Source organism: Lethenteron reissneri, chromosome 44 (genome assembly GCF_015708825.2).
Source record: "Lethenteron reissneri isolate LAM-NWPU_2019-01 chromosome 44, ASM1570882v1, whole genome shotgun sequence".
In the NCBI taxonomy this organism is placed as follows: domain Eukaryota; kingdom Metazoa; phylum Chordata; class Hyperoartia; order Petromyzontiformes; family Petromyzontidae; genus Lethenteron; species Lethenteron reissneri.
Window position 1 is genome coordinate 8,036,295 of NC_083822.1, and position 72,089 is coordinate 8,108,383.

Genomic DNA, 72,089 nt, shown 5'->3' on the forward strand with positions numbered 1-72,089 from the left:
AACGTAAGGGACCGTGGTGATTTGCAGCCAACGTGAGTTGAGCGTGGACAATTAGACCCAAGCCGAAACATAACACATAATAAGTATAACCCGTAAAAACAAAGTTTTTCACTATAAATCCTTTATATGCGTGGCGGCTAGAGTCCTCTCGTCCTCTAGCTTGAGATGGCTGCCACCTATGGGTCAGATGATTGTCTGCCAGCATTAAGCAATTGGTAATTAAATATTTAAAAAAAATTCCCTAAACAGTGTAAAATTTTGAAATTTTTTTTCACGTAAATTAATTGTCACGCACAACGAGTCTGTGTGGAAAATGTCAGCTCGATTGGATCACGGGAAGTGGGTTAAAAAACGACCGAAAGAATTGCACGATCGTAGGCAAGCAAGCAAGCACGCAAGCAAGCAAGCGAACTTAATATAAAGGATTTAAAAAAGATGGTTTAAATGTGTTTTATTTTTAATGATAGAATATAGTATTGTCAGCAGTATGACATACCTATACCAAGTTTTCAGTCGATACCACATTGGGAAGACGGTTGAAATAGTTAAAAGATTTGAGGATACAACAGCCAGAGTGAGTTAAATAAAAGCGTGTAAAATGTTAAAACATATATTTGTATTTTTTTATGATAGAATATAGTATTGCCATCAGCATGACATAAGTATACCAAGTTTGCAGTCGATAGTACATTGGGAAATGGGTTAAAATTGAGTTACAATATGTTTTTAAGGATACAACAACAGACGGAGTGAGTTAATAAAAAGCGTGTAAAAAAAGGAGCGACGCTCACAACAGCGAGCGGAGCGCCGGGCGATAAAATCGACGCAGCGAGTTGGCGGCACAGGTGGGTGGTGGGGGGGGGCATCTGCCGGTCATCTCGTTCAGTCAAGCCACGTTGGCATCTGTGTCCCGTGATGCCTCTTGCCCCACAGGCAGCCTCACGCACTTCGCGTGCAAACTCAACAGGGATGGAGACTGCGCTTAAGTTCGTTTTGTCCCACGAACCGCACCTCACATCGGCACGGTGGGCCACGTGCGGCTGCGAAAGAAGTTCAACATTCAGTGACACACGTGACGGCTTCAAGGTGCACCTTGCCTGGCACAAGCGCTGTGGTGACGCCACCGCCACTGAGTTGGAAACGGCGGTCAAACTAAACGATTACTCTTTGGTTCTCTCGGTAAAGTCACGTATAAAGATAAAATAATAAATTAAATATTAGCATACGACGTTTCCATTGCAACACAAGCAATCGTCATCAGGTATAAATGAAATAGAAACACAAATCTAGTATACTTAGAAATGTAATGTTATACAACAGAGAGTCGGATAACATAACAGTCAACACCCTACCTGGTTGATTACGTTCTTCCTGAGAATGCTAAATTTGAGAGAGAGATAAAACACAGACATATAGACAGACATATAAGTAGAGACATATCACAGAGATACATAGAGAGACGTACATAGGCACACAGATTAAGTATAAACTAAACGATGTTTTTTTCTGTTTTTTTACCAGGTAAGGGACCACTGGAGCTACAACAGCTTCAGAAGCGACCTGGTCACATATGGTAGTTCAACTTAGTGGCTTATCACGTGGACATGTATAGCGGCCAAAACGCTCTAAACGCGTGGTGTTCATTCTCAATGTGGAGGGACACGACCGGAGGACCCGGAGACAATTCTACTTGACCACGGGGAGACAAACACCGCAAACTCCAAATATACAGCAGCAGGCGTCAGGGTCGGGATCGAACCCACGAGACGTCCTGTATACCAGGCGAGGCAGTTAACATCCCCTAGCCACCCTGATGATGATGATGATAGAGAGACACGCAAACTACAAATATACAGCAGGCGTCAGGGTCGGGATTGAACCCAAGACCTCCTGTATACCAGGCGAGGCAGTTAACATCTCGCCACGCGATGATGTCATAGTCATTTGTTACTCGAATCCCGATTGAAGAATCGATTTTGTTTTATTTGATGGTCGTGCGTTCGTGCGTGCATTGTAAAGACCCCGCAGAGCAAACTAGGATGGTAAACAGTTGACGAACAGACAACATGGGTGACGTACATGTGCTATGGACAGAAGCATTACACAACAACATTTATAATAATTCGAAAAAGGAAAGTAATATTTATTGGACACGTACAGGTAGTCCACGAGTTACGATGGTCCGACTATATTTCGATCTTACGATGGCGATAGCGATACGACAAAATTGCCATCAATAACCCTAACATCGTTCAAGTATGCAGACGACGGACATAATTTTAGTGAGTAGAGTACAATAACAGTGCAATATGATACGATACGTTCAATGCATGTATGATACGTAGCTTTAGCGATTTCATTTTAAGGTTACCACAATACGATACGTTCAATGCATGTTAAAAGTTTTTACAGCAGATAGGATTGTTTCCTGAAAAACTTTCTATTAAATTGCAGTTCATATAGGTAGGCTAATAATTTACCTTTTTTAAATCCTTTATATTAAGTTCACTTGCTTGCTTGCGCGCTTACGACCGTGCAAATCTTTCGGTCGTTTTTTAACCCACTTCCCGTGATCCAATCGAGCTGACATTTTGCACACAGACTTGTTGTGCGTGACAATTTTACACTTTTTAGGAAAAAATAAATTATATTTAATTACCAATTGCTTAATGGTGGCAGGCAATCATCTGACCCATAGGTGGCAGCCATCTCAAGCCAGAGGACGAGAGGACTCTAGCCGCCACGCATATAAATGATTTATAGTGAAAAACTTTGTTTTTACGGGTTCATTTTTTTTACTTTTTACCGTGCAATACAGTATTGTAATTAATAAATGCATACAGTATATAGTTTATACAGTACGGTACTGTAAATTGCTTTTGTTTTGCTAAATTATCACCATTCTTTAAGACTCATGGGTAGGCTAGGCCATCTTCGACTTACGATATTTTCGACTTACGATATTTTCGACTTACGATGGGGTCGTCGTAACGCATCTCCATCCTAAGTAGAGGACTACCTGTAAACGGAGAAGCAAGAGACTCAATATAAATGTGGCTTTGACTGGGGGCAATTATAGGTGCAGTAAAACAAGCCGGGGAAGACAGCGAATTAAGGACGTCATTAATTTGAACGATTGGATGCAACTGGGAGTATCCGATGCACATTTCTTGAGTAAATATCATGGACATCATGCACATAGCCAGATGGAAGGACATGGCAGTACAGAGCGTTGTAGCGCCCCGAGTGGCTGCAGGGGTTCACGTCATGTAAGGATGTTGTAGACACAAGTTACGTGAATAAAGGCAATTTCCCGAAACGTCGCCTATGATGTAACTTTCCTTTTGAGGTCCACATTGCTGTTGACGAATGTGTTGAGTTTGTTATTGTGTTTAGACTGCGTGCAGCTGTGTGGAAAGAAGCGTGGAGCGCTGCTCACAAAGTGATTTCCTGCTCATAATGACCATTGAGCCTGCCGGCAACCCCCGCAGATCCAGGCGTGGAAGTTCCACTCACGAGACGATGAGGCTCACAAAGCTCCGTGCAGATGGGTTCACTGATCCACTTGCTGGGCTGCATCTGCCTGGGCCACGTCGCAGCAACGCGGGTTTGGAGCGTTTCGCGAATCTCGATCTGCGTGATCCACTAACCCTTGCCTGCAAGAGCGCTGGATCAAAGACATGCGTCAGCACCACCAACATATACAAAGACCCCCCCCCCCCCCCCCCGTACAGCCTTAGCAGACTTTTGAGGCAAGTGCTGTTAGCGAGCCCCAATGAAGGTCAGTACGGCACACTGGCTTATGGATGTAAAGATGAGATGGATGGGCGTAATCTCATCGCTCGTTTAATTCCAACAGTGCAGCCTTTCAAACACAAGACTAGATCGACTCATTGAAGTCGTAAGACAGTGTGTGTTTAATATTGCCGATTCAATACAACAAACAAGAACACAGCCATTAACAAACAAAGTGCGCATAATACACCAGGGTTATGCAACTCGAGGCCCATGTTAGTTTATTTCTGTGACCCCAACAAGCTATGGTCCAATGAGATGTAGAAACAAACTCTCAATTATCCGGAATTATCCGGGGTAATGGTGGGTGGAGAAGTGGCCCGGGCACAACAAAAACTCGGAGAATGCAAAACATAAACAAAGATAAAGGTACAGCCCTGCAATTTCGATTTAAAGCTTTCGTGACTGCAGGGATTCATATCCTTGGTTCTTTCGGTAAAGTCACGTAGAAGGGAAAATATGCTGCCAAGCTTAGCGGTGTTCATTGGGATGCTGTCTTTCCGACAGCTCTGTTCTTCACTTGAAGATGGGTGCTTGTGTTGTGGCCGAAACGTCGTGAGAATTTTATTTTATTATGTTTTATTTGTATTATTTCCCTTTTACGTGACTTTACCGAAAGAACCACGAAAATGAAGCCCTGCAAATTGCTTGCTCACGCCACTGCTGGCAAGAGTTCTCTGCATTAGAGTTTACTTTTAAACCTACATTGGCCAGACGTTTTGGAAGAGGTGGGCGTTACCCACACTTTAACCCACCATCACACCTGCCGATGGACTGCGCTGCACCCATTTGCACTGCTGGATGCACAGAGGCAACGGGGAGGGGATGAGAACTGCCGTGCCAGGAGACTTCAGTGTGTTAACCGTGACACCGTGGGCCCAGTGCAAGTGTGTACAACTTACCCAATGGGCGTGCAATTCCCGAGACATTTTTTTCGCAAGCAGGTTTAATCAGCGGACCGGATGAATCCACCCGATGATAATCTCGAGTTAACTGTATACTCCGACTTCGCATATGCGCCCTGACCGGTAAAGTGCCCACACCCAAGGGCAGTATTTACGACCGGGTGTAACCGTCTTGATCGATTCTATAGACATACAGTAAACATCTGACCTTTTCACATGACCAACCCATACCCAAGTCGACAGCCAGCTGGATAGGCGACGTTCTACCCTCGACACAAACCAGTGATGTTACGTGAGCCAGCCGGATAGGCAACGTTCTACCCTCGACACCAAAAAGTGGTGTTGTGATGTCACGTGGCCTGGTGAACATTCCCAGGCACTGGTGAACAATGGCAATTCACTGTGCATGGGCTGTTCTGATCCCGACGAGTGGGTTCATCATCATCAGTGAACATCAGTTGGAGTTTGATGATTGAATAATAAAACTGGGATATTTGGACCGTGACACCGGCACGCGTGGGCAATCCCTTTTGAACGTCAGAATTATGGCTGTCGCCTGATGAGGCTGGTTGTAATTACCGGCGAAACGTCGTACTCGATTTGTTAAATGTTGTGGGTTTACTCTCCAACGCACCGGTGTGCTGAAGTACGGTAGTAACTAGTTGGCGTGTTTTGTTTACATTACAAACCTTACTAATTGTCTGTGTTGGGTGGTGGCAGGTTTAACGACACATTAATGCGATCTGACCCAAAACAAACAAAAACACCCTCTTAATGGATATTAGTCGCGAAAGCCTACATGTTAAACTGACGCCACATGGCCTTTCACGTCCACTGTGAAACAAGACGGTGCGGTGGAATCTTACGTTTGACACAAGCCGCAGTATTAACCAGGGCGGGTGTCCAGCTGGGCTCCAACCGCGAAGCTCTGCAACAAGCAGAAAATGCACCCCTGCTTGGCCATGCTCATTTAAAATGCGAGATGGTCCCAGAGAAGTGGAAACAAGTCTCGAACCAGCTGGGAGGAAAAAAGCAACGAAGCCTCGTATTGAGTAGAACCAAGAGGAAGTTGATGTGGCCCCCAGTGTATGATGTTTATTAATAATGTCCTTTATCTACCCAGAAAGGCCTCGCTGAGTCCCAAGACTCTGTCAGGTGGGACCTGACAAGGTTTCGCAGTAGAGGGCCATGTTGCTGTGTGAGACCCCAATTGAATAATTTGCAGGTACAGGTATAACTGGGTTTATGAAAGGGATGCGAAATTTCGTGAATCGGAATGGCTTTTCCCATTAATACTAGAAATTAGGGATGCGTTTCGGACACTCATTCCAACTCTACTCCTAACCTAAAAATATACACCTATATCACTTTTCACAATACAAAAAATAATAAACAAATATTAAAACTATTAAATAATAATTAATGTAAACCAAAAACGATTAACCTTATCGGGGAACTCACCGAAAGAACTGCACGTGTCAGTGACTGGCAAGGCCATGTGGAGGCGTTGCTGCTGCCCTGTCGGGACACTGTGACGCTGTCGCGGATGGATGTCGCGGATGGATGCCGCGGATGGATGCCGCGGATGGATGCCGCGGATGGATGCCGCGGATGGATGTCGCGGATGGATGTCGCGGATGGATGTCGCGGCCCCCCCGGGTGCTTCTTGTTTGGTCTCATGGCACGTGCCGTAGTGACATTTTGTATACGCGGAAACTCGATTTTCGTTCGTCGAAAAGTGTCCACAATTTGTCAATTGTGTTCACGTGAATTTTCGTAAACCGAAACGTTCAGTTTAGTTTAAGAGTTCGTAAATCGAGGCAGACCTGTACGGTAGTATTTCAGCATTGGGATGTCTGGCCGCCTTTGTCTCCCGGGTTGCGATGTTCACACCTCGCACCAGGTACTCAGGAGGGTCCTGCGACACATGGATGTTTGGCCAATTGCATGAATGAGAGTTTAGCTTCGTGTGGAGAGAAACCACAGGACCAAGATACCCCCCACCCCTCACTCCAAACATACACACACACCGACTCAAAGCTCTGCACAGATGGATTTAAGAATCCACTGCTATACTGACATTTCCATGGTCACCTAGCAGCCCATTGCAACATCTGGTATTACCAAGGAGCCTCCTATTCAAGTACTGACCAGGCTAAATCCTGCCTAGCTTCCGCGATCTTACGAGGTCAGGTGCATGGCTTGGTCGCATTTCATCATCAGCCACAGTCAATCCACGGCTGGATGAGGGCCTCCCCAAACCTAACCCCCTCCTCTCATGGTAACGCGATGTAACAACCCACCCAGCAACTGCACGTGAACCGATTTAATGTCTCCACGATGGACGTGCTCTCGGACACGTGCCATTCACCGGTTGCCACTCCGTTACTATTCTTGACCCTGGTTGTAATTGTCCAGGCCCGAAGCAAGCCGAGTCCAACTGACCCAGGCCAATTCGCATCACCGTGAACAACTCTCCCCCCTACGTGGGCACCAATTCACCCCAATCACCAGAAATCGAGGCGTCACTATGGCCAAAGCCAATGAAACCACCATCACGCCTCGCTACCAACGCTCTCTACCCTCTGCCAGATCCTGCAGTCGACACGCAGCGGACCTCCAAGATCCGCACTAACAGGCATCCCAGCGGCTGCTGTTACAACTCAACACTAAGACTCGTAGACTCGCACAAACCCATGGGCCCACAGACCCGCACAGACCCGCACAGACCCGCACAGACCCATGGGCCCACAGACTCACATAGTGACCCATTGACTAGCAAGTGACTCAGACTCACACAGTCACCCGTAGCCTCACACAGAAACCATTGAGACTCGCACAGAGACCCATAGCCTCGCAATGAGATTCAGAGGCTCGCACAGACACCCATAGATCTGCCCTCACAGTCTCCCACCCTCTCGGTCTTTGGTCTTCTCTTGCCCTTGGTTGCCTGGCTCATATAGATCACTCCGCTGCCCGTGTCGTTACCTGGCACCGCCCCCCCCCCCATCCCTCGACACGCAGCTCCACCCTGGGCCGCCGGTTTTGGCCGAATTACATCTCAGCTCGGCTCGGCAGTCACGTTCTCGTGAACCCACAACGATTCGATGAATTATCACGATTTAGAAATGGGTTCTTTGTCTCGTATGAATTGCTATTTCGAGTTTCGTGTTTTGTTCGTGTGCCAGTTGGTTGCTCCTTTCTAGTCTCGGGTAATCCGTGCAAACTACATGCAAATGTCGTGCATATTTACATGGAAATTGCATGCAAAGCAATAATGCATACGCGAATGTTATATTTAGGCTAACGAAGGCAGCACACATGCTGCAGTCGGCAGGTGTTTTTTTTTTATAGATTCTTGAATCGAATAATAACCCTGGATCGTGACTCGTTATTAAATCGCAGGTGGGGGACGGGGTGGGAGGGGGCGCCCTGAATCCATCTAGGTGAGGCACGTCGCTCACTCCATTTCTCCTCCTCTGTAAACAAACGTCTCGTTCTACCCAAGAGCAACGATACACAACAAATAATATTAAACAATTAGAATATGACATGTAATCCCCATGGACATATATCCCCAGGAACTAATAATTACAAGGAAATTAGTATTGCTTTCACCACTACATATTTGTACCCCCCCCCCCCCAAGTTAAGTGAGGGTTAAGGTCTTGGGGTTATTATTAGGGGTAAGGTGGTTACAGATTTAGGAGAAAGTTCTACATTTGTTAGGACAAAGTTAAGATCCGAGATATGCAAGATATTTTCACAGTTATGGAGGACTTCTCGCTGGAGACTACACAACCAGCATCACCAGGTGTTTCAGAAGAGCTCAGATCTCGCGAAAACAAAAACTATCAACCCCTGAGCTCTTGGTATTACCCGATGATGCCGGTCGGAATCTCCTACAAAACGTTCCAGATGTTTCTTGCTCGCTTTTCAATCCTCCGCCAGTTTTGCTGACGAACCGAGCCACTGTGGAACCTTTTGTACGGATATGTTAAACTTCTTTTGCACCGTACGTAGCCAACCGCGCTAATCAGAGGTGCGGGGGAAGGACGATCAGCAATAAGCAGTTTTAAAGAATGTAGTTTTCAATCCATTGCCCACGAGGTGACCCACTCGATTTAATTGGCTCTCTCATTGGGCGGTGAAGAGTGTTAGTTAAGAAAAAAAATCTACGTTATACCTCCACGACAATCTAACTCAAAATCAACGAATTATCAATCATTAATGTCGGTGGTAAAAGCCGACGTATGAAATTTATATTAAGACGTTAAACCGTACAAAAAAAAAGCAAGGTGAAGCAACTTCCCGTAAGTTGCGTAAGTTAGTCTTAAAACGTAGCGCGTTTCTGAAAACACATGGATACAGACCTACTCACAAACTCATGTTGAAGACTCCTTTGTGACACGCAAAAATAATACGGGGGTATAAATAATAATCAGGTGAAGCAATATTCCCGAACATTAGTTCCTCGGTCACACAGATAAATCTCATCGGATGAAAGCGTCTCCTGTATTCTCCGGCACTGGCTCCTGAATCCGGCCGGGTGGCTCAGCGGTCGAGCGAGCGGCTCTCGCCATGGGAAGGCCGCGAGTTCACATCCTGGTTGTGGGCGTTGACTCAGCCCAGCATCCCTCCCTCCGGGGTCGATAAAATCAGTACCACTTTGCGGCGAAATCAACGGCGGTCGTTCAACTGAAAGACTCGCCTTAGGATCGTGCGATGTCCACCACTGGCTCTGCAGGGCTGTACAACACAAGAGAGATGAGCACGATGCCTCAGTGCTGATGCCGGGCTCCTGAATATTCCCAAATATGTAGCTGCAACACCCATACCCACCCACTGCCACCCATTGCCCCGCACCCCTCCGCCACCCACCCCCCTTCATCTCTCGTCAGTGCCACAGTCCGGGCGGCTCCTGAGCGACGTGCGAGCGGAAGAGGGTGAAGTCGTCGAGGTGCGAGAGCGGCAGCGAGCGGATCACCTCGCCCAGGAGGTCGTGCATGAGCGGGAAGACGGCGACGCTGAGAGCTGGGCGCGACGGGCACACGCTGAAACAAAGACAAAGATCACCCATATCGCCTTAACAGACTGGAGGAGCAAGCGCCGTTAGCGAGTAGTGCTTATGAAGGCCGGCACGGCACATGGGAGAGTTGGGTGGCCAACACTGTGCCCGGCCACCTTTGTCTCCCTCGTAGCGATGTTTACACATTGCACCAGGTACTCATTTGAGGCCGAGTCGACCTAAGGGAGGCCCAGGACCAGTTCAGATAATTGTCAGTGGTGTTGGCTGCGAGGGGGAATCGAACTCGGCTCGGCGGGTTTGGAGTGCAGCGCGCTAAGCGCTACACTACCGCTCCCCACATACACACACATTTACACATACCGAGCATCTAACCGGACCTAACCCAGCTGCAAAACAACACACACACGTTAACACATCACACACGGCCTGCCCTTGTTGAAATAACACCGCGGGTGTCTCTCAAGTCCAGCGCAAAGCACACGGCGCGTACGTTTCACGGCGGAGATGCACAGGCCGTATTAACCAGGGCGGCCGCTCGTTTCGAGCGGCGAACTTCGCGCAATAAGCGACGAGCGCACCACCACCAGCACTGCCACGTGGCCTCGCCAGTCAAGGCTCTTCCACCGAGAGCGTGGAACGGGGGGGGGCGGGTGAGCCGGGGGGGGGGGGCTTTCAGATGGAGGACAGAGGGAGCCCCGGGCGGGGGGGGGGGCGCGAGGTTGAGCGAAGAACCGTCTGTCGCGACGTGCGTTTAATCAACATTTGATTGTTTAATCCCAGTCCCAGAGGCCCTCATCTTCCTTCCTAGACTCTAGCAGCCCGCCCCCCCCCCCTTGCCAGCCGACATCAGAGCGATCTCCCGCATCCCCCCCCACACACCCACCCCCTGCCGCCCCCACCACCACCGCTGCTTCTTCAGCTATCAGCAGGTCCAGCTGCTGCTGCTGCTGCTGAAGAGACGCAGGAATTGCCTCTTCCGCAGAGAAGTGTGTTTGTCATTCAAGGAAGGAGGGGGAACAGACGAACAGGGTTGGTGGTGGCAGTCTTGGTTGTGGTGGAGGTTGCCGTGGGGGTGGAGGTTGCTGTGGGGGTGGTGGTAGTTGTTGCTGTGGGGGTGGTTGTTGTGGTGGTGCAGGTTGCTGTGGGGGTGGTTGTTGTGGTGGTGGTGCTGGAGGTTGCAGTGGGGGTGGTGGTTGTTGTTGTAAGGCTGGTGGTGGGGGTTGCTGTGGTGGTGGGGGTTGCTGTGGGGGTGGTTGTTGTGGTGGTGCAGGTTGCTGTGGGGGTGGTTGTTGTGGTGGTGGTGCTGGAGGTTGCAGTGGGGGTGGTGGTTGTTGTTGTAAGGCTGGTGGTGGGGGTTGCTGTGGTGGTGGGGGTTGCTGTGGGGGTGGTTGTTGTGGTGGTGGTGCTGGAGGTTGCAGTGGGGGTGGTGGTTGTTGTTGTAAGGCTGGTGGTGGGGGTGGTTGTGGTGGTGGGGGTTGCTGTGGGGGTGGTGGTTGTTGTGGTGCTGAACGTTGCTGTGGGTGTGGTTGTTGTTGTGGTGCTGGAGGTTGCCGTGGGGTTGTTGCTGTGGTGGTGGTGGTGCTGAAGGTTGCTGTGTGGGGGGGGGGGGGGGGGTGATTGCTGTGCTGGAAGTTGCTAATGACAAGGTCATATTTTACTTTGCAGTGTTTAACCATGTGCGGTAAATCTATGGCACTGTCTGTACAGCCTTGAGGCCAAGGTTAAGCACAGGATCTTGTTTTAAATAAAGTATTTTATTCTATTTGTGTAAAATAAAGGGGAGGGGGAACGGTGGCGCAGTGGCTAGCGCATTGCACCAGCATGGTGAAGTATGGTCAGTTAACTCCCAGGACACAGAGGCCTTTCATCCAGCAGTGGATTGACAAAGGGCTGTTTTAGCTGTGGGCTTGCACATCCACAGCTTCGGAGGCAAGGGCTGCTGGAACACGGAGAGATTTGTAAAACTCCCAAACGAGGTTCATCTTCACAGTCAATACGACGTCTGTAACTTGTGCATGTTCTGTTCCACGTGTTTCTTGGTGCAATTGAAATAAACCAAGGGGCAAACTAAATACAGTACGTGGGTTCACTGTGTTCTCCAGCGTACAGTATCAAGTGAGTATAATTATCATCTGCTACGAGTGTATTTGGGAGTTCGATTATCTCAAACCGGTCCCGGGGGCTCCCCTAGGTCGACTCAGCCTCAAAAATGAGCACCTAGTTTGGTTTGTCAACATTAGCACTGGGTGGCGTGGTGCTGCCCTTCATAGGTGCTCGCTAAAAGAACTTGCCCCAAACACTCTGTTGAAGGCTATGGGGGGGGGGGGGGGTGTAATCTTTGTCGTATAACTTCATTGACACCAGGCACAAATTCGTGGTGCGTCTTACTTTCCAGAGCGTCTTATAATCCGCAGAATATACGCCGCGATCATTTGTAGGTTCGCCGATCGAACCTGGAAAATTGCCGACACACAGATGGGCCTGCCCACCCTCCGGTGTCTCCGCTGGATAACCGCAGCGCGATGTCTCACGCGCTCTGCAAGACAGATGGCGGTGTCGTGTTTACGGTTCACAACAACCCGCAGTATCAAGCGTATGTATGTATCTATCATCAACATCGATCTTAAAGCGACGTAAGGAATTAAACAAAAGACGGACAAAGCGGCGACAAAAACGGGCACCGGCGATCGGTCACGAGGCAGACATCTGTCCTCGTTTAAGAAGAATAAAATCACCAGCGGAAAGACAATCCAGGAGCACAATAGCACGCAAGGAATCATGGGAAAGCTTGGGGCGGCATGGGGGGGGGGGCATGGGGTGGGTGAGGGGTGGGTGCAGGTAGGCCTCGGCAAGGTAAGGTAAATTACCTTTATTACCGGGTAAAAGGGTAAAGGTAAAGGTTTCGACATGCCAAGGGGTAAGGTAAAGAGTAGGGTAAAGGTAGCTCAGAAGAATTACCCGGTAGAGTAAGGGTAGGGCGAATAATTACTGGTAAATACAGTACCTTGTTTACCGCTAAAAGTTCCGTGGCGCAGTGACGCAATCCGTGGCCTCCATTTTAAAGTGATGGCGGAGCACATGGAGACGGTCCACGTTCTTGAGGTCGAGGTACTAGAGGACGAGGATGCCAGCAACGGCTTTTTTGGGGTTGCTGCGAACAGCAATCGAAAGAGGCAGCGGTATGCGTTCCCGTGGGAGCACACACACGATTGGATGGAGGGTGATCCGCATGCACAGCAAGGGAAGCGGCAGTGCGTGCGCTGCCGCAAGTGGTTTTCCACCCACACGAACGCGTCGGGGTGGAAAGCCCACCTCAAGAAACACAACGTGCTCGCCCCAGGCAGCGAGGTCGGGACGTTGGCGTCGGCGAGCCGCCTAATACAGCAAACGCTGAGCCGGCCAGCAATCCCAGATCGCCTCCTGGAAAGTTTGAGAACGCGGTGGTGGATTTTGTTATCCAAGGTGCAATCTCTTTGCGAGCCGCCGGCAGCGACAAGTTCAAGACCTTGGTCAACACATTGACGCCGGGATACGAGGGCCCATCGACCCGCACCATCATTCGCAGGATTGTCGAGCATCACGCCATCATGCTGACCATCGTCGGGGCGTTCTTCTCCAACCTGAACGTCGCCATCTCGCTCACCATCGACGGGTGGTCGAACCGCAACCTGAAGGGATTTCGGATGGTCACGGTGCACTGGATCGACAGCAAATCTGGTGCGTCAAAATCCATGCTGCTGACACAATCCTCGATGTGCAGTCCGGAAGGGGTGTCGGCAAGCGCATTGGGGCCACTCTGTTTGAGCACCTCCAAAGCCTCGGGCACAATATCTCGACCAAGCTGCTCGCTGTCACCAGCGACAATGGCTCCGATGCGAACAGTGCTGTCAAGACGTTGTTCGCCCTGGTCAACGTGGACGCCGGATATGAGCAGTTGCGGGCTTGCCACCATATTCGATGTGCGGATCATTCCGTCCAGATCGGCGTCGTCCAAGTTCTAAAACTGATCAAGTCAACAAATGCCAAACTGTGCAAGGCGCTCGTCAATATCAGGTGCAGCAAGGTCGTCCGGCAGTCGTACCGCCACGAGGCCGAGATCGCCAAGCTCGCCAGCAAGGAGCCGACGCACCAGGACTCGCCGACCAGGTGGCATTCGACGTTTGACATGGGCGACGACGCCATCAAGAAGCGTGTCCCATTGGACATTATCATGGCGCGCTTCCAGGATGTGATCGGTGTCGGTGCTTTATCTGAACTGCAGTGGGCAAACATCGAGGGCGTGACAGCATTCCTGCGAATGCCGCGCCAGGTCATGGCCTCGTTGTCGGCGGACCACAATTCGACATTGGATCTCGTGCCGGTGACGATGGAGCACCTCGTCCGTCATTGTGATCACGGTGAAGCCGCCCTTAGAGCGATTGTTATTATATACTGTACCATATACAGCAGTGTGATATACATTAGGGTGGGTAGAATAATACATAGTGTAATATTACAATGTATGGTTAATAGCAATACAGTATATACTTTAACGTTGGGTTTGTCTATGGCAGTATATAGTACGGTGTAGACTCGTGTGATGTAAGAGAATAAAGTTTAGATGGAAGCATATTATATTTTTTACGACATAGAATTGTAATGTATTACTTACTGTTAGTAACTCAGCTTATTGTAGAGTATATTTAGTATACTGATGATACTATGTAGTTTATACTTTAGTTGTTTACGTGGTGGGTTTAGTTACTGCAGCTACATACTATTAACACTCCTTCCCTTTATTAATGCTACCCCTATCCCCTCCCTGTGATGCTGCTAATCCTGCATAATGCACGGGCATAAGTAGTACTAATCACATACCTGCATTTCCCATATCCCCTCCCTTTGATGCTGCTAAACCTGCATAATGCACGGGCATAAGTAGTACTAATCACAAACCTGCATTTCCCATATCCCCTCCCTTTGATGCTGCTAATCCTGCATAATACACGGGCATAAGTAGTACTAACCACATACCTGCATTTCCCATAAATATGCTAAATTCCTTTTGATATGCAAATTATTTTGTCAAGGCGCCCTTTCCCCCCCTTCCAACCCAGATTAAATATACGCTCCAAGCATGGTGCTGTTTCATTCAGACGCTGTCTCCCCGACAGACCTGGTCTTCACCTGAGGACGACTGCTTGCGTTGTGGCCGAAACGTCGTGAGAATTATTTTATTATGTTTTATTTTTATTATTTTATTATTTCCATTCTACGTGACTTTACCGAAAGAACCAAGAAGATGAATCCCTGCAGTCACGAAAGCTTTAAATCGAAAAATGAATAAAGCGCTCTAACTAGCATTTATCGTAAAAAAAAATGTCCATGTTTTTTACCCCAGTAATTACCCTGTAATCGCGAAATTTGTATGGGATAAGGGTAAAAGGTAAGGTAAAGGTAGGCTCGTTCTTTTTTACCTTTTACCTTACCTGCTAAAGGATAAAAGGTAGGGTAGCGCGATTGTATTTGTGGTAAGGTAAAAGGTAGGGTAAAGTTTCTCTTGTTTTTTTTACCGTTTAACTTTTACCTTACCTTGCCGAGGCCTAGGTGCAGGGGTGGGTGGACGGGAGATGCAGGTGACGAGGAGCAAGGGGTGGTGGTGGCAGTTGGTGGGGGAGGATCGTGGTACGTGGCGGTATCAGGGGTCTTTGCAGGAAAAAGGGGGTACCGGGAGGTGGGGGGGGAGATGGGGAAGTGGGGATAGGGAGCGGGGTGGGGGCTTGAGTGTAGGAGTCAGGGAGGGGGGGGGTTGCAGAGATGGGGGAAGGGAGTGCTGTAGGAGGGCGGGGGAGCGGAGTTGGGGGCGGGCAGTATCTGCATCCTGTCCCAGACTGAACTTGGGGCGCTGGCTTATCTCTCGCCAGCCACATGACGCTGTTGTTGACACAGCATTGTGGTGTCGGTGGTGGATGGGAGAGTAATGGTGGTAGTGGAGACAATGCTGGTAGTGGTAAACAGGGTGGTGGTGGTAGCAGAGATGGGGGTGGCTGGTGGTGATGGGTGTCGTGGTCGCAGAGTTGGTGGTGGTGGTGAAGATTGTGGTAGTGGTGGTAGCAAGTGTCGTCTTGGTGGAGATGGGGGTGGTAGTGATGAAGATGGGGGTGGTTGATGGTGATGGGGGTCGTGGTGATGCAGATTGTGGTGGTAGTGGTGATGGTGGGGCGGGTGGTGGTGATGGTGGGGCGGGTGGTGGTGGTAATGGCAGTTTTTCTAGTGGAGGATGTTATGACCAAGGCCACGTTTTTTTACCGTTGTATTGTCAGTAAATCTACAGCAATGTTTGTGTGGCCTTGAGAGAAACAATTAATTCGTGAATTCTCGGCTCGCAAGACTCGTGCAGGCACGTGTAGCATTTACGGATGTTGCGGCTTTCCCAAATTTTCATTCCCCAACTCCAAAGCATTCCCATCGTCCATTGGGATCACGCACACAGCAGCGATCACCGCCCCCCCACCGGCAGACGAAGCCCGCTTGCCGGCCAGGTGCCGAGTCACCTTGTGCCACACAGGGACAGCTGCAACTGGGGGTGCGACCTTTGAAATGTGTTGATATGTGAGATGTAATGCACTCCGAGATGATGCCCCCTCCTGCATATAGGAGGGCGGTACATCGAAAACAAAATCGTTATCATCTCTGCCATCGTTATTACGACAATCAACATTACCCTCATCATCATTATCTGTCGTCATCATCACTAACTCACCCACTTACCCACCCACTTAATCACCCTCCCACCCACTGAATGACTCACTCACAAACCCACCAACCCACTCACCAACCCAGCCACTCACCCACCCATTCATTCATTATTATTGCAGTCAATCATCGTCGCTATAGTTATCTTGTCATCATCACATTATCGTCATCATCACCGCTACCACCACTACCACCGGCGGCCCCTGCCTCCTCCTCACTCCCATGCTCACCTCCTCATGATGGCCTTCTGCAGCTCCTTGCAGGTGACGCGCGTGTCGCCCGTGAAGAGGTGGCACACGACGAGGTGGGGCGAGGCGGCGACGAAGTGGAGGGCGACGTCGGGCTCGGGCAGTCCGCCCCCGCGCGACACCACGCACAGCCGTTGCAGCTCGGGGCAGCGCAGGAGAGCCCGGAAAAACGTGGCGCCCGCACTCACGTATGGCTGCTCCAGCCTGTGCCGGAGACAAGGGTGGGTGGGTGTGGGTGGGTGTGTGTGGGGCTAGGTGGGTGTGTGGGGGTGGGGGTGGAGGGGCGCTACGAACCCAGCGATCCAGGTTCGATTTCTACTCATGGCCACCACGAGTGACGATTATCTGAACCAGTCCTGGGCCTGCCCGAGGTCCACACGGCCTGAAATGAGTACCTGGTGCAGTGTGTAAACATCGCCACTGGGGAGACAAAGGCGGCCGGGCGTGGTCCTTACCACCCATCCCCTCGTGCACTGTTCCTGGCCTTCACGGGAGTTCTCGCGAACAGCACTTGCTCCAACAGTCTGTCAAGGCTGTACGAGGGATCTTTGTCTCTATTGGATGCGTCGGAAGGCGTATGGGTGGATGGCGGTCCTCGGCATCACCGTTTGCGTTGCAGTCGCACGATCGTCAAGGTAATTTGTTATAAACGGCCGTCTCCCGAAAGGCTCACGCCTGCAGACGGACGCCATAAGACGCCACGCCCGGTGGCCCATTGCCGCCCTACGGCTGCCTTTTCCGCTTGGGCACCCGTGCCGAGCCGAGCCAGGGCCATTTTTTTCAGTGCCGTGACGTGCCGATCCCCGGCGACAGAAACCTTCAGGTCGAGGGTTTGAATGGATCGCAGCGGCGGTGGCCTTTATCGCGTCACTGGCCCGAAAAGACTCGCACCGACGCCAACAGACTCGCACAGAGACCCACGGACCCACGTAGTCCAACAGACTCGCAAAGGCCAAAAGACTCGCTTATAGGCCAATAGACTCAGAGGTGCATACACCCACAAAGGCTTATAGACTCATACAAAGGCCTATAGACTCGTACAGAGTCCCGCAGACTCTCACAGAGGCCCACAGAGTCTCGCAGAGGCCCTGCGATAAGGATTTGAGACTGTGCATGTGTGGGGGTTTAAGTTGCAGGCAGAGCTGCCCAGAGGTTTCTTGCGGCCTGGGGGAAAATGGCGCGCGGGCTCGCTCATCTCCTCATCCCCCAGGTCCATTGTGGGGTCCAGAGCAAATATCCCCTGTTGTGCACCCTGGCGGCGCTGTTTGCAGGGGCAATATCATCGTCGTCATCGTCGTGATCGTCGTGATCGTCATCGTAGCCGATCGTACGCCTGGGGGGGGAACTCACCGAAAGCTGTGCAGCCTCTGGCACAGCGCCAGCGCCTGGCACAGCGCCGGCAGGTACGTGGCGTGCGCAGGTTTGCCGATGTTCGCCAGGGACAGCTCCTGCAGGTGCCGGCAGCCCCGAGCGAGTGCCACCAGCCCGGTGCCCGTCACCACCTCGGGTGCCTGCCGGGGCAAGGTCGGTGGGGGCACAGGCAAGCCGAAGGTGGTTCCCGTTGTCGTTCGAGCGATCCGTTGGGATCTTAGTTGGAAAATGGGTGAGCTAACCCAACTGGCACTCGCTTGCTTGCTCCCCCATTTACTAATTCGCTTCTTCACTCACCTGATGACTGACCTACTTGCCCACCCACCCATTCATTCGCACACCCACCGACCAATCCCATCATTTTCTCACTCGCTCACACGTCAGCCAGGAACCGGCTGCCCCGCCAGCCGGGCGCAACCCCTCGCCCCCCCCCGGGTACCTGCGCCACCGTGAGCCGGCGGAGGTTCGGTAGCTGCCCGATGAGCGCCATCTCTGCGTCCCCGAACGCCGTGCCGTGCCCGCAGTGCCGCACTTGCTGGTTGGCCATTTCGAACCGCGGCAAAGCCGACACGAAGTTCGACGACACCAGCTCCAACTCGCGCAGCTGCGGCAGCCGAGACACCAATCCGGCAAACGGGCCAGCGTCGGCGGGGTCACCGGCTACGCCGAGCAACGCAACCGCCGGTGCCTCCGCCGCCGTCAGCGGCGCAGTCCTCATGACCCGCATCTTCTTGTCAAATCCGCGCGCCGGCATCTCCGGCGCCGCCCTCGGCGGTTCCGCCCGTTGTTCCGCTGATCCCGCGGCGTCTCCGCCGGATCGCAGACTCGGGCCGCGCCGGCGCACGTACACCGCCGGCGCCCGCCCACCAGCGGGCGCGTGCCCCGCCGGGGAGCTCGACGACACGGCGCACAGCGGCAACGCGAGCGAGCGCAGGCGGCGCAGGCGGGACAGCGCCCGGCACAGCTGCCCGGGCGCCGGCGGCGACAGCGGCAGGTGGACGTGGGCGCCGGCCAGGTTGAGGCTGCGCAGGCCGCGGCGGCACACGCGCGTCAACGCGTCCAGGAAGGCCACGGAGGCCTGCTCCGGGCGCTGGACCCCGAAACGGCCGAACGCGAAACCGCTCAGGTTGAGCGTCACCAACGAGCGGGCCGGGCTGGCGGCGTCGCCGTCGTGGTCACCGTCGTCGTCGTTGCCGTGGCCCTCGTCTTCACGATCGGCGGCACGAGCTCCGTCATCCCCGTCACCGCGGGCGGGGCCTGGCGCCGGCAGGGCGAGCATGTGCGCCAGGTCGAGGCTGCGCAGCGAGCAGCGCGGGAGGATGAGGTGGCGGGGCCGGCGCAGGCGGACGGAGCGCAGCGCCGAGCCCTCGGCGAGCCAGGAGCGAGGGAGCTGCAACGACGCGAGGTCGTCACTCTCGGCCACCGCCGACAGGAAGCCCGACATCCACGGAGTGAGCTCCGGGAAGCCGCAGGGCACTGACAGCACGAACGTCTGTCCAAGAGCGAGAGGTTGCATATCATCCATCGTCAGCATCGTCATCATCGTCATTAGCCAAGATCCATCTACTTCTGAATTCCACCTCCGAGAATTAACGTATAGGTCATGTGACCGATCGGGCTATCGCCGTCTCGTGAAGACGTGTGGCGATACGGCACTCCGCTCTGCCTGTAATTCATAACCCACCGAGAGAGAGAACGAACGGAGCAGTGAAGGAGTCACCTCCCAATCACAAATGACGTGGTGGAGGGGGGGCGGAAGGGGGTAGCAGTGGAAGAGTGACCGAGTGAACAACGGCTGGCTACGGAGGGATGGCAGCTGCAGAACAGGGGCTGCCACCTCCCAATTTACTGGCGGGGGCAGGAATGGGGCCAGAGGACTGAGAGGCGGTGGGGTGGTGGTGGGTGGTGGGGGGTGGGGGGTGGTGGTGGGTGGTGGGGGGTGGTGGGGTGTGGGGTGGTGGTGGGTGGTGGGGTGGTGGTGGGTAGTGGGGGGTGGGGTGGTGGTGGGTGGTGGGGTGGTGGTGGGTGGTGGGGGGTGGGTGGTGGTGGGTGGTGGTGGGTGGTAGTGGGTGGTGGTGGTGGGTGGTGGGGGGTGGGTGGTGGTGGTGGTGGTGGTGGTGGGTGGTGGTGGTGGGTGGTGGGGGTGGGTGGTGGTGGGTGGTAGTGGGTGGTGGGTGGTGGGTGGTGGTGGTGGGTGGTGGGGGGTGGGTGGTGGTGGGTGGTGGGGTGGTGGTGGGTGGTGGGTGATGGTGGGTGGTAGTGGGTGGTGGGTGGTGGTGGGTGGTGGTGTGGTGGTGGGTGGTGGTGTGGTGGTGGGGGGTGGGTGGTGGTGGGGTGGTGGGTGGTGGGGTGGTGGTGGGTGGTGGTGTGGTGGTGGGTGGTGGGGGGTGGGTGGTGGTGTGGTGGTGGGTGGTGGTGTGGTGGTGGGTGGTGGGGGGTGGGTGGTGGTGGGGTGGTGGGTGGTGGGGTGGTGGGGTGGTGGGGTGGTGGTGGGGTGGTGGGTGGTGGTGGGGGGGTGGTGGGGGGTAGGTGGTGGTGGGGTGGTGGGTGGTGGTGGGTGGTGGTGGTGGGGGGTGGTGGTGGGGGGGGAGCGTGGGTTCGCTCGCCATGCCGCTACCTCGATGCCGCTGGGCGGGCGCGACGGCAGCGACGAGAGGTAGATGCGCGCCACGTCCTGGTTGCTGAAGCCGGGCGCCAGCCGCACGGCGAACACGCGCAGGTGCCGGTAGCACGGTATGTTGCTCTGGCCCACCATGAGCTGCGCGGGGGGCAGCGCCCCCCCGACCTCGTCGCAGTCGGGGATCTCGAGGCGCAGCAGCAGGGTGCGCACGGCGACGCAGCACGGCACCACGCCGTACGACGGCGTCAGCAGGGTCTGGCGCAGCTCGGTGATGCGCGCCAACGCCTGCCAGCGGCGGCGGTGGTGAGATCGCGAGGGGGAAGATGTGCGAGAGAGGTGTGAGAGCGTGCGTGAAGTATCGTGTGGCGCGCTGATCTAACAGTGAAGTGCAAAGCTCAAAAGTGATTTCCTGCTGGAATCGGCGGCAAGGAGGTGTTAGCTTCTTGTTTACAGCCCCTACCCGCTGGTGGAATTTTCACTTGACTATGACGGGGGTGAGTCTATCCCCCCGACAAAGTAGTACCTATTTTATCGACCATGGAGGAAGAGACACTGGGCTCAGTCAACTCGCGACCTTTTCCGATTGTGAGCCGCTCGCTCTACCGCCGGAAGCACCTGGCCGGTTCTGGGCCAGCCGATTATTCAGAACGACGACAAAAACAACGATGGAAAATAAAACCGGAATTTGCACAGCGCTAACGACTATAAAAACTATGAACATTTTTTATTTTACCAGGTAAGGCCCACTGAGCTATATAGCTCTTTTTCAGAAGCGACCTGGCCATCACAAATAACGAAGTGGCTTATCACGTGGAACGTTATAGCAGCGAAATACTCTAAAAGCATGTTACTAAATGTGGAGGGAAAAACCGGAGGACCCGGAAAAAAATCCACGCGACCATGAAGAGAGAAAGAGACGTGCAAACTCCAAATATACAACCGGCGTCAGGGTCGGGATCGAACCCACGACCTCCTGCAGATAACGTCTCGCCACAGCGACGCCCCAAACAAACCTAAACGCTAAACAACACAACGGAGGATCGGCGCAACCTCGGCACCACACCAGTGCGGAAAAAAACGTGGCGGTGCTGGACGGGGCCCGTCCACCTATGGCCACCAGAGTGGGGCGGGTGGGGGGTGGCGGAGGCAACCACGACAACAACGGCGACGACCGCTACCCACCGCGCGGGCCTCCGCTCCGAGCCGCGCAGCGTCGAAGCCCGGGCGCACGTCGATGGCGAGCGAGGCGAGTGCCGGGGCACCGCCGAGGATGCGGTCCAGACGCGTCGCGGTGAGAGCGCAGCCCGTCACGTCCAGCCGCACCAGTGAGCGGCAGCGGCACACCGCGTCCAGCACATTCGCCGACAGCCAGTAGCAGCCGCCCAGGTCGAGGTTCTGCACGCCCGGGCGCGCGCACTCCAAGATCTCGCGGACGTCTTGATCGGTCACCTGGTCCCGGGTGGGTGGGTGGGAGGGTGTCGACGGGAAGAGCAGAGAGAAGGGACGTGGTGGTGATGTGTTTCTTATACTCATAGCACTATCAATGTTTTGTTTTTCTATACGTAGGCTTTCCCGTTCAAAACCGTCATTCGGAATTGGTTTCTTTTGGGTTATACATTTTCAAGCCTAACGCTCCACCATCCAGCGACAGATCCAATCAAATCACGTTGTTATGTCATGGGAAAATATGTCACATTGGTTTGGTTTATAAACAAAACCGGAGGAGGAATGTTGGAGCAGCAAGGAAATATGTTGACAATATTTTATGTGATGCTTAACTGGAGATTACAACCAGCAAGATCAGTGGAGCTTTGTTAACACTCGATGTATAAATAGGGGACTGCAGAGCTTGGCAGTTATTGGCACCGGCTCGCCGCCTGGCTGGATGACAGCAAGTGGCAAATTGTCACTTACTTTGTGTGGTATACAGAAGTTTTGTGGGTTCCATCCTGACCCTGACGCTTGTATATTTAGAGTTTGCATGTTCTCCCCCCTTGGCTGCGTGAATTTTTCAGTTTTTTTCCCTCCACACTTAGAATCAACACGCGTTCAGAGTGTTTGACTGGCTATACATTTCCACGTGATTAGCCACTTTGTTGAGCGATGATTTGTTGCCAGGCTGCTTCTGAAAAAAAGCTACACACCTCGTAAGCAATTGCGAGAAGCAATTTCATAAACGATAACACAATATAGCTGTCAAAAAAAAAAACACATTCTCTTTTTTTTATATTGTCGATGCTGGTTCGATCTCCTGGCGTGGCGGTCTGGACAAAAAAATGTCCACGCTTCCCAAATCCCCCGTGCGCCTCCGTCTCCCGCCTCTCCCAAGATGCACGGCCAACGAGGGCAGAGCCGGCCACGTCGCCTCCAGACGGGGGCTCTCAGGAGCCGGCAGCAGGGCGAGCAAGGGATTGCAGAGCTGCGCCTTTGGCTTAGCCGAGGACATTTCACGAAGCGATGGACGCAACCGCTGAAAGGTGGGCGAGGACTTGTGAGTCGGGACTTATCGGCGTGTGGCACTACCACCAGAGTACATGCTACTGAACAATAATCCTACATTATTGCACCCTATATTCCTCGAATTCCATGAAGATATATTTTTTATATAGGTATATAATGGAAGTAAAAAGTTTTCATGGACATGGAAAATGAAGACGAGGTACAGCTGTTTCGTATTGAAACTAATCACTCAAGTGGGCCACAACAAGTCAAGACTAGCGGGGCACGGCCGTGAAATGTCACCAGGCCGGTGGTGGTGGCAGTGGCAATGGCGGTGGTGGTGATGATGATGGTGGTGATGATGATGATGGTGGTGATGGTGGTGATGATGGTGATGATGATGGTGGTAGTGATGGTGGTGATGATGATGGTGGTGATGGTGATGATGATGGTGATGGTAGTGATGATGGTGGTGGCGGTGGTGGTGACGGGTGATGGTGGCGGCGGTGATGATGGTGGTGGTGGTGATGAAGGTGGTGGCAGTGGCGATGATGGTGGTGGCGATGATGATGGTGGCGGTGAGTGTGATGGTGGCAGTGGTGGTGGTGCCAGTGATGGTGGTGCCCGTGGTGGTGCACAACGGCCCCCGCGAGCAGCCTGCACCCCCAAACCTGGTAGACTCCGCTCAGCTTGATGTCGGCGAGGAGGCTGCGGTCCACGCTGAGAGCCCGGAGCTTCTGGTTGACCTTCCTCACGCTGCCCAGCAGGTCGGGGCAGGGCACGAAGCTGAGCACGTGGAGCAGCACCTCGTCGCTGAGCCCCATGAGCGATGGACCCTCGCTGCTGCTGCTGCTGCTACAGCTGCGACCTGGGATGTCCACTTCCATTACAAACCACAACCGTGACCTCCGATCGGCACGGTTGCCTACGTACGGCGCCAAAGAAGTTCAACGTTACGCGCTGGGGTGCCTGTCGTCTCTCCCAGGGCTTCTCCTCTCTCCACGTCTCTGCCTGGATACCTCCGCGTCGATCACACCTCTTCTCTCCCCGTGTCTCCCGACATCCCTGCCGCTCTCCCCTATCGACCGTCTCTCCACGTGTCTCTCCTCCCTGCGTCTCTCCCTCCTCTCTCCCCGTATCTCTATGTCTCCCCGTCTCTCTTTCCGTCTCTCCGTATCTCCCTCCTCTCTCCACGTCTCTCTCTCTCTCCCGGTATCTCTGTCCCCCCGTCTCTCCCCGTGTCTCCACTCTCCGATCAGCTGTTCCAGCCACGCGGGTTTTTTTGTGCCGTCAACTACTTCCGAGACGCAGGTGACGTCACGACCCGCGAGGGGTCGTCACCGCGAGCCGAGCAATCGCGAGCGCTTCGCTCGCTACCACCAAGGGTGTGGGAAAAAAAACTATTTAGTTTTTTGGCAAATTTTATTGGGTTATTGGTTTTATTTATTTAAAAAGATTTAGTTTTTTTGGCAAATTTTATTGGGTTATTGGTTTTATAAAAAAAACTATTTAGTTGTTTTGGCAAATTTTATTGGGTTATTGGTTTTATTTATTTAAAAATATTTTTTGTTTCGGCTAATTTTATTGGGTTATTGGTTTTATTTGGCAAATTTTATTGGGTTATTGGTTTTATTTATTTAAAAAGATTTTGTTTTTTCGGCAAATTTTATTGGGTTATTGGTTTTATTAAAAAAAATATTTAGTTTTTTTGGCAAATTTTATTGGGTTATTGGTTTTAATAAAAAAAAACTATTTAGTTTTTTCGGTAAATTTTATTGGGTTATTGGTTTTATTTATTAAAAAAGATGTCGAAAAAAAAACCACGGTTTTAATCCGGCAAGTCAAGTTGTCGTCAATCGGCGGCAGAGTCATCGGATTCGCTGTCCTCTTCGATCATCTCGATCGCGCCGTGGAAGAAGTCGTGAATGTTGCTCTCGATGAAGACGGCCTTCTCCAACGACGCCACGCTCGGGCTGCACCTCCTCAGCTCGGAGTGAACGAAGGCCGTGGTGGAGAAGACGTTCCTCTCGGATGCGGCGCTGTACGTGGCGATGCTGGACAGCTCCACGGCGAATTTGCGCCACTCACGGCCATCGGACAGCCAATAATAATACTCCATCGGCGTCTTGAAGACCTTTAACCATCATCTTGTAGCGGAACGTGTTGTTTGTCTTCTCTTTGGTGGGGGCTATGATTATAGGGATTAACAGGCAATAAAACCGGATTTTTGGCCATCTGAGATGATCGTTTTTAAATCCTTTATATTAAGTTCGCTTGCTTGCTTGCTTGCGTGTTTGCGTGCTTGCTTGCTTACGACCGTGCAAATATTTCGGTCGTTTTTTTAACCCACTTCCCGTGATCCAATCGAGCTGACATTTTGCACACAGACTCGTTGTGCGAGACAATTAATGTTCGTGAAAATTTTTTTCCAAACATTTTACACTGTTTAGGGAAAACAAATTAAATATTTAATTACCAATTGCTTAATGGGGGCAGACAATCATCTGACCCATAGGTGGCAGCCATCTCAAGCCAGAGGACGAGAGGACTCTCGCCGCCACGCATATAAAGGATTTATAGTGAAAAACTTTGTTTTTACGGGTTATACTTATTTTTATTAAAACCGTGAAAAACCCGATGGAAAAAAACCCGCTGCTGCCAGCCTTGGCCACCACCAACAGCAATCAGGAGCAGCAGCCGCCGCCAATCGCCGCTAATTGGTGGTGACGTCACCGCCAATCGCCGCTAATTGGCGGTGACGTCTCCGCGGCGCTTGTGCCAGGCCAGGTGCACTCTGAGGCCACGTGAAGTGTCGAATGCTCGCTGCTGACAGGAGGTCACTTGGACAGACCCAGGTGCCACGGGTTGACTGACTGAGACGACTGGCAGATGCACCAGCTGTGCTCCCTATTTGTGCCAACTTGCTGGATTTTATCCGCCCGGCGCTCGGCTCGTTGTTGTGAGCGTCGCTCCTCTGCCCTCCATTGTTGTTGGAGGGCGATTTCCTCCAACTGGCCAGAAGCAGCGTCCTTCACGAGCCTCCTCCATAGAGGCCGATCTTGACAGCGCTGGTATCAGTTTTCGGCATGTCCACTCAGCTCCACATCCTCCTGTGCCGTAGCAGTCAATTTCTTTTCCAACTCGTGTCGCGCCCGTTTAGCCCCCTCTATCCGGCCAAACAAAAGCAGCTTGGGCATGCGGTGGCTGGGAATGCGGGCTACATGACCCAGACAACGCAGCCTTGCCCGCCGGAGGAGCTCACTGGTGGGAATGTGTCTAGATCTTTCAAGGATTTGTGAGCTCCTCACACAATCCAGCCTGACCGCCGATGAGCGAGTGACTTCGGTGAATTGGTGAGTGCTATAGATCATCAATCCTGTGTTTTTACCCAAAAAAGTTGGAGCTGTGTCTTTTAACCGGGGTTGTGTAATGTGTATGTGCGTGCATGCCAGATCCGTGTAACTTTACTGACACCGGGCACAAGTTTGGAGCGCGTTTTACTTCCTGGGACTTTTTTCTACAATCTGGAGAATCCCGTATTTGAGATTCCCTTCGTGTTGCTCCGAGGCTCATGGAGAAACACGACTGTGTGTGCTGGACACTGTATCGGACGAGTGAGTACAGACAAGACCGACCTAACGAGAATTACTCGCAAAGTCAAATGTCACATTTAATTTTGGTGACAAGAGTTGCACGTCAAACGTGAAATCAAATGTCCCACGACAACATAATGGCGACTCGCACGTTTGGAAAAATCTGGTGATGTTTTCGGAATTTCCGCTGCGTGGTCTGAAGTTTGACGTGTTACATATTATTATTACTATGTATTAGTCATCATATACTTCTGGTTTTAATCAAAATAATCTATGCCTCGAGTTTCATGGCTGGCTGCTGGCTGGGCTCTTCTCCACTGCAACAATAACTCTGTTGTCAGTGGCTACCGGCCGTTGCCACCGGAACTAGCTGGGTAAGGGGCCGTCCATAAATGACGTCACGCGATTTTGGACGATGTTTTACCCCCCCGCCTCGTCACACGGCATCACAAAAAGTCAGACCCCCCCCCTCAAATATGACGTCACAAAGCTCTGCCCCCCCCCAAAACCATATTTCCATTTTGAAAATAAAACCTGCCTCAAATCGCTTAACTATTGTCATTGTAGTGCGTATTTAATGTGGCGCTGCACTCTGATGTTGTCGGAGTGTTGTTATAACAATTAGTGTTGTTATAACAATTATATATAATTATTTAAAGTTGCGCATTTTGATGTGACGCCACATTTCTCAACCCCCCCCCCCTCGTCACACATCGTCACAAATGTCTAACCCCCCCCCCCCCCCTAGGTGCGTGACGTAATTTATGGACGGCCCCTAACTGGCTACACGGAATTATCCGTTTAAGAAATAAACATTGCATTGAATTAAATTGGCGGAAAAACAAGTTCGGACGACATGTACTGGATAGGAACACGGAAGAAACGGGGGTAACGAACACAGACAACTTGCCACGGTTAATTTACAATTGTCCTTACGTTTCAATTTGTGCTCCTATTCATGTAATTCTTTCCCCAGAATATTATTATTTAAATCCTAGATCATGGAAAAACAAACCTCACAATACTGATTATCTTAGCATTTTATTATTAAATAAGATAACGGATTATGAGAAGAGCGTGGCAATGACAGCTGTCTGTCACTTTCCATTGCATTTCCGCAACGAGTTCTCTACTCGTAGTCAGACAATGTCGTTTTTTGTTCAATGCAGCCCCAGTAAACCATCCCTGCCCATGGAGCGTGCTGGCTCCTGTGGTACCAGCCGTGCCATGCAGGCCCTATAAACCCTTCCCATTGAACGCGCCTCGCCTTTTTGGCAGGGTCGCCGTTGTAAAATGAATCATTGGCTCAATGGACCTAACACGAACTAAACTAACTCATACTGAAGCATTATACAACAACGTATATAAGTAGGGCAACACGTCTCGAGAAAGCAATACAGAACTTGACACTGACGCCGTTCTGAGTGACGACAATCAACCTCCAAGCGCCGTAATATTAAGGGGAACCCACAGAGTGATGGTTCTTAACCTGGGGGTGCACGCACTCCCTTGGGGGGTGCGAGATGCCCTTCCTTGGGATGCGAGACGTGGGAAGATTTAAAAAAAAGTAAATCATTCAAACACAAATTAAGCACGGACAAGTAGGTACAACTACTTTGTTTCATGAAACTTATGTTTGTATTAACATTATAACATGTTAACGATTGGGAACCAAAGGGGTGCAAGGCTCAACTAAAGGTTAAGAACCAGTGCCATAGAGCATAGGCGCACAGTACAGTATAACATTTGGATATTTTTATACTCTTTGGTTCTTTCGGTAAAGTCACGTAGGTATAAAATAAATCACGACGTTTCGGGCGCAACACAAGCGTCCATCATCAGGTGGGAAAATATGACGGACGCTTGTGTTGCGCCCGAAACGTCGTGATTTATTTTATACCTACGTGACTTTACCGAAAGAACCAAAGAGTATGGATTCCTGCAGTCACGAAAGCTTCAAATTAAGATTTTGATATTTTGTTGTTGAAACTGTACCTGCGTTGGCCAGCACGTGGCTCGGATAGAGGCCTCTACCACCTGTGTAGGCGTGGCTATCACTCAGCCACAGACGATCCAGGCTCCACCCTGCTGAGATTGGTGGTGGTGGTGACGATGTTGATGATGTATTGTCAATGTTTTCAATGATGGCTCGTATCACAACTGCAGCCACGCAGTGGTTGCCTTTCCATTAATTGTATGCAATGAATGCACCATATCAGAAGAGGCGATTAAACCATCTTTGAGAAGGATATAAAAGTGGTGGTTGGGTGGGGGGCTTGCCTTACCGTTCATTGCTCTGCATCTTACGTTCCGCACGTATGTTGAACTTCTTTCGCACCGTACATAGCCAACCGTGCAAATCGGAAGTGCACCAACACATGGGCCCCTTGTGAAAGGAATGAAATGTACCCCCTCGCCCCCCCCATCTTTGTAGTGTGGGACCTGCCCCTCAACAGCCCCGGGTCAGTTGCACCACCCGTCCCAATCGATAGCCTTGCGACCGTCCAAACATACGAGTCACCATAAAAGCAAGTCTTTGGGTCTAAGCAAATCGATGGGCGTTCGTGGCTATATACACACGTCAGTATTGGCGCAAGTCTGTGGGCATCTGTAAGCATGTGCAAAAGTCCAACTTTACTCTTGTCGATTCCAAACACGTTGTACGGCATGCACACGAAACACAATGGATTTAAACGTTGTGTAATTAATCTCAATGTAGATGCCACTGGTTCTTCACGTTCTGCAGATGAAGATGCCACCACCATCTATTGTGCAGCGGTTGAACTTACGACTCTTGATCCGAACAGGCAGTTGAACATGAACAGGTTTTTTTCTCGCATCTCTGAAAGTTAGGAAGTCGAGTTCCTGTACAAGTTTCTGGATCCCCATACGAACCGTTGGCAATGTGCACAAGTATTTTGTGCTTTAAGGAAACCTATGGGTCTCAATGCACGCCTGCGGGTGCCCATTTATATCCATGGGTGTATGGCAGTGGGCCTCAAATGGGCCACGGTGCAAGGGATGAAATGGCTCCCACCTTGTCCAATAATTTCCCTTGCTCTTCACAGCCTGGCAGTGTGGGCACCTCTGGTGCAGTTAGTGTCTGTACACTTCAATATTTATGCCGACCCACTATGGCTGCTATGAATTCCCACATGACAAGCTCAGAGCTATCATTTGTGGCCGGGTCACTTGTGAAAAAGCCAATAGATGTCGCTAAAATATTTTCTCAGGCAACACCCACGTGCTTACCCTTTATATACTTCGCACTCCTATCGTGTTTTTGTATTGTTGTTGTAACTTTTCAATCCGCCCCCAACTGGACATCTGAAAAAAAGCTTTATTAGCTCAGATTCCACCAATATAAAGATCGATTCCTCATATAGCCTTAGGGCAAGTGCTTGTTAATGGGCACGTATGAAGGCCGGCACAGCACAGTGGGTGGCCAACACGATACCTCGCCACTTATTTTAAAAAAATGGGGATGTTTAGGCACATCAGGTACTCATGAAGGTAGTCAACCACGAAGAGGCCCAAGACCAGTTCAGATAAGCCACCACTTCGTTGGTGGCCACGAGTGGAAATTGAACTTGGGTCGATGGTTTTGTAGTGCAGCATGACAACCACAAGACTTCAACTCCCCACACCATTTCACAACACGCAACGTAAATCTTTGCAAACGTTTATTATTTCCAACTTACAATTTGCATAGTCTCATGCACTGGAGCATTGGTCAGACAAAGAATCTCATGGTTTCCGCAGTCAAATTTTACAATACACGTTTAAAGGCGAGTAACAAAAAATAACTTTCGGCTACAAAAATGTACATCAGGTTTTTTTAGGATTCAAAACAAAAACCAAGAAAATAAAACAAATTTGGAGCTGCTCACATTGACAGTCGGGCGGGGGGGTACCTACAGAGGGCTGCTCAGTGGATGGGAGGGGGGGGGGCAATTTGCCCCCCTGGTTCTTGAAAGGGGCCTCCCCCTTAAAGTGGCACTGCCACCCCCAAACCTCACCCCACCCCCATGAACCTCTGGGCAGCCCTGGCTATGCGTGACGTTGCCCAAACAGCAGGTTCATAAACATTCAACAGGGAGATGAATTTGCATTTACTACAACTTAAATACTAATTCAAATAATAACAAATAAGAATAACAGATAATAAAACAAAGACACAGCTTTACAAAAATCGTATTGATGATCGGTCATCGTCAGCTGGCATCGCCATTCCTCTCACGCTCGCTAGGGGTTGCCACCTCCCGGGTTCCAACCAGGATGGGTACACCACGGGAGGAAGAATAATAAGCGCATCAACGCTGCACGTGGATGTGTCGTCACAGAGTGCTGCGTTGTTGGTTGCGATGCAACCGACAAACCTGGACGTTTAATGTTCCGGGGACTGCTACCAACCCCACTCCACCCCCAACCCATAAAATGGATCAATGGTCCTGGTAAAGATTTGTTTTTAAACCAGGATAGGTGGCAACCCTATCTCCAACAGGCCTCCCTAACACCCCCCCCCCCGCCCACATTTAAAAAAAGCAGCGAGTTGATTTGGACTACCACGATCTGCTGGCATTGTCAGGAGTGGGTAGAGGGGATACGATGGGGGTGGGGCAGTGGAAAGGGCAGTTTCCAGTAACATTTTTTGGCAGAGACGAAAAACCCTCAAAACGGCAGCCAAACCGCCAGCCACCAACTTTCCACCAAATCTGCGGTTGTCACTTTTCCCCCCACTTTAAAAAGCAAAAGCGAAAAAACCATTTCGGCAGAAAGTTTTTTTTTCCCGTCACAATGTCAAATTGGGTGCCGGGGGCCAAAGGGGGAGGGGGATGGAGCGGGTGAGGGGGGGGCGTTGCGTTTGGAGAGATTAGGGGGGGGGGGGAAATAACAGGATGGGTGGCTCTTTGGTCCGCTGTGGCGGTGCCCGTCTAGAAGCACTTGCGGTGGACGATGGAGGGCCCAGACTCGTCGTACTCCTGCTTGCTGATCCACATCTGCTGGAAGGTGGACAGCGACGCCAGGATCGAGCCTCCGATCCACACGGAGTACTTGCGCTCGGGGGGAGCGATGATCTGCGAGAGAAAGAGACAGCGGCACGGCAAGCAGCGGTTAGCGATTGGTCCAATCGGCACATTCGGGATTCTCGCCACCGTTTAGAATGAGATGCAAGGAGGGGGGGGGGGTGTACGGCAACGTTGCTTATGATGGGACCAGCTGGGCACAGAGGTGCAGACAAGTACGTGGAGTGGTACTGCAGCAGAGAGCCACGCGATCGATCGGCATTGGGCCCCCCCTCCCGGTGCACAGAATGGAATCAAGCCCCCCACATCCCCAGCACGAGTCTCCAGGGGTCAGGGGTCAGTAGTACCTTGATCTTCATCGTCGGGGGCGCCAGGGCAGTCACCTCCTTCTGCATGCGGTCGGCGATGCCAGGGTACATGGTGGAGCCTCCGGACAGCACGGTGTTGGCGTACAGGTCCTTGCGGATGTCCACGTCGCACTTCATGATCGAGTTGTACGTCGTCTCGTGGATGCCGGCAGACTCCATGCCTGTGTGGCGAGAGACGGGGAAGGACACACGCAAGCAGGGTTGAGACTCGAGAACGCAGCGCAAAAAAATAAATGTCATAGCCTCATGTGGTCCACCAAGTCAAATTGGAACTGCTCTAGGGTCCGAGCTCGCTTTCCTTGCTTGGGAGGCATCAAAATCTACAGCTCTGATGAGACCAGCAATAGGAGGGGAGGGGAGCAGGGGGGTTTAGTGGGCACACACAAACTCCATCCACTGCCGGCCTGAAGGCCCAGCTCACCGAGGAAGGACGGCTGGAAGAGAGCCTCGGGGCAGCGGAAGCGCTCGTTGCCGATGGTGATGACCTGCCCGTCGGGCAGCTCGTAGCTCTTCTCGAGCGACGAGGACGACGCGGCGGTGGCCATCTCCTGCTCGAAGTCGAGCGCCACGTAGCAGAGCTTCTCCTTGATGTCGCGCACGATCTCACGCTCGGCCGTCGTGGTGAACGAGTAGCCGCGCTCCGTCAGGATCTTCATCAGGTAGTCGGTGAGGTCGCGACCGGCCAGGTCGAGGCGCATGATGGCGTGGGGCAGCGCGTAGCCCTCGTAGATGGGCACCGTGTGCGACACGCCGTCACCAGAGTCCATCACGATGCCGGTGGTGCGGCCGGACGCGTACAGAGACAGCACGGCCTGGATGGCCACGTACATGGCCGGGGTGTTGAAGGTCTCGAACATGATCTGTGTGGGGGAGGGAGGAGAGAGAGGAGACCTTTGTTAGAATGCGCAAAAAATTGATCGAGATCAGCGTACGAGTTTTTGGTCGCAAATTTACTACGACGTCGACGAAACTGAACGGCGTCAGCAAGCCCCCACGTCCTGTTCGGCTTGGTCCTCCGCCAGGCAGGTTGATTGCCCGAGGTTTCCCTCCCACGTTGTACGAACTCACGGATTGGCCGAAAAACACCTTCAAATTACAAAAAACCCAAACGCAGTAGGACTCGCCTGATAAAAAGTCCTACGACTCAATGGCTTTCCTGGATAAATACCGGCCAAGTAAATTCCTGACTGTGCTGTTGATTTCCTTAGTGCAATGCCGAACCGTGTCCACCAGGTGGCGAGACAACTCTGCTGTTAGCGTCGTTGTGAACACGCTGGGTTGTCGGTTTAAAAAAAAAAACTGATTTTTTTTTAAACGGCTCAAACTATTGGTTATAAATTAACTGTAAAAAAATCAAGCGTCATTTGTGGAGAACAAGATGGAAAAAGCAGACAAACACGGCTCTCCTCACATATCTCGCCACAAAAATCTATAAAGGATTTTCTTATACCGCTTCATGGGAGTGCATTTCAGGAGCAAGCAAAACTCTGGACCGGTTTCGACATGCAGCATCTCATCAGCAGAGCCTCGGGTTGTAAATAAATAATGATCAATACTATAGGCCGTTCGGTTCCTTCTGCTAAAAAAAAAAGACTTTAGACTGTACAATTAAAGTTTTTGCGAGTGCCGACAGCCGGCCAAGTCCAAAACATGTGACGGAGTTAAAAAAAATGACATTAGATTACTGGGCAATTTGCAAAACCCATGCGTAACGTAGTTCCCCCCCCCCCACCCTCAAGATCGGAGGCACAAACGTTGCAATTGTTCACAGCAAGGTCCCGTCCACTCGAGGTTAGTCAAGAGAATGACAAAACGCACACGAGGAGAAGGGCACGAGTAAAGTTAAAGGAGATGGATGCACACGGCAAACAAAGGAGGCAAACAACATTGAACAATCAACAGCAGGCAAATCAAAGTGGGGAAAATGAAACCTTGATGTAGAAAGGTAGGCCACAGTCAGCCTGGAATCTGCAGAGACCCAAAGAGGTAATAAGGAACAAGAACAATGATCAGTTGCGGATGGGTCTGCACACAGCCCCCTGCCCGATCTACTGCTGGATGAGGGCCTCCTCATAATCATGTTAGGGTTCATCACTTCCATCACGCTGCTCAGTGGGAGTTGGCGACGGCAACGCAGGAGCATGGAAGCTCTACACAGTACTGCCCACAAAGCCTGCGTCCAACTATGACAAAACTCCTCATTTTGCAAGCCTAGAAAGGCCACAAAAAATGGCAGTAGGGAACACCCGGAGCATCCATGTGGAGGGCATAGGCCAGGGTAGTTCCTACATAGCATTCTTTTCGTGGCAAAGAATAATTGCTGATCGGCCAATTCAAAGGGAGACCTGGGATCTGCCAAAAGTGGGCGTATGAAAAAATGGGCTATTTGCCACCTTGCATTCTTCATCTGGGCCTACCAGGGGGAACCTCAGGACGGCCCCTGGTACCACTGTCAATCCAGTCAAAAACTCCCCTGGGCTCACCTGGGTCATCTTTTCACGGTTGGCCTTGGGGTTGAGGGGGGCCTCAGTGAGCAGGACCGGGTGCTCCTCGGGTGCCACGCGCAGCTCGTTGTAGAAGGTGTGGTGCCAGATCTTCTCCATGTCGTCCCAGTTGGTGACAATGCCGTGCTCGATGGGGTACTTGAGGGTAAGGATACCACGCTTGCTCTGTGCCTCGTCACCCACGTACGAGTCCTTCTGGCCCATGCCAACCATCACGCCCTGTAGGGAGGGAGGAAAACACGACACGCACACGGTGAGGATTTGGGTAAGAAGCGTTTGAGGGTATTTGGGGAATTGGATTTGATGCATGGGGATACCGGGGCGTTCTGCAGAGGGTGGAGCATTGAGCGATTATAATTTATTATAGCTATTGTATTGCCGCTCTAAAGTGGAGGTTGGTGGTCTTTGAAGACATCCTACCTCTAGCCCTATGTGCCCTGCTCACCGCTACCACTGCTGTACACCCACAACCCAAACCCTGTCCGAGGAGAGGTAGGGGGTCTAAAGGGCATGGGCAGGTACCCGAGGAAGGGGTGGAGCGCCTAAGGCGGAAGGGGCTGGGTCTACAAAAGGTGAATTTGTCGATTTAAGTTAAAGTAGAATCAAATACGTGCACCAGGAAGCTGCTTAACTTTAGTGATGCAGATGTTGCGGGCAAACTGGCATCCTTCAAAATTGCAGAGGAAAGTCTTGGGGGCTGAGAGTGTAGGCGCATGGACCATGGGGTGTGTGGGCTAAGTGGGTGGACAAATTAATGTGTGTGGATGGGGCGAGGGAGTAAGTGTTGGTGACGGCGTGAAAGTGCCTGTGCATGCACATGCCTGAGCGTGTGTAGGCTGGCGGGTGGGGTTCAGCGTTAAGTGTGCGAGTTTGCCAAGTGTGGGCGGATGGTTGAATGGGCGAGAGAAAGTGCGTGGCTGGGCGTGTGAGAGCTAATTCGCAGCAAGGGCACTTAGTGGGTGGACTGGTTGGGCGAGGGAGCAATCCAGCAGGCCAGATTTTTGGGGGTGAGGAAGAGTCCTCACCTGGTGGCGGGGTCGCCCCACGATGGATGGGAAGACTGCACGGGGTGCGTCGTCCCCGGCAAAGCCGGCCTTGCACATGCCGGAGCCGTTGTCCACCACGAGCGCTGCGATCTCATCGTCCATCATAGTGCCGGTTGATCGGTGCTAACCACAAGAGCTGTGTGGACACAAACACAATGGAAAACATGATAAGCATTTGTTGCAAATGGATGGATAACCAAAAACGCAAAGATGCCATGCATAGACTTAAGGCTATTGGTGAAAGTCCTGTTTGGGAGCAGCTGTGAATGCCGGCACACGAGGGCGTGGGTGGCCATCACTTCCCGTCTGCCTACTGGCGATGTTGTTGGCACATTGCTCGAGTTGAGTACTCATTTGAGGCCGAGTCAACCCAGTGGAGGCCCAGGATCTGGTCAGATAATCGGTCACCGATGTTGGCCGCGAGTGAGATTCGAACTCGGGTTGCCGGAATCGGTATAATGCACTTTTTTTAAAATCCAGTTTTCATGCCTGTGGATATAAACTAATTTGCCGATGTAGTTTGTAACCACCGGGCAAGCGGCTACACGATACCGATTAAACTCAAGAGGTTGTTTAAAAAAATAGAAATCACATGATAAATTTGCATACTAAAAAACGGCACCGTTTAAAAATCACTGTACACCGAAGCAATTATGGTGTTAACGAATGATACCCGGCGATTAGACGACCTAACCATTAAGTTGCAATCGCTACTTTAAATATAGCTTAAATATAAACGGCCACCATGAGCAAAAGGGTTAGCGGCAGTCATTTTAGATTTCCTTTAAAAAAAAGTAACATCACCGATTAATGCGTAAAGCTTTTTTTAATCAAATGCCGTATTTGATGTATACACCGGTGGGAGCACAAAGAAAACAAAAATCTACAGCTGGAATTATTTCGTTTAAAAAAAAAATCGTAGTCCACCAACTCGTGGTCGACTACTCGGGGGGCCTTGACAAAAGGGCGGGAAACCGCCTCCAGGCGACGCCCAGTGGTGACGTCACCAAGCCCCGCCCACCACGTCACGTGTTGTCCAAACGAGTCGAATAATCGAACCCGATAATCGGCGGAACGGCATTGTTCGAATTATAATAATCAGCCCCCTCGTATATAGTTACACGACAATACCGTCGACCGAACTAAATAAACGTCAACGCCCCGTGGTGAAAAGCATTTACTAATAATCATAAATTCGCCCAACTATTTAAATTAACTCTCGTTTGGTAAAAATGGGATTTTATTTTACATATCTAATTATTAGGCTTCTCGAAGTATCAAGGGCCACTGTTCAAAACGTCACCCATTTATATAGATTCCGAAGTCTACACGGCATGGATAATTTGTCATCTGTTAAACACCGACATCGCCACAGCATCGCAATCCCCCACAAAAGACTTTTAAATTAAAACATCGATCAATAATACTTTACCCCCAACACGAATGAATAGGCAAACGCACAAAATGGAGAAAACCCTCCCACGTGGTCACGCGGTTCAATTTTTGTATCGAGCAGCTTTGGGGTGCGGTCGCAGAGCCGTGAGCCAATGGGAGCGCAGCGTCTCGTTGTGCCCTTATATGGTAACAATGGGTCACAGCCACGCCCGAAACGTCGAAGGGGAACACCCCCCACCCCAACCCCCCCCAACACTTGAGGCTCAAAAAAAAAAGCTTATGGATCTCATTAGCGGAACTCAAACCCAAAACCCATTCCTAACATTTTATATTTATTATTATTGTTGCACAACCACGAACAACGCCCCGAAACTGGGGCGGATCGAGGTTTGTAGAGCCGTTGAAGGTTCGTACAATATAATTGGTGGCTTTCATTAACAGCCGAATTTGGTAGCGGATATCATTACCACCCCACCCCTTCTTCGCCTTTACTTCCTTCTGCTAGATTCGAATTGCAAGTCGCAATGTCCGCTCCATCGTCTAAACAACCGCCATAAAATCTGCCTTCCAAGTCTCATCTTCGTGGCACAAAGTCGACACGTCTTTTTAAAAAAAATTTAAAATGGACCGCCATCACGGTCTCACCACAAGCAACCATCATAATCCGTCTGGCTTTCGGGGCTTACAAATTCACCGTTACTGGGGGATGGGGTGGAGTGGAGTGGTGAGGTTTGGAGTCCAGCAAAATCAATATTTGCCAAGAAAAAAAACGGTTGGAAGCAAAGTCCTGGCTATTGGTTACCGGAATAAAGATGGTGGGGGGAGGGCATGTCTGCCTCTGGGGTTGGCAGGGAGAGTAGGGCGAGGCTGGGGGGCTGGGTGGATGGGTGGGGAGACAGCGCCCCCCCCCGCCCCACATCTGTAGGGAGCAAGCGAGCGGCTCCTCCACCCGGCACGGAGACGTGACCGGCATTGTAATCGCGCTCGGTGCCATCTGCACTGCGCACAGAATCCGTCCAATCGGGAGGCGCCCGGGCTGGGTGCCCTTCACGGACACACCGACCGCGTGGCACCAGAATTCATCAATTTCACAATTGTCAGCAGCAGCAGCAACTGCTGCTGATATTGCTATGGCATTGGCAGTTGCGCAAGCGGCCATCGAAAGATTTAACGGTTTCATCGGCATATTTAAGTGGGGGGCATCACTTAGCGTTCGCGTAATCGTGGGCTGCCATCATCGCTAGCCGCAGGATAAGCAGCAAATATATTTTCACGCGTTCCCGATGCACTCGTTCCATCAGAACACCGATTTTTATGGAATGCAAGAAGCCGGACGAAAGATTTCATCGATTAAATCGAGCGAGTTAAGAACGTTTATCTTTTAGAAAGCGTCAATTGCATGCGTACGCGTTTAGACGGAAATATAACACTACACCAGACGCAATTCAATCGGGAAAAGAAACAAAAATCATTTCAGGCAGGCGAGCAGACAGGACAATCGAACCGAGAAGCCGGATGGCCAAACGGATAGCCAGCCAGAGAGAAAGACACGCAGGTATAATTAGGACGGATAATCCGACAGACGGGCCAGATATAATCCGACACATAGCAGCAAGCGGACTTGGAATGATAATAAAAACACACAGGCAAAACGATTGTCGCAAGGCAATTTAGGCATTCGAGAGAAGGGAGCGGCTCAGATTTGGCGTCTCACCGTGATGAGAAGTAGGTGCGGCAGGTCCGTGCGAGCGGATCGAGTGGGAAGAGCGCTGGGTGATGCGGCTTTGTGTCGCACGCGCTTTTAAAGAGGCGACCGGGCTTACGAGGCTGCATAAATACCTCCTTATACGGGCATGCATAGCCAGCAGCTCTCCCCATTGGATATTGAATCTCCACATTGCTAAACTAACCCCAAGTCACCCTCCCTTCTCCCTTCCCCCACCCCCCACCGCCTTTACCACCGCACACACGCACACGCATCCCTCCCACCACACTTCTTCTCTTCCTCTTCCTCCTCCCCCCCCATCACACACTCACGCAAAGGCAAAGGTTCCCCGTAAAGGCTGGCACAGACTGTTGGGGCAAGTGCTGTTAGCGAGCACCTATGAAGGCCAGAACGGCACGCGAGGGGGTGGGTGGCCAGCACCACGCCCGGCCGCCTTTGTGTCTCCATAGTGGCGATGTTTTACGCACCGCACCAGGTACTCATTTGAGGCTGAGTCGACCTAGGCGTGGCCCAGAACCGATTCAGATAATTGTCACTGGTGTTGGCCGTTAGTGGGAATCAAGCTCGGGTCGCCGGGTTTGTAGCGCAGCGCGCTAACCGCTACACTACCGCTCCCCACACACACACAAGCGTGTACACACACAGGCACACACACAAGCACGCACACACAAGCATGCACACACACACAAGCACGCACACACACAGGCGCACACACACACACAAGCATGCACACACAAGCATGCACACACAAGCACGCACACACACAAGCATGCACACACAAGCACGCACACACACAAGCATGCACACACAAGCACGCACACACACAAGCATGCACACACAAGCACGCACACACACACTCACAACTGTCACCCTTCTCCCTCCCCACATCAACAGCACTGCCACGCCTGACACCCCACGAGACTCGAAACACCCCCCCCCCCCACCAAAACAAAGACAAAGGCCCCCTGTATTGCCTGCGATTGTTATTGAGGGCAAGTGCAGTTAGCGAGCACCTTCGAAGGCCATAACGACACGCGCTCTCAAAGGGATGTTGATTCGTCTTGCGTTCCATCACTGCTCCTGAACACAGACCCAGAGGTCCAAATGCGCCAAACAGCCAGCAACACGCAGCACTTTTCAGCTTGCGATGGATGAGAGTTAAACGCGTTCCTTGAATTTTGTTTTGCTAATACCATGCACCGGCCTGCCTCTTGTCTCCCCGGTGTTGATGTGCTTGACACATTGCAATTGGGATGACACGTATCGGAAGTGCATTGGGAAACAGAAAAGAGGAACACGTGCATTTCAGAGAACACAGGGCAGGCTACAGACATGATCCAAACTACAGTGTTACGAGAAGTGGATTTGGGCGTCACGGCTATGATGGTGGTTGGCGGTCTAGAATAATAACGGAGTTGCAGCTCAGGGAACGGATGGGACGTCCAGCCGAAGGAGACGGAGCGATTAAATCAGTTCGTGTACTGGCGAGAGCTCGGTGAATAGTGGCATCGCAGAATCCCCCCTTTCACCAAAACGCACTGACCGGCGTGGTGAAGTATGGTCAAAGAACGCGAATGACCCACGTGGCACGGAAGAGGCCTTCATCCAGCAGTGGCTTGATCATGACTGACGATGACTACGACGACGACGCTGACGATGCGAATGAACGACATAAAAATAGTATCGTGAATCCGAATGATTCACAACAACATCACCCCATAAACCACCCATCACCACCCTACATCAACAGCACGCGTGTGCCCCCCCCCCCCACTCCCTAACATTGCTCAATCATCACCATTACCATCACTCAACCGCCCCCCCATTCACCCACCCACTCACTCTAGCATTACACGTGCACAGGACAAACCAGTTTCGTTCAACGTGCCCAGAACCCTCCGCCCTGATTATAATGGGAGTTAATATTCCGTACTGTACCGCGTATCCCGACTAAACCACTGAGCGTTAGGGGGAGCAGCTTCCATTCAGAAGGTTGACAGCCTCGCTCAAGGGAGGCGGAAGGGAAGTTGACTTCAGTGCGTTGATTATTTATTTACATTTAGCGACTGAATTACCGTTTTCTGTGTGGGTTTTTTTGCACTTGTATCGTGTTCTTTTTGTGTTCGCTCTTGTAACTTGCTGAGCCGCTCGGATTCGACATCTGTGGAAAAAGAGGTTTTATAGATCATCGGATTGTGATTGTGATTCACTCATCAGCCCACGTTGTTGGGGGGTCGATACAATTCGGGACCACGTTGCAGGGAAGTCTGCACACTGTGGTTGTCCTATGGAGAGACTCGCCCCCGCCATGGGAATGTGGGATGTCCACCAATGGCTCAGGGCTGTAATCAGGACAAGAGAAACAATGCCTCAATGCTCACTTGAGCGGCAGAAAATCACTTCGATTTTTGATTGTCTATCTGAGCAATTCGACTCACGGATTCGTTCCGTGTCTTCGCCATCGCGGTTAATGACAGCGCCTCTAGCGGTTGCAGGGGTGACATGAACCCAGTACAGCTCGCATCATTATCATGGACAGCCATCCGAATCAGAAAGGTTTTATTCGCCATGAAAGTTCGCACAGACAAGGAATTTACTATGGCAGGAAGGTGCATACATTCAACATGTAGGAATCTTAAAACTTAAATAAGTGGTATACAGTCTAACTATACTAAAGTTACACAGTCTAACTAATACTAAGGGGCTAAAATATTTTTAAAAATTTCATAAATATACAATATAAAATGTAAATTAGCCGTAAGATACAATCTTAAAATACAAAAATACAAATAGGGTAACATGTTGTAAAGATGGCAAGGTGTAATTTTGTAGATAAAATGTTAAAGTAAGTGTAAAAGTCATTTTAAACCCTTGGCCTTGCTGAAGAGGCCAACAGCGGATGGGAAGACATTGTTTTTATGACGTGAGGTTTTGGTCAGTCATGGGGGTTACTTGGTCTTACTTCACCACGCTGGTCTCAGTGCAGATTGGTGAAGTTAATGGGGGGGAGGGGGGGGCAGGACCATTCAAAACATCGCTCGCCACTGATTTTTTGCCGTATCCAGGAGTCGAGCTCAGGTCGCAGATGTTCACAGTGCAGTGCGCTAACCACTGTGCCACAATTCCACCATAGGGACGCTTCACTGAGCAGCCTCGAGCGTCTCTGTTCAGGAGGGTCCTGCCGCATTGACATGTTTGGCCAATTCCGTTCCTGTAATGGGGAGTTTGGCTTCGCGTGCGAGGAATCCGTAGCAACCGGACTGAACCCACTCCGCACGGACTGATTCACGAACCCGCTTACCCCCCACACCTTCATCGACTGGCCAGTTATCAGCTCGGGGGAGCTGAGCACTTTCGGAAATCTCTCCGTGATCCACCAGCCCTTCGGTCACTGGTGTGCGTCGCGTCGCCGCTCAGAGCACGTCATTATCATCATCAGCCATCATATATCCACTGCTGAATGAAGGCCTCGTCAAATCACCGCCTTATCTCGCGATCTTGGGAGTTACCTGTTCCTCCGGTTATAAGAGGCCCTGGAAAGTAAGGCGCACCCCATCACGTTTGCCCAGTGTCAGTACAGTTCTACAAATCTACCCACAAAGACCACTAAAAAAACAAAGATCCCCCGTATAGGCTTAACAGACTGTTTGAAACCAGTCCAGAGGTGTTTGTTTGGACTGACTCAACTCTGCCGATGAGACGCTGGATGTGGAAACCGGTCCAGAGTTTTGCTCGTACTGACTCAACTCTGCTGATAAGTTACGGATACCCAGAAGGCCATTCGGCTGATGGGATGTGAGGAGAGACTGGCGTGTCGACTGTTCTGTTGAACAAACACGTGCGGACTTGTGTGCATGACAGTCGATTTATAATCAATATTATCAATCGACTCATCGTGTTCGCGGGGGTGACACCAACACCGTCGGTGTGCAATTGTACAGCCACGTTCACCAATGCCCCGAGGCAATGAACGTGAGCAAATGCGACTCGTAAGCCCATACTTGGCCAATTCTGTGTTGGATTCATCGCGTGACGCCGTGTCTTATGTAATCTCAGGCGTGTGTCGAGACGGTAATAGGGTCACTATGGCGTGGGCGCCATCTAGGGTCACAAGCCCGGATTTGGGTTTCTCGGCCTCTCCCTGATACTGGCGTAGTTAAGGCAGGGAAGCGGGCCCGAGAGGACATCGTCCTGTTGACGGGTAGAGAGAGAGGACACATGAGGACGTGGCCGTTGGGTGAAACTGAGAGGGCACGTGACTGGCACAGGGTAGCAAGGGGGCCCAAAAATGGGGCTTGAGGGACACGTGACACTGACGCCAGATCCTTCTGGAAAGATCCAGAGGGGGGCGTGCCCGGAGGCGGAGCGAGGCCACGCTCGGGAGGATAAGAGGGATGGTCGGAGAGCAATCGCGGCTGCATTGTGGAATCAACTCGTCGGTCTTCGGTCGTCGTTTCAGTCTTGAAACCCGTTGTGGTTCAGTTAACCAGTGATAGTTACGCAGTGACCCTGTTGGCGTTATGGAATAAACGTGTTGCCTACTAGTACAGTGTGTGCCTCCATAGATCACACAACACGTGTGTTATTATTGTTAAGTGGAGGGGTTAGCGCAGTGGTTTTCACACCACGCTACTATGCACCCGACATGAGTCTGATTCTGACTAACATGAGTGGCGCGTGATATCTGAGAACCGATTCTAGGGAACTCCACCCAGCCGCTCCCAACCCCCACTACCCTTTCACCGAACTGCAGTGACCAGCGTGGTGAAGTATGGTCAAACAACCCCCGTGGAAGAGGCCTTCATCCAGCAGTGGATTGACAAAAGGGCTGTGCGGGTTAATGATGTAGGCGGGGGATCATAGATGTTGAAGCAAAGTACAGCACAACAATTGATTTGTCTCCACTGCGTTCTGCTGGCAACGTAGTCCCACAGCAGCCGATAGCAAACCTGTTGATGACCGCCCGTTCAATCACTATTCAGGCTCAACCCTGCTTTGGGGCCGTCCATAAATGACGTCACGCACCTACGGGGGGGGGGGGGGGTCAGACATTTGTGACGATGTGTGACGAGGTGGGGAGGGTTTGAGAAATGTGACGTCACATCAAAATGCGCAACTTTAAATAAATATAGACAACACGTTCTCCTTAATTAAATATACTTTTTAATAAATGTTTTCTCCTACAAAATCAGAGTGCAGCGCCACATTAAATACGCACTACAATGACAATGGTTTAAAGCGATTTGAAGCATGCTTTTTTTGGGGGGGGGGGGGGCAGAGCTTTGTGACGTCATATTTGAGGGGGGTCTGACTTTTTGTGACGCCGTGTGACTAGGGGGGGGGGGGTCAAAAATCGTCCAAAATCGCGTGACGTCATTTATGGACGGCCCCTTTGCCAGATCTGGCGCATTCTCGCCGATTCGATTTCTTTCTGCGTCACTATTTGAAAAAAAAGAGACGCTGCAGAAGGCCGGATGGCCGAAACGTCCATTTGATTTGGCACAACAGCAACAATAACAACGGACCATCCATGTATGTATGCATGTTAAAGTTATTTCGCGCCATAATCGGAGGAGCGTGGGGAAGGACAACAAATTGAACACAAAAAGCAGTTCTAAAGAAACGGGTTTATAATCTTGATGATTTTAAAGTGCATAGCTCCAGTAGCTTCCTAATATCGGAAGGAAGAACGTTCCAGACGGCCGCGGGTGTGCATCTAAAAGCGCGCCATGCAGTTAACCGTCTTTGTTCGATGGCCGCCTCAACAGATGTTCTAATTAAAACGTGCGTTAATTGTATAATTGATAGGTCTCCGTGGATTCAGCTATACTGACGCGCGCATACATTGCTTCGCCACGCTAAATTAACTCCTTCATTTGACGTGCACATCTGCAGACGTCGTCAGCTGTAATTGATGATTAAACGTAATCGGCTGATTGTTTTTTTTCCCCCTCTTAAATCTAAAACGTGGCCACGTGTTTGTCGTGAAAGCCAGTGATCATTTCCACTTAGCAAGGATGCGCCGTATGTACCGGATCATAAGACGCACCCCCAACTCGTGCCCGGTGTCAATACAGCAGAGCTGACACACACACACCTAACGTATGATAAGATGCACTCCAAACTTAATAACACTGGCCTTAAGATAATTAAAATCTATAATATTCCACAATTTGGGCAATGTTCTTACTTCAAAGTACATCATTTGTGCTGTGACAAAGTTTTTATATCTGTTATGAAGGCTTTAAGTGCTATCTAGAAGGGCTATTGCTCAAAACGTCGCCTATTTTTTTCTCTTACGACCACAGTGTTGTATTCATAAATGTGTAGATATTTTAATATATAATATACACAACATACATCCTGTTCGTCTCAGCCTTAGATGAATCGATTCACCGATTCCAGTGGCCATCAGCACGAAGACACGAAGCCGTAACGCCGTGGTACAGTAATAAAATAAGATATAAGTAAATAAATATATATTTCAACCATCATTGCACCACAGCCCACACACGTTTTCCTGTTACTACCTCTTATGACCAGAAGTGAACATCGAGACCACTTTTGACCGGAAATGTTCTTAATTTACTCAACATCTCGTCCGGGGCTATGACAAAATTGGCCGGAATGCAGCTGAACCCGCCACAGTTGAGAAGCTGAGCGGGAGTTTGAGCCTTGGAACCCGCTTGAATGATGGTGACCGCCGTGCGTGAAACAACAACGACGGCACACACACACAGAGAGACGTGATAAGCGACTAGGTCTAAATCTACTGCGGAGGGTACATTGTCAGCGGGGTGGCCCTGCATTACAGTGAGCTGTTGGACTGTATTATGCTGCCACGTCTATGTTCTTCACCAAACCTCGTTGACCAGCGTGGCCCAGTAATGGTCAAATAACCCGGGTGACCCCTCCCAACCCCTCCATCCACACAGAGTCGGGATGCACTCATCCAGCAGTGTATTGACAAAAGGCTGTACGTTGTTGTTGTTATTATAACAATTCACCACCTCCACCGCCACAAATGAATGAGATACCACGATGAATTGTCGTAAATTCATTCACAAGTCGATTCGTCTTTTCTCTCTCTCTGTCCCCTCGTTACGAGCACGTTATTTCTTTCTCGAGGGAACCCGCACACCGGACAAACACGAACCACCCCACGACAAAGATATAAATAAACTATGAACTCATCTTGAGAAGAATAATAATAATCATAGATTTTAAAACGAATCGTCACACCCCACATTCATTATATCAAACCGACACGTGTTGATTTAAAGGGAAAGATCTCCCGTATAGCCTTCACATACTGTTGGGGCAAGTGCTGTTCGTGAACAACTATAAAGGCAGGCACGCCACACGAGGGAGGGTTGCTGGCCACCACCACGCCCGAACACCAGAGTCGATCTTAAGTCACATACAGACAGAACGTGGACGCTGTAACTTTCGTCCACCAGCCTAGCGGCTTTCCGGACATTTGGTTTCCAACAGGATGTGTACACCAGCAGTCAAACACTGCACCAGTTTCAACTTCTCCGAGTCTCATCAGCAAGGCGTAGCCTTGTTCACTATAGAACGCTGGCCGTTTGCCAGCCGGTGCACGCAAAGAGCCCTCCGCCGACACTGTTGGGTCTCAAGGTGTAAAGCAAAAACAATCATTTTATACGCCCTATTTCTGGCAGGCGGCGTGGGTCGTGACGTCACACGGGAGAGGCTCCGCCCAGCCATAGGGGGGGGTGAGGTGGTGGTGGAATTTCTACGACCTTGCTCAGCTGTCCACGCCGATTGCCTTATAAGGCATGCAGGTAAACAGCACACAACACGCGGCTACTGACCCAACTCACCTGGCCGCGCCAGCCGCGGCGACTCACCTGGGTGAAGGTGGATCATTCTGCACGTGGCCGCACGGCTCAAGGGTCAGAGCGCTCAGCTAATGCCGCTCAGTTCCTGGAGATCGATTCCCGGGTATCAGCCGCCCAGTTGTAAATGGAACTGGGTTCTCGGCGTAGCGAGTTGATGTTATCAGCTCGCTCTCCACTGACTTACGCAGAGTCCCATAGGCTTACATAGAGATCCGCTGACTTGCATAGACCCATTGATTTAGTTAGAAATACAATTATTTACATAGAGACCAATTGACTTACATAGAGACACATCGACTTAAAGAGAGACCGAGTGATTTAACGTAACGTTTTATTCTTGTTGTTTGTGATTTGTGTTTTGGTGCCATTTTTTTTCTTAGTAGTGAGGTTTCCATTTGCTCGGTGATGGCTGTACATGGGATTGTACCCTCGTATATAATTAATGTACAACTTTATGGGAGGCTATTAGCATGAATGACACTATATAAACTGAACGTAGTATTATTATTTATGATTTTCGAGACTCATAGAATTACAGATAGGCCAAATGAATTTCCACACAGTGCCATGGACCTTCATAGAGACCAAGCTCATGACTAAACCGGGTTTTCAAGTACTGTACAGTGTGTTGATGGTATCATCCCGGTCGCCAATGATTACGCGGAGAAAAATGAAACCTACATCGAGCAGTATATCGAGCCAACTCTGTAACACCATTGGCAAACAAGATCAATCATGAGACGAGCGATTGTTTGCTGATCGTCCCTGAACCGCGAGTCGGACTTCGTGCCACATCTCTTGCTGTTGCGGTGCCACCACCCATCGCGCGGCATCCCCCTTGCCTCCTCCTCCTCATCCTCCTGCCTCATCCTCATCCTCCCCTCTTTCTCAATCCGGTGACTTCACCGTCAAGGCAATGGCTCTCAAACGCACGCTCGGCGTCAACTGCAGTCACGTTGGCAAGTTGGACTTGCAACTGTGAGTTGCAACCGCGACTTGCAAATGCGATGATGTGCCAACTGTTGTTTGCAACTGCGATTTTTATTTTTACTTTGACTTTCAAAGTGCAAGTTGCCAACTGCGATTTGACAACTGCGAATTTGCAAGTGTAATTGCTCCGTTCGATATTACATTTTAACTACTGTATTCCTGTTAATAATTTTTCTATTTCAATGTATGTTGCTTTGTTTGAGCTTACGTATAATTGATGATACGCACGATTGCATTTATATATGAGTGTTTAATTTATCTACTTATCTTCCTGAGTACATTTCCACAATCGGCACCACCCAGTGTGGGCTGGACATCCGTGAACGTGAGCTCTTCGCAACTCATCGGGTTTTCCCCGCTTAAAAAAATGTGGTCCATTTCCAGGTCTAAGAATAAAACTTATAGCGTCGTTTTGACTGTAGAGGCACGGACATGACTCTCAGTCGCAGAGCGGTTGCGGAATGTGCTACCCCCCCTCCACCTCAACTGTGCGGATGAGAGGTCACGTGTCATGAGACGACCTCAGAGGTAGCTCTGTGACATCCTCTTCCGCGGGTCGTTATCTGCGAGAGATCGGGATGGATTCTTCATCTCATCGCCTGCCACCGATGATATAATTTGGATTAAATTTTGGGAAACGGTGTTAACAAATAAATGACTAAATACAAAAATATCGCACGTTATATTAGGGGCGTAATGATGCGGCGATTCGTCGTCGTTATCATCTTCACGATAAATTGATTCGCGTGTGTATCAATCGATGTCTAGGTCATATTTTATGGGCTCACGTGACCCCCATGAAGTCACGAGAGGCCGCTAAATTCACCACTTTCATAAAAGAAGCAACTGAATGGAATTGCGACGATTTTTGAATCACGACACGAGGATACAATTAATCATCAGCCTTGATCAATCCACTGCTAGATGAAGGCCTCAACAATCCCTCTAAGCCCACTGCACAGGAGCTGATTTTATCGCTCTACTCCCGCGGTCAACGTCCTCTTGGTGGCGCGTTCCCTCCTTTGCCTTCCACTCCGTTGTTATTCTCGACCACGGGATGATCGTCCCTTCGAGCCGTGACGTGTCGTCCTGCCCGGCCGAGTTTTCTCAACAGTCGGTGCGATGTCTCCAGTCCACGTGTTCCTGTTTAATACGTGTGGCAAGTGGTGGGGAAGCAGGAGGGGGGAGGAGGGAGGGACGTGTGGGTGACATCACAACATATCACATGCTTTTTAGTATTATTATAGCAGTGTCATTTCTAAATGTCAGTTTATCCTTACGGTACATTCTATTTATAAACGTATACGTGATGAGTGGCTAAAGCTCATTGATGGTTCCAGGTTTCATTGTTGACGTCCGATGCTCAGAATAAAGCCTCTTGAGTATCCATTGTCAATGGCTGAGGCTCACAGAGCCAGACTATTTCAACTTTAGGGTGCTTGGGTGTTAATGACAGAGGCTCGTGGAGCCAGAATAAACCACGTGTTTCTTCGGGTTTGTATCAACGATAAAGACTCGTAGAGCAGGCCTAAAGCACACTTAGGATTGTTAGGGGTGTGCGTTCATGATACAGACTCATGGAGCCAGACTAAAGCACCTGTAGGTGTATTAGGTGTAACGTCATTGATAGAGGCTCATAGAGCCAGACGAAGGCCCCTTCAGGGTACTTATCGTTGAGTGTCAATGTCTGAGCTTAACAGAGGCACGTGGTGGAGCAGTGATAAGCGCACTGCGATTTCAACCCAGAGACCCGAGTTCGATTCCAGTCAACGGCTAACACCACCCTCCCCTCCCCCTTCACAAACTTTCGTTGACCATCGCGGTGAAATATGATCTCAAACAGCCCCTTATGACGGACACAGCTTGGGCAAGTCTTCATCCAGCAGCGAATGGACCCAGGGCTGTAAAACATATTTTGGGCGAGAATACACCAAGTTGGACAAAAGATGTGTTTATTTATTTCGCACAATACCTCATTCAATATTTGCTCGCCTCGCTGCTGCGAAGACACGAGTACACGCGTTGTCACGCGCTCAGCCTTCAGTCGCAGCATATAAATACAATTAAATATTGATATGGTTTCCATAGTGCACATGAGCAAACATTGCATTTGCTACACCGCATTGTGATGGCTCGCTCAGCGCTCGAGTGTCAGTGATGGGGCTCACAATGCGCAGGCAACGGTTGATTGCCACTTCCGTGGTACAAAAAAACACCGGGACCTCTCGTGTGAAGGAGAAGATCTCACAATGCAAGAAGAGATGGTGAGGTGGGGGGGGAGGAGGTATGCAATGTATATTGTATTGAGCGGTGTATTAATCTTTCGGATTTTAGCAGAACAGCTGTCTCAACAAGAGTACCATCCTGGGAGAAAAAGAAAAGCATTGTTGCCGGGTACGTATTCAAACACACGAAACACACCAGGCGGTTGGCAACAGGCAGCACTGTGAACGTTGCAACAGACAGCAGTTTCTTTAATCGAGCAAAGTCACGAGAACTTGCGAAAAAAGACGACGATTGTGGGACATTTCCAAGTGGACCAGTACAAGGGGAGAGGCGGACAGATACGTGAGGCGCCCTGCTGTGTGGTGGGAGTTGAACTCGGCGTGAGACGACACAGTCTGGCGGGCCTCAACGCGCGAGGAGGCATCAATGAGTGGAGGTCACGGCAGCGGTGGCAGTAGCGATGGAAGAGCGACTAGGAGGCGAGCCAGCGACTGCGTTGAATCAGTGACCGCTGGCTCGTCAATCAAGCTGACAGCTTTAAAATTCATTTGAAGCGTTCGTGACTGCAGGAATTACTCTTTGGTTATTTCGGTAAAGTCACGTAGAAAAAAATACATGTAATAATAGAATACGACGTTTCGATTGCAACACAAGCGATTGTCATCAGGTAGAACTAAATTTGAGAGAGAGAGAGACGAAACACAGACACGGAAACACACAGACAGACGCACAAGCAGTGTGTCTCTGTGTTGTCTCTCTCTCTGCTTGTGTGTCTGTGTGTCTCCGTGTCTGTGTTTTGTCTCGCTCTCAAATTTAGTTCTACCTGATGACGATTGCATGTGTTGCAATCGAAACGTCGTATTCTATTCTATTATTTAATTTATTTTCTTTCTACGTGGCTGCTTTACTTTGAATTTTAACCCGTTCAGCGAGGCGTGACAACGGGTGTACGCCACCCCACCAGGTATGGTGATGGACAAGGCAGCATCAGTCAGTCCAACGCGGTCTGACTTGGTGCTCCAGACGTTACTGCGCGTACGCGTGCTACTACCACCCATAGGTGTGATTCACGCAGCCGACTGCATAAATAAATAACCAACATCCAACTCCGGAATCCGTGGGGGTTTGCGTGAAATATGCGCGCGCTGATAATAAACGGAGTAAGTCGTAGACAAAAAAAAGTGTCGTAAAAAAAAATACAAGCAACATTGCCCCGTGGTCCAACCTCAAACTCGTTTAGGACCAACAGCGCCACATGTAATCATTGACGCCGAATCCACGCGGACCCGAGCCGCGCCAGGGTACGCTCTGTCGGCATCACCATATTTGGCAGGGAAAAGAGAGTTGAGTGCCCAGTGACAAAGACGCCTCTGGCCGTACGCCCGGTATCGTCTCGTCAGAATCTCCGAAGCTAAGCAGGTTTGAGCCTGCCCAGTGCTCGGATGATGCGGGTTAGTGGGGCGGGGGGGTGGGAGGGGCAGAGCAGATGACTGCTTAGGAATGTCAGGATGGTTAGGTACCGGTTGGACTGTCCCGTCCGCTGTCCTGTCCCAACGCCAAACACCGCCGCTCCCTACTCGCCACTGACCCGCACTGAACGGGCAAAACGACCCCCAAGTCAACAAGCCTGACATCAGAACGTGGGGATACACTCTCATCCAGCAGTCGATTGACGGAAGACTTTGGCTATATTGATGAATGTCACTGCGAATAAATACGTTTAAGTAAAAGCAGCCGTGTAGTAGCTGTGACATCCGCATCGGGTTTTCAATGGGCTAACGCGCCCGCCACACAAACAGGGCTACTACTCACGATCCAGTGCCTCTCTCTCTGATCTGTAGTCTGCTATATATGCGCGTGTGTCCTTAAATATCAATTACAATGTATCTTCATCAATCATGCATGGCCCACCCATGCATTATTCAACACGTTCCGTAACAGGAGCGCTTAAGTAGAGCACACGTATGGGATGTAAGAGGGCTTTGTCCAATGCCAAAGGTTTTTTTTTTGTTTAATGTGTATACAAGCACATGCCCGTCCGTCCGTCCCTCCCGGACATGACGTCCTGCCAGCCAGCAAAACTTGTTTCTAATATGCTGCACTGTAGTATGATTTCAATGGATATGTTTTCGTAATGTCGCTATAATATCTGAGATGCTGCTTGAGTGCAATGGTTAGTGCACTGCCATTTCAACGCAGGGGTTGCAAGATTCCATTCGATGTCACGGCGTGGCAGTTGAAAAAAAAAGTGTCAAAGTTTGTCTCTTTATCCCCCCACGCCCCTCTCCTCCCGTCTCGCTACCCGCCTCTGGCCACCCATCAGTGGGATGTGAATAACCACACCAGAGTCGGCCGGTCGGTCAGTCGCCACGTCGCTGCGTGCGGTAGGGGAACGCGAAAGTGCTCCAGTCCCTTCCAATACGTCTGGCCAGCGTGCGAAGGGTTAGGTGAGAATAGCCTCCCCTCTCTGGAGGGACCTCTGCAGAGCAGTCTCAAGTGTCAAACCCTTCCCGCCGGCAGTGGCGCGAGCAGGGGAATTGCAGGGGCTGCACCTTTACCTTCCGCTCACTCTTGACTGCCCTTCCCCCCCTCCTACCCTGGCTCCCCCTCCTTCCCCAATAAAAAAAGTCCACCACGGCCCCGTTTCCCTGTGTACGTGGTGTGCGGAAGTTGGGATTTCTACACAGCCTCGCACATTCACGACTTAAAGGAAGTGCGCGGCGCGTGTACGCATGAGTGCATGAGTGTGTGTGTGTGGGGGGATGAGTTTGTGTGTGTGTGGGGGGTAGAATGAGTGTGTGTGTGTGGGGGGAGGTAATGAGTGTGTGTGGGGGGGGGGAGAATGAGTGTGTGTGTGTGTGTGCGGGATGAATGTGTGTGAGGGGGGAGAATGAGTGTGTGTGTGTGTGGGGGAATGAGTGTGTGTGGGGGGGGGGCGGGGCAATGTGTGTGTGGGGGGGGGGAGTGATCTGGGGGAGCGGTGGCGCAGTGGTTAGCGCACTGCGCTCCAAAAACGACGACCCGAGTTCGAATCCCACTCACAACCAACACCAGTGACGGTCATCTTAACCGGTAACCAGTCCACCCCTAGATCGACTTAACCTCAAATGAATATACCTGATGTGGTGTGACAACATCAGCACTGGAGAGACAAAGGCGGCCGTGCGTGGTCCTGGCTACAACACCCCCTCGTGTGCCGTGCCAGCCTTCAAAGGTGCTCGCCCACAGCCATTAACCCAATTCGTCTTTTGAGACTATTGGGAGATCCGTGTCTTTGTGCGTACGAGTGTGCACGAGTGAATGAGTGTATGAGTATGTTTGTGAATTAGCGAGTGTCCCTATGAGAGTGAGTGAACGAGAGCGCGTGCGTGTGAGTGCGGAGGCCTCACTCAGTCAGTCCATCGGCTATTTTTTTTCTGGCGAATTGCCCGATGATGCTGGATGCAATTACCAGCGAAACGTCGTACTCAAATTGTAAATGTTGTGGTTTCACGCTTCAACACACCGGTGGGCTAAAGCAGTGAACTATTTGTCTTTTGTCAACGTGACACTTTTTTACTGATTGGCCGTGTCGGGTGGTAGAGGGTTACGACACCTTTATAAATAACGCGATCTAAACCCAAAAACGTTGATTATGAATAATATTGGTCGCGAAAGCCTACGTATTAAACTTGTTTTTTTGGATCAGCTGCGTTACACCGTGTAGAAGCGACCTGGCCCCAGCGCACCCATGTGCACGGTGATGCCCTCCCTTCTCTCTGCGTGCGAAGAGTGAACCCCCTTTTGAAGATGCATCTGCGCCTGTTGCAAAAATTCAGGCTTACCCGCCTACGATCCATCCTGAGTTTTTACCGGGTTTAACTGTGTGAGGGCCCGATAAATCCTTGCAATATATGGACACACATTCCCATCAATGAGCCCCTCCGGCAACCGAGGCTGTGTTAGCTGGGCCATTCAGCGCGCCTAACCAGTCGCTGCATGCCCAAGCAGCTTCTGTTTGGCCGGATAGAATATGACAGCGGCTATGTTAGCGTGTGCGTGAGTGAGCATGCATGTGTGAGTCGGTGCGTGAATGAGCGTGTGTGTGTGTCAGTATTTGTGTTGAGTATGAGTGAATGAGAGTGGGAGTGAAGTGAGGTGTGTTTGTCTGCGTGGGACTGAATGTGTGAGGTTGGGTGTGTCCGAGAGCGACAGGCCAGGTAGCTTCCACAAAGCGCTACGCAGGCATGCCTTCCTTTCTCTATTCTTGTGAAATGTGGACCCCTCTAATGAAACATCTGCGCTGGTGAGAAACATTCAGGCTTGCCTACCAACGACCCATCCTCGGTTCAACCAAGCAGGATTGTGTGAGGATCTCACAAATCCTTTAAAGATCTGGACACATTCGCATCAGTGAGCTCCTTCGGCAGGCAAGGGTGCGTTGGCTGGGTCATGTAGCCCGCATGTCCAGCCACCGCATTCCTAAGTAGCTTCTGTTTGGCCGGACAGAGGGGGCTAAACGGGCGCGCCACGGGCTAGTTGAAGATATGGAGTGATACGATACAGGAGGATGTGGAGCTGAGTGGACTCGCTGAAGACTGGTACCAGCGCTGTCAAGATCGGCCTCTATGGAGGAGTCTCGTGAAGGACGCCACTGGGCAGTTGAAGGCAGTCGCCCTCCAACAATAGCGGAGGGCGGAGGAGCGACGCTCACAACAATGTGAGGAGCGTGGGGCACCTAAAACGCACAGATTTGTCACAGCGGGAGCACAGTTGGTGCATCTGCCGGTCATCTCAGTCAGTCAACCCATGGCACCTGGGTCTGCTCAGTTACCTCGTGCCAGCGGGCCTTCGAACCTTCACGTGGCCTCAAAGTGCACCTAGCATGGCACAAGCGCCGTGGTGACGTCACAGCCACTTAGTGGTGAACGGCGGTTGTTGTTGTTTTGTTGTTGTCTCAGAGAGTATATGCGCGTGTGTGTCGTCAAACGTGTGTACGTACACGTGAACGATGCACGCGCGCCCGAATGAGTTTTTTTGAGGGGCGGGGAGCGGTGGCGCAGCGGTTAGCTTACTGCGTTGTAGACACGGCGACAGTTTTCCGCTCCCGTCTCACCTGCACGCAGGATCATCTACTTTAGCGGTTAAGACCCTACGTTTAGAAGTTGTAAATTCCACGGCGATTGATGATAATCTGGCGGCGGGGGGCGGGGGGCTGGGCTGGGAGGCAGGGGTTGAGGGGGCAATAGGCAGAGACTCCAAGGTCTGGGCAATGAAAGTCGTCAAGGTGTAGCCCTGCAGTTAAAACTACGAACACTAAACTATTTTTAATTTTAACAGGTAAGGCCCACTGAGCTACACAGCTCTTTTTCTCAGACGCGACCTTGCCACAAATGATAGGTCAACGAAGTGGTTTATCGTGTGGACATGCAAAGCACCCACATACTCTAAATATACAGCAGGCGTCAGGCTTGCGATCGAACCCACGACCTCCTGCATACCAGGCGAAGTAGCTACTATCTCGCCATCCGTGGCGCCCGTTGCTTGCTGGTCATGCCATTGCTGGCAAGAGAAGGAAACGCGAGATAATATTGTTTTATTTTGCTCTTCCACGGTTAGCCAGACGTTTTGGGAGAATCGGGGGATGCACACAATTTGCCCCGCCACAACGCGACCTGCCGATCGCCTTCACCCGTGGTTCCTTCTCTCTCGGTGGTTGGGACAGAGGCGGCGGGACTTTAGAATCTCGCATCCCACCGTCTTGACTGCCGCGACGGACGCGAGTTGGGAGTCGAACTCGGCGCCTCTCTGGATTGCAAGTCCAGTGCGCCGACCGTCACCCCGCCGTGGTCACTCGCGGTTAGAGCTGCCGGGGTGCAGTTAAAACCATGGGGCAAGTTTCTTAGATCTCCCCGCCGCCTTTGTCCAGTTGGCAACCCGTGGCTCTCTAAAGCGGCATGCGGCACTTTAAGGTCTGCCTCGTGACAGCTATTTTTTTAGGAACCTCCGTGTCGTGTTCACCACACAGTGCATTGCGGGTATTGAAATATCGCGTTTTTTGTTGTTGTTACCGAATTCGAACAATAATGGTTCTTCTTGCTATTGTGGTTGCCGACCCCTGAGCCAGCAGTATCGATGTGTACAGCCCAGCCGCGCTAAAGGCGATGCACGAATGTTGAACTTCGCTCGCGTCGTACGTAGCCAACCGCGCTAATCGTAGGCGGGCAGGTCGCGTGCGGTGGGGTAAAAGAGCGGGGTTACTGCCGCCTCTTCCAAACACGTCTGGCCATCGTGGAAGAGCGAGGCCAACGTAACCCTCCGCAGGGGAGCTCTCGGGCAGTCGCGCAAGTCAGGAATTGCAGGGCTGCGCCTTTGACCACGTGCGATAAGCACGTGCGCGATTTAGCGAAGTGAATTCCTCGCACCGATAACCAAACCCTCAATTCCTCTTTGTCGATGCAACAAAAAGAAAAAAACACAAAGTGCGTGGCATGCGTGGCATGCGCGACATTTCCTTACGAGCAACGAGGAAGAGACGCGATTCGAAAATTTGCTCGGAAGACGCGCGCTGTTTATGCTGACTGGGGGTTTAATTCGTAACCTTCCCCAAACTGGTGTTGAAACCACACGAGCTCTGTGTCGTCCGTACATCTGTTCGTAACGCGGGGGGGGGGGGGTTGGACACGACAAAGATTCTACACAGCTGTGTCACTCACCACCACTCGGCACTCACCCGACTACAAAACCGGGCACGTTGATCAGAACTTGGGACAGGCGATTGGCAAATGTAGAGGTGCGCTCATGCCCTCGGCACCCTCATGAATTGGCCGATAACACGTTCACGATAACGCCTTCGAATATTTGGACACCAATACTGCCTTCATATACAGAGGACGTCAGAGCTGAGGGGGGGGGGGGGGCACACTTGGCATCGGCTGCTCACCACGTGGCCGGCCGCTGCCACTTGCCGCTCTTCGCCTGTGGTTCTTCCTCCTGGCGCCTCTGAGTCGTCCTCACTCTCCCGTTCGACGAGAGCGAGCAGCAGATACTGTGCTGCGCGTTGCAAGTTTTGCATTATTACTCACACTGAATATATTTAAATACCGATGCCGGTTAAACGCGCGTTGAACAGCATCACGTAATCCACGCGCAAGCGTGATTTCATACTCGTTGGTTCTTTCGGTAAAGTCGCGTAGGTAGAGAAATAAAATAAAACAAATCACGACGTTTCGATCGCAACACAAGCAATGCTCATCAGGTAGGACAACCACAGCAAGAAAGAGTATGGATTCCTGCAGTCACGAAAGCTTCAAATCAAGCGTGATTTCGCCAAACCTCTTCGGCCATAAACCTGACTGACCCTGGTTCATGCAACTGATGAATTGTTCACCGGCATGCTTTGTTTATTTTTAGTTATTTAGTTTAAGTGGTTCTGATGAATCTACCGGAATGATGTATATGACGAAGCAAAAAACTGACCGGAGAACCAACAGCAAAGAGAGGGCGTCTTGTTAAGTACTGCACGCGAGGGTATGGATGACGGTTAGCTTCAGTGAGAGGAGATAGTTCGATTTGCGTTATGGCCAGTCAGTGGGCTAGTGTAGTGGCTAGCTAGTTTGTTGATCTGGGCTATGATCAGTGAGTGGGCTAGTGTAGTGGCTAGCTAGTTTATTGATCTGGTCTATGATCAGTGAGTGGGTTAGTGTAGTGTCTAGCTAGTTTGTTGATCTGGTCTATGATCAGTGAGTGGGCTAGTGTAGTGGCTAGCTAGTTTGTTGATCTGGGCTATGGTCAGTGAGTGGGTTAGTGTAGTGTCTAGCTAGTTTGTTGATTTGGGTTAGGGCCAGTGAGTGGGTTAGTGTAGTGTCTAGCTAGTTTGTTGATTTGGGTTAGGGCCAGTGAGTGGGTTAGTGTAGTGTCTAGCTAGTTTGTTGATTGGGTTAGGGCCAGTGAGTGGGCTAGTGGAGTGGCGAGTTAGTTTGTTGATTGGGTTAGGGCCAGTGAGTGGGCTAGTGTAGTGGCTAGCTAGTTTATTGATTTGGGTTAGGGCCAGTGAGTGGGTTAGTGTAGTGTGTAGCTAGTTTGTTGATTGGGGTTAGGGCCAGTGAGTGGGTTAGTGTAGTGTCTAGCTAGTTTGCTGATTGGGTTAGGGTCAGTGAGTGGGCTAGTGTAGTGTCTAGCTAGTTTGTTGATTTGGGTTAGGGCCAGTGAGTGGGCTAGTGTAGTGTCTAGATAGTTTGTTGATCTGGGCTATGATCAGTGAGTGGGCTAGTGTAGTGGCTAGCTAGTTTGTTGATCTGGGCTATGATCAGTGAATGGGTTCGTGTAGTGGCTAGCTAGTTTGTTGATCTGGGCTATGATCAGTGAGTGGGTTAGTGTAGTGTCTAGTTAGTTTGTTGATCTGGGCTATGGTCAGTGAGTGGGCTAGTGTAATGGCTAGCTAGTTTGTTGATTTGGGTTAGGGCCAGTGAGTGGGCTAGTGTAGTGGCTAGCTAGTTTGTTGATCTGGGCTATGATCAGTGAGTGGGCTAGTATAGTGGCTAGCTAGTTTGTTGATCTGGGTTAGGGCCAGTGAGTGGGCTAGTGTGGTCACTAGTTAGTTAGATTGATCACGGTTAGGGTGAAAGAGAGATGGTTGTATGCTTGGCTCGTTCGCTAGTTGATTTGGTTTCAGTTAATTGAGTGGGCTAGTTTAGGGGCTGGTTGGCTCGTTGATTTGGGTTAGGATCAATAAGAGGATCAGCACACATGGTTAGCTAGTTAGCTCGTTGATTTAGAGGAGGCACAGAGAGAGGGCTAGTGTAGTGGCTAGTTCTAGTTTTTTTTTTAGTTAGGGTCAGTGAGATGGATAGTACCAGGGCCTGGTTCGCTAGTTATTAGTTCATGCGCTCGGCTCCAAAACTTCTTCCCTGCCCTTCCCCACCAAACCCCATTCCTGTATCAATGTCCACTCACCCCTTTATTCCGGCCTCACTTCCCGTTCATGTCCAGGCGTTGAGCCCTTTCCTCCTCTCTGGGGCTGAACGCCCACGAGTTCACGCCGCTGCTAACGCTCAATCTCGACCGACCACGCAGACCACCGCAATCTCGGCGATATATTTTGTTGTTTCCATATCAAAAATATATATTTAATAGCAACAAATATGTATTATTCATAATACAGTGGGTTGTTTTTTTTGGGAGGGAGCGGGGGTTAGATCGTGTACATACAGATGTGTCGCTAAACCCGCCACTACCACCGGACACAGCCAATTTGTAAGTTTTGAGTACTCAGATTGTAAATGTTGTGGATTTACTCTCCAACACACCGATGTGCTGTACTGGTAACGAATTGGCACGTTCTGTTTACGTGGCAAATCTTACTGATGGGCTGTGGCGGGTTTTACCAAGCATTTTATTGACACATTGCTATTTACGCGATCTAACCACCCCCCAAAAAACTGTATTATGGATGATATTGTTCGCGAAAACTTACGTGTTAATACGTATAATTGTTGTTATAAATTATTTAGCAGCCTTCCTGTATTCAGAAAAAAAAGGTGGAAGCGCTCGGGCCGGACACGCCATGGCTAGAAGAGATGTCGTCGAGACGGTCAAGACTAAGAACGGAGTGGCAGCCGAGGAATGGAACGCCGTCCGAGAGCACGTCCACCGGAGGAGATGGAGCGACGAAATCAGATCAGCTTGTAGGTGCCCCCGTGGATTAACACAGCCACGTAGACCCGTGAGAGGCGATGGTGGGCTTGGGGAGGCCTTCATCCAGCAGTGGATCGACCATGGATGATGATATCAGCAGCGGTACCAGTGGAATTGGGGAGGCCTTAATTCAGCAGTGGATTGACCATGCCTCATGCTGCTGATAATGATGATGATGCATATCATGAGTGATGGCAGCGGACGACATGGGGACGCCTTCATCCAGCAGTGGATCGACCATGGCTGCTTGATGACGGTGTAACATTTGAGTTATTATTTATTTCAGATCGCCAGGCTGAAACTCCATCGGTTGAGTCAAACATCACTTGCATGAGTGGGTAAAGTCAAAGGTCAATACGCGCCGGTAAAGGGACGGAGTAGGGTGCTACCGCTGTACGGTTGTTGCGTTTAACACATCGTAGGCTTTCGTGGCCAATATTATTCATAATGAACGCTTTTGGTATTCTTTGGGTCTTTCGGTAAAGTCACGTAAGTAGGTTCAAAGAAAATGAAATAACTACGACGTTTCGATCGCAACACAAGCAGTCATCATCTTTAGCTTGTGTTGCGATCGAAACGTCGTAGTTTTTTGTTATTTTCTTTGAACATATCTACGTGACTTTACCGAAAGACCCAAAGAAAATTAATTTCTGCAGTCACGAAAGCTTTGAGTGAAGGTTTTTGGGTTAGATCGCGTAAGTATGAATGTGTCGTAACCCTCCACCAACCAACACAGCCAATTAGTAAGGGATTTGTCGCGTAAACACAACGCCAATTAGTTACTACTTCAGCCCACCGGTGTGTTGGAGAGTAAATCCACAACATCGACAATTTGAATACGAAGTTTCGCTGGTAATGACATCCAGCATCATCGGGCGATTTGCCAGATTGGTTGTTGCATAACCAGAGTTCTACCTGGACCAGGCCGATAAGGGTCGAATCGATTCTCAAGGACCGCTATTCTCTAGCGTCGAACGTTCTAAGAAATATACGAAACCGGTAACCGCATGGGGAGAGAGAGAGAGGACATGGAAACTCCAAAGTACTGTGTGCAGCAGGCGTCAGGGTCAGGCTGTAACCGACGACCTCCTGTATACCAGGCGAGGTAGCTGAGATCTCGCCACCGTGGCGATAAGGTCACGGAGGTAGTGGAGGTCGTGAGCCATAAATGTTGGGCATCATGTTTGTATGTTGCACTTCTTTCACCCCGTACGTAGCCAACCGTGCTAGTCGGAGGTGCGCGGGTAGGACAAGCTAAACACAACAACCCATCTCCGTAAAACAACCGGTTGTCCCCCACCCCCATAGACATATCTGGAGCAGTAAACCTTTTTTGTTAAATTGACCGAGAGGACGGCGGGAGCTGCCACAGTGGTTGGCAGTATGTACACTGGACTTGACATCCAGATTCGCCGAGGTTCGGCGTGGCGAGTTTCTTCATTCACCTCCCACCCCATCCCCACCCTACCACCACGCCGCTGCCTTTGTCACATCCAGAAGCGTCGCTGTGCATCACACCACGTGTTGAGTCGATCGGTAGTTCACGCGTGGCGGGGCAAAGCGTGGGGAGCGGTGGTGCAGTGGTCAGCGCGCCGCGCCACGAAACCCGGCCGCCCGAGTTCGATGCCCGCTCGCGGCCAACACCAAGTGACGATTTTTTATTTCAACCACTCATGGATCCTCCCCGAGGTCGACTCGGCTGAGTTTCTGGCGCGGCGTGTGTCAAACATCGAGCACGAGGGAGACAAAAGGCTGGCCACACACCCCCTCGTGCTCCTCAAACCAGACTTAACAAGGTGTTCGCGAACAGCCCCACGTGTCTACTGAAATTCCACCTGGAAACGAATCGCCGTTTGTGGACCGGTAATTCGCACACCTTGCATTGTCGCGGGTGCACGCGGTCTCCACCAGCCACGGGTGATGCTACGGCGCTTGAAATATCTCTTCTGAGAATTGTCAACGAGAAATGTGCCGCCTTCGGGCTCTGGAGACCACCGAGAGAAGATGCCAGGCACGTGTTGACAATGATGGCGAAGAAGTGAAGACTCTTTGACGCTATTAACATACATTTGTTATCATGTTAGAGTGTATTATCCGTTATTTCTCCCATGTCAGTGTAAACATTTTTTGAAGCACCCGGTATTATCATGTGTGGCACATGGATCAGAGAGACACGTGGTATTTCCAATTATAAGACAAAAAATACAGACAACGCAGAAAGCATGGAGTTGTACAAGAGAGGGTGGATGTGCCCAGAGCCACACCCGGCTGTCTTTGTCTCCCCGGTGTTCAATATTTTACACACACGCACATCATCGTCATCATCAAGCAGGCACTACAGTCGACGAAGAAAGACCAGGACAGGTTCATATATCACTCGCCGGGAATCGAACCTATGATGCCGAGTTTATCGTGCATCGTACGAACCATTGTGTGATGACATCCCCCGTATAGCCCCTCCAGCCTTAACAACCTTAACAGGGGCAAGTGCTGTTAGCAAGCACATATGAAGGCCGGAACGGTACACGAGGGGGTGGGTGGCCAGCACCACGCCCTTACCAGGTACTCATTTTAGGCTGAGTCGACCTAGGTGAGTCAGATAATCGTCAATGGTCTTGGCCGTGAGCGGGAATCGAACCCGGGTCGCCGATGTTCATAGTGCAGCGCGCTAACCGCTCCACCACCGCTCCCCATACACACGCACACCTACCTTCATACATACTCCCTCCTTCACACACACACACATATATCTCCACACACACAGCCCCCTCCACCCCCTACACAAAGACAGATACAATCACACATGGTCCCACCTCCACCACACCCCTCTCATGCACACTCTTTCCCCCAATACACCTTGCACCCAAGCCCCCCGCCACCCCCACACAGAGGCACACTGAAGCAAACCTCCCTCCCACATTCCGCAGCCCCGCCAAGCACCCAAAGATACAAAGACAAAGATCCCCCGTATAGCCTTCACAAACTGTAGGGGCAAGTGCTGTTAGCGAGCCGCCTATGAAGGCCGGAACGGTACACGAGGTGGTGGGTGGCCAGCACCACGCCCGACCACCTTTGTCTCCCAAGTGGCGATGTCTACACGCTGCACCATATGAGGCTGAGTCGACCTAGGGGACGCCTAGGACCGGTTCGGATAATCGTCACTGGGTGTTGGCCGTGAGCAGGGAATCGAACCCGGGTCGCCGGGTTCGTAGCACAGCGCGCTAACCGCTACACAGATACACACACACACACACCCTCTCCCCAACACTCACACACGCAGAGCTCCCTATCGTTCCACCATGCATCGTCCACACCCGTACCTCTCCGTGCACAACGAGACATACAAAGATCCCCCGTATCGCCTGAACATACTCTTGGGGTTAATGGCTGTCAGCGAGCACATGTGGCGTTGCCAGAACCCACGCTCGGTTGCCTTTGTCTTTTTAGTGCTGATGTTATCACACGGCATCGGGTTGTTATGTAAGGTTGGGATGATCTCGGGGAGACCCAGAACCGGTGCAGATGTTTGTCACCGATGTCGGCCGCGAGCAGGAATTGAACTCGGGTCGTCGTTTTCGGAGCGCAGTGCGCTAACCACTGCAACTACCGCTCTTACATTGACACACACACATACATCGCAAATACACACACACACAGTATACCAACACCACAAACACACACACTGACACACACACACATGCAGTATCCCCACACCACAAACATACACACAAACATACACACACTGACACACACACTCAAACATATACACACTGACACACACACAAACATACACACACACAAACATACACGAACTGACACACACACTGACACACACCATAAACATACACACACTGACACACACACAAACATACACACACTGACACACACACACGTGCAGTATACACACACCACAAACATACACACACTGACACACACCACAAACATACACACTGACACACACACACAAACATACACACACTGACACACACACAAATATACACACACACAAACATACACGAACTGACACACACACTGACACACACCATAAACATACACACACTGACACACACACTGACACACACTGACACACACCACAAACATACACACAGTGACACACACACTGACACACACACTGACACACACCACAAACATACACACAGTGACACACACACTGACACACACACTGACATACACACACTGACACACACACAAACATACACACACACAAACATACACGAACTGACACACACACTGACACACACTATAAACATACACACATTGACACACACACTGACACACACCACAAACATACACACAGTGATACACACACTGACACACACACTGACACACACCACAAACATACACACAGTGACACACACACTGACACACACACTGACACACACCACAAACATACACACAGTGACACACACACTGACACACACACTGACTCACACCACAAACATACACACACTGACACACACACTGACACACACACTGACACACACGCGCACACCTCATGCGCCGCAGTGACCACTTCCCAGTTACGCATGGACGCCTCTCCCCCCCCCACATCTCGTCCCCCTCCACCCCTCCCCTCACCTCCCCTTCACCCTTCCCCTCACTCCTCCCCTCACCACTCCCCTCACCCCTCCCCTCACCCCCCTTCACCCCTTACCCCTCCCGTCACCCCTCCCCTCACCCCCTTCACCCCTCCCCTCACCCCCTTCACCCTTCCCCTCCCCTCACTCCCTTCGCCCCTCACCCCTCCCCTCACCCCCCTTCCCCCCTCACCCCTCCCATCACCACACGCGTCGCGCCTGGTATGGGCAAAACCAGGTCACCTGTTGCGATGCTCTTCTGCAGGTGCCAAGACAGAACAGGTACAGGTGAGAGAGAGGGGGGAGGGGGTGAATGGTTTCCAGATAAAGACGACGCAAAGGAACGCACGGGGGTGGCGGTGGGGGCAAATGTGCAGGCGATTATGATGATAACAACGATGTTGATAACGACCGACTTTGTTGAAGAAGGATGGTTATGTATTGGTCATTATGACAACTAAATTGACGATGGTAACAGATCGTGGGTGGGGAGAGGCGAGGTGTGGCAGATGGAGTGGGGGGGGGGTGTAGGAAAAATTAGGAATAGATTGAGAAATTGTGCAGGTGATCATGATCACGTTGATGGTAATACTAATTCACGTATCGATGATTTTTTAAAACTTGTTTGAACAAAGTTGCTGAGCAGAGAGAGGCCCAAGCGCCAAACAAAACACAAACACATTCCTGCGGAGGGAGCTGGTAGGAACGTTGGGTTGCTCGGTGAATGGCCAGGGTCAACGGCGGCGTGGTGTATTCCGCAAATATGCCCGACTGTGATGGCGGGCACAAGCCGACGTGAGTAGGTTAAACGTTGAGTTTTATAAGGGCACCACGGGGTGACCAGCCCCTCCCCACCCAGTCCCTCCCTCCCCACCCAGCCCCTTCCTCCCCATCCAGCCTTTCCCTGCACGACGGATGGACGGACCGACGGACGGACGGACACAATAATCCCCTGTGGGCTGGTGTAACCAGGAGGTTCCAACCAGTAAAACAAACTTCAAGCGGCCAGCGACCAAGAGGAGCTGTCAACAAACCTTGACGGATCATTGAGCGGCGAGGTCATACGACAGAATAAACGAGCTTGGGGCAAGAGTCGACAGGTGGGTGGGGGGCAGAGCGAGAGATGAGGAGGCAGAGCGAGAGAGAAGCGAGCTGACGATCGGGATGACTTGTTGATGATTATGATTAAGACGAGCTTTTTATCGCCCGGCCAAGGACGGGTGTATAGGTATATGTTGCAGTAAATCTGAAATATTCAAGAGAAAAATTGTTCAGCTCATGATTATTAATGAGGGGGGAGGGGGGTGCGGCATGTGGAGTGTACGACCTTCTTGTGCGTTAGTGTAAATTTCCACGCGGGCATGAATATTAATGAAGGGGGGGGGGGGCTCTTTTGCAGTGACGTCACGCACGGACGTAGCACTGTGCTGCGTACATTAATTTTTTACCGTCACTTTCTGTAAATAAACGTCGTCATATTTGAAGCGACTTTGCGTAATACATTATTTCATTCAGCTCGACCTTCCTCCGCGTTTGTGTAGAAATACACCCACTCATGAATATTAATGCGGGGGGGGGGGGGGTGGCTCATGTGGAGTGACGTCACGCGGGGGGGTGGGCCTCATGTTGAGTGACGTCACGTCCGGGACGGACAGACATTTCTGGGCGATTATAGTCGGTAAGGAGCAACATAAGTTATTCAAAAACGTGGCTGTCACGAGTGATGGATGGGGTGTAGCGGTGGCTGGCTGAAGCTGGACACCCGAGTTCTATTCCCAGCCACGGCTTGCATCAGTGGCGAGTGATAACTAAGCCGTCAGGTACTGGGTACCCGCCCCTACACCAGCGTGGTGAAGTATGGTTAAACAACTCCCACGACCGACACAGTGCACACAACTACAGCCGCTCATGGCCATGAAGTGGTGGTGACATCACCACAGCGCTTGTACCAGGCTAGGTACACACACACAGAGACACAAAATGAGGCAATGATTACCCTTGATGGCTTTACAGACTGCTGGGAAAAATGCTGTTAGCGCGCACCCATTAATAGGTACATTGACACAAATTGACACACACAGTGGCACTCAAACGCACGCACTGGCAAGCGCACACACATAATATGATACAAAGACAATGACACACACACTAACGGGCTCTCACAACCACACACATCGACCCTTACATATAAAGATATTGACACACACGTGCACACAGAGACCTGTACAACAGATGGCCACGAGCAAGACAAAGATCCCCCGTATAGCCTTAACGGACTGTTGGGGCAAGTGCTGTTAGCGACCGCCTATGAAAGTCGGAACGATACACGAGGGAGTGGGTGGCCAGAACCACGCCCGACCGCCTTTGTCTCCCCAGTGGCGATGTTTACACACCGCACCAGGTACTCATTTGAGGCTGATCCGATGACAACAAAGATAAAGATCCCCCGTATAGCCCTAACATACTTTTGAGGCAAGTACGAGCACATACACGCATTGGTACACGCACTCACAAATGCACGCGGTACCTCCCGCGATCAATTATGCCCATGTATGGGCACACGTTTACGAGTTACTGTACAGCAAAGAGTTCTACGTGGGGACACGGTGTGACTAGGGCATGGGGCGGGTGGGATGGGGCGGGAGTGACCAATTCCCCCGCACCTCCCCAGCCCCACCACCACGACGCCAACACCTGGGGAGGGAATTCAGCTGACAATCGGGGAAGGCAAATCGGCAGCGGTAACACGCGGATGGATTTATGATTAAATATATTTTTTGAAAATTTTGTTTTGGGTGTGGTGAGGATGCGATCGCGTGAACGTGTGTCATTACACCCACCTCCACCCGACAGGGCAAATGAGTAAGGTTTGTCACGTGAACAGAATGTGACGATGTATTATCTTACTAACTGGCGGTGTTGAGTGGCAGGTCCGTGGGTGTACGGCAACATTTACGCGATATCACAACCCAACCACCACCCCCCAAAAAAACACCCGATTATCATGAATAATGTTGGGTACGATTATCTACGGCGGTTGTTCTTCATCAGTGTGAAGGCCGCCACACATTTGACACCAATTGGGGGTTTGACAGCAGCACGATGATGATGGTGGTATTTTCACGATTTGTGTATTGTTCGGGGGGTGGGGGGGGGTAGGAGTCGCACATCAGGGGCTGCCAGTGGCCTTGCAGCGAAGAACCACCGCTCCTGCTCCACCTGCTGAACTGAACGTGGATCGACGTCGGGCGTCTTGCTGGCGAGCCACCGCCCCAATACCCCGCACAGCACGACCGATGGCCACTTCCCATCCCCTCGGTGCGCTGGGAGTGGCCGTGCGTGCCGTCGCTGCTGACCCCGTGACCTTACGCGCGCCACCGGCGTCGTGAGGCAGAGATCCCGCCCGGAGAGGTCTGTCTTCTTTTGAGTTCGACTGGACGGAGGGAAATCCCATGAGCTACGAAGAAGGCAATTTATTAATTACACGCTTTTTATTAACTCACTCTGTCTGTCTGTCGTTGTTGTATCCTCAAATCTTGTAACTCTATTTCTACCCATTTACCAAAATAGTATCGACTGCAAACTTGGTATACTTATGTCATACTGATGACAATACTATATTCTATCATAAAAAATAGAATAAAACATTATTTTTTATTTGTTATGTTTCGGCTTGGCTCGAATTGTCCACGGTAAACTGACGTTGGCTGTAAATGACCACGGCCCCTTACGTTATGGCAAGCTTCGGGGCCACTTCCTGGAGTCGTGGAGTTCTTCCAGTAGTACGGTACATTTAATTAAAGCTTTTTTTTTAAAAAGTTTAAAAAAATATTACTTATTTCTCACACGTGTCCAGTGTGTGGGCGGGTCGGCGAATTACAACAGCAAACGATACACAAACAGTTCGACGCGTAGGCTTCCGTGACTACTATCAGAATAAAGGTTTATTTGGGTTAGATCGCGTAAATATATAAATGTTTCGTTCAACCCGCCACCACCCGACACAGCCAAGTAGTAAGGGTTGTCACGTAAACAGAACGTGCCAATTCGTCACTATTACAGCACACCGATGTGTTGGAGGTAAAAGCCACAACATTTACAATCTGAGTACGACGTTTCGTCAGTAATTACAACTAGCTTCATCAGGCGACCGCCAGATTTGTGGAGAAATCCTCCACGATCCGAGCGCAAACATGGAGAAAATGGCAAGCAAGTCACTACGTATGAATAAATCACAAACACATTAATTATACGAGTCAGATTTACTTATAAAGCTTGGCGAAAGGCAGCAGCAACGACGACAACAACAAAACTGTCCCAGACCACGCCAAGATAACGCCACACAGCAGTAGCCCACCAATAAAATGGCACGTGAACATTCACCTACCGATACAGGGGTAAGGATCAACGTTACCAATCGCATTTGCCAATGTGACCGCATGTATCCAGCACTAATCTTCTGCTTCAGGGATATTACATTTTTTGAAGGAAGATTTAGGACTTCATCTTCTTGGTTCTTTCGGTAAAGTCACGTAGAAGGGAAGTAATAAAATAATAAAAATAAAACACAATAAAATAATTCTCACGACGTTTCGGCCACAACGCAAGCAGCCGTCCTCAGGTGAAGAACAGGTATGTCGCTGTCTATCCGACAGACCTGTTCTTCACCTGAGGACGGCGGCTTGCGTTGTGGCCGAAACGTCGTGAGAATTATTTTATTATGTTTTATTATTTTATTATTTCCCTTCTACGTGACTTTACCGAAAGGACCAAGAAGATGAATCCCTGCAGTCACGAAAGCTTTAAATCGAAAGATTTACGACGTCAAGGGAGGAAAACGAACCTCGCTATCGCGTCGAGGAATCGTCGCGACGAACCCAGCGCCCAGACACCGCGCTCTGTCGCCACCGCCCGAGCGAGGGAGGCACTGCTTGCGTGTCCACGGTTCCTACTTCTTATCACTGTCTGTGGCCAGTCGCAGTGAACGATGCAATCTTACTGGTAGGAACCACCTGGTTACACCAGCCCACAGGGGATTATTGTGTCCGTCGTGCAGGGAGGGGTTGGGTGGGGAGGGAGAGGCTGGGTGGGGAGGGTGGGGAGGGGCTGGGTGGGGGGTGGGAAGGGTGGGGCTGGGTGGGGAAGGGCTGGTCACCCCGTGGTGCCCTTATAAAACTCAACGTTTAACCGCCGATAAGACATCATCAGCGTGAGGGCCACCGCACATTTTAAAGTCCATTGGGTTATTAGGTTGGATAGCAACGTGATGGGGTGCGTCACGGGCCGCACCAAGGGACATCAGGGGCCGCCAATGGAGAACGCTGATCCATACTCTTTGGCTCTTTCGGTAAAGAAAAAACTGCCTACTTCAGCAGTTTTTTCTTGCTGTGGTTGTCCCACCTGATGACGATTGCTTGTGTTGCAATCAAAACGTAGTGATCTATTATGTTTCTACCTACGTGACTTTACCGAATGAACCAAAGAGTATGCATTCCTGCAGTTACGAAAGCTTCAAATCAAGTTGTTGTGTCTGTTTATATGTTCTATATGAATTGAGTTATTCATTTTCCAAATGCTTCAGCTGATATAGTATTTCAGGGTTTCCCAAACTCGGAACCTTACGCCGATAACACTGTTCGCAGGACCCCAAGCCGGCCGAGTAGCAATCGTTCCGGAAAATATCGAGGGAGAAATTAAGCCCTTGGTCATAAACAGAATGTTTCGGGTCCCTTTGCACTATTCAGCCCTCTATTGATCCGCTTAGAGACCCCTATTGATCCCCTTAGAGATCCCTATTAATCCCCTTAGATACCCTTATTTCCACGGGTAAAGTTGGGGGGGGGGGGTGGAGGGGGGTGGGATGGGACAGGGGTACTCTGAAAAAAAAACGGAGTCCTTTGTTAGCTGATGAATGCATGGAGCGGTCGGAGTGAGTCGCTCATCATCTGTAGGAGTTCGCTGTGCCTCCCCGAACGCCCCAGATCCACTCGGGCCTGAACTCCTGCTCCCTGCTCCCACGCTGTTGATCTCCACCCTCGTCCTCCCCCACCTAGCTCAAGCTTCGTCATCATCAGGGCACCGCGGTGGAAAGATGTTGACTACCTCGTCTCGTATACAGGAGGTTGCCCCCCCCCCCTCTCGAAATTTAAAAACATTTAGACCCACCGCGCGTTTTGAATATTTGGCTGCTATAAATTTGCACCGGATAAGCCACTTCGTTGGGCTATCAGTTGCGGCCAGGTCGCTTCTTTAAACGCTCAAGTGAGGCTTACCAGGTAAAATAAATGTAGTTTAGATAGCTCTGACGATTGCTACATTCATAAAGTATGGTGATGACGTATTGACGATGTGGTTAATGATGTCGATGGTGGTGGTGACGATGTTGAGCTAAACTCGGCGAAACATAACTTCGCCTCTTGTGACCACTCCCAGGGAAGGTGGCTCACTGACGCCGCTCTCAGAACAAACAGGCGGACGAGTGTGTGAACTTTCGCGTCGTCCAGACCTCTCGCGTGACCTCTACGCGCCCTCCATAGGGAGGGAGCGCGGGCCGGCAGGGGTATTCCACATTCCTCAAATTCTCCACAAATGAAGGTGCGCAGCCTTGCAGTAGCTCACCAGTTGTCACTGCTGGTGGAACGCGCCTCTACAAGAGGTGACCTCCACAGGGCATTTGGCCTACTCTTCAACGCCGGCTCGGACGCCTTTTGCGGGCTGGGATGCCGCGATATCGCGATACGACGATATTATAGTACGGTGTAGGTCAGGGTGCGGCCCTGCAATTGCTTGCCTCACGGCACTGCTGGCAGAAGGGCCTCCGCTAGAGGGGAGGTCGAGAGGGCTTTTGGTCAACTCCTTAATGCTGGCCGTGACGCATTGGAAGAGGGTTTGGGAGTACCCACAATTTACCCCACCGCACGCCACATGCCGATTGACAAACTGCGGTGAATCCGTTTTCACCGCTGACTGAGGCGGTGTGGAGAGATCGGGGGGGAGGGGGGATGAGAAATTCGCACCATTGCGTCAACTGCCGCGCCTGGAGATCTAATCGCGCCGTATGACTTCTCGTTTGCAAGTCCAGTGGATGATGAACCTTCGCAGCGAGGCAGCGTGTTTACTCGAGACACCGGTGCGTGGCAGCAAGAGGTCACGCCTCTGGTGCAACGTTCCTTCGCTGACTGTGCGGTGATGAATGAATAAATGGCAGCAGCATCGGGACGTGTAAAGAAAAGAGCTTTATAGGTCATCGGATTCCTACAGTATAACACACACATTCTGATTCTCATCTGCGTGACCGCTGCGTCCCCCCAAGGGTCCAGTGCAGTGGTTCTCTCAACCTGTGCGGTTCAGCGGGAAGGCGTGGGGGAGGAAGGGGGGCATGGGTACCGTGCAGGAAAATTTCGAATGCGTGCAGGGAACATCAGCGCCACCTTGCGGTGACTATGCGCATTGATACACAGCTCGAAACAGACGCCCTGCACATTCCACGTTGACAGCAGACGCGGGGAACACGTGATCTTTCTTTGTATTGGCTTTGGTAGTGTAAGTTTTATTTATTTATTATTTTGGGGGGGGGGGGGGGGAGGTCGCGCAGACAGCACTCACAGCAGTGGTTTGGAGGTGCAGAGGGGGCGGTCTATTCCAAAAATGCTAGCGTGCAGTGCCGCATGAAGCTAGTGCGGTGACTGTAGCATATGTTATAAACTGTCCCTAAATAAAGAAAACACGTAAATATTAAAACACACATTTTGAACTTGCATAGTAAAGTAATTGTATTTTTTCATTTGCTATATAGCTAGATAATACGACAAGTCGCTAACCTCAAACACCCAGTCGTTCATACAAGTTGAAAGTAGTATAGTACTATAGTAATAGAGCAAGTGCAGAATCACTGAACCGGAATTGATGGCATTTAGCGCGGGGCCCTTGAAAGT

The 72,089-nt window shown here is 50.9% G+C and overlaps 2 protein-coding genes and 1 long non-coding RNA gene across 3 annotated transcripts in view; all 3 read right to left on the bottom strand.

Moving 5' to 3' along the window:
• The window catches only part of LOC133353427 (uncharacterized), a 10,966-nt gene extending 10,955 nt beyond the window's left edge, over window positions 1-11 (bottom strand). Inside the window, exon 1 of the long non-coding RNA XR_009756386.1 lies at window positions 1-11. This exon is cut by the window's left edge and continues 1,041 nt beyond it. This is a non-coding gene — a long non-coding RNA (uncharacterized LOC133353427).
• A 9,575-nt stretch (window positions 12-9,586) lies between these two features.
• LOC133353426 (F-box/LRR-repeat protein 18-like) lies at window positions 9,587-24,384 on the bottom strand. The gene is made up of 7 exons (XM_061569679.1): window positions 23,814-24,384; window positions 21,886-22,152; window positions 20,701-20,988; window positions 18,523-19,575; window positions 18,063-18,223; window positions 16,695-16,916; window positions 9,587-9,754 (listed from the first exon to the last, which is right to left on the bottom strand). The coding sequence occupies exons 1-7, from the start codon at window positions 24,027-24,029 to the stop codon at window positions 9,598-9,600; spliced, it is 2,364 nt and encodes a 787-aa protein (XP_061425663.1). The 5' UTR covers window positions 24,030-24,384; the 3' UTR covers window positions 9,587-9,597.
• Window positions 24,385-30,405: 6,021 nt separating this feature from the next.
• On the bottom strand, window positions 30,406-38,923 carry LOC133353484 (actin, cytoplasmic 2-like). The gene is made up of 6 exons (XM_061569769.1): window positions 38,790-38,923; window positions 35,660-35,816; window positions 34,614-34,853; window positions 32,552-32,990; window positions 32,110-32,291; window positions 30,406-31,813 (listed from the first exon to the last, which is right to left on the bottom strand). Exons 2-6 carry the CDS (start codon window positions 35,783-35,785, stop codon window positions 31,670-31,672), a joined length of 1,131 nt encoding a protein of 376 aa, XP_061425753.1. The 5' UTR covers window positions 35,786-35,816; window positions 38,790-38,923; the 3' UTR covers window positions 30,406-31,669.
• Window positions 38,924-72,089: the final 33,166 nt, after the last annotated feature.

Coding starts and splice junctions, on each gene's coding strand:
- LOC133353426 (XM_061569679.1), bottom strand. CDS start 24,029: ATGGAAGTGGACATCCCAGGTCGCAGCTGTAGCAGCAGCAGCAGCAGC. Junction 22,153..23,813: donor AGCTGAGCGGAGTCTACCAG/GTTTGGGGGTGC, acceptor ACCCGGGACCAG/GTGACCGATCAAGACGTCCG. Junction 16,917..18,062: donor CAGAGGCTGCACAGCTTTCG/GTGAGTTCCCCC, acceptor TCTCCGGCACAG/GCTGGAGCAGCCATACGTGA.
- LOC133353484 (XM_061569769.1), bottom strand. CDS start 35,785: ATGATGGACGATGAGATCGCAGCGCTCGTGGTGGACAACGGCTCCGGC. Junction 34,854..35,659: donor TGGGGCGACCCCGCCACCAG/GTGAGGACTCTT, acceptor CCCTCCCTACAG/GGCGTGATGGTTGGCATGGG. Junction 31,814..32,109: donor CCCCGACGATGAAGATCAAG/GTACTACTGACC, acceptor TTTCTCTCGCAG/ATCATCGCTCCCCCCGAGCG.